The sequence below is a fragment of the Sorghum bicolor genome, chromosome 1 (genome assembly GCF_000003195.3).
Source record: "Sorghum bicolor cultivar BTx623 chromosome 1, Sorghum_bicolor_NCBIv3, whole genome shotgun sequence".
Taxonomy (NCBI): domain Eukaryota; kingdom Viridiplantae; phylum Streptophyta; class Magnoliopsida; order Poales; family Poaceae; genus Sorghum; species Sorghum bicolor.
In genome coordinates this window covers 60,703,868-60,771,253 of record NC_012870.2, presented here as the reverse complement: position 1 = coordinate 60,771,253, position 67,386 = coordinate 60,703,868, and the positions used below count along the sequence as shown (strand labels likewise).

General features: G+C 41.6%; 6 protein-coding genes and 1 long non-coding RNA gene across 11 annotated transcripts; 2 read left to right on the top strand and 5 right to left on the bottom strand.

Moving 5' to 3' along the window:
- Positions 8,788-13,163, bottom strand: LOC8062888 (cytochrome P450 704C1). The gene is made up of 5 exons (XM_021452464.1): positions 12,849-13,163; positions 10,385-10,900; positions 9,956-10,291; positions 9,632-9,835; positions 8,788-9,493 (listed from the first exon to the last, which is right to left on the bottom strand). The coding sequence occupies exons 1-5, from the start codon at positions 13,161-13,163 to the stop codon at positions 9,311-9,313; spliced, it is 1,554 nt and encodes a 517-aa protein (XP_021308139.1). The 3' UTR covers positions 8,788-9,310.
- On the bottom strand, positions 17,506-18,428 carry LOC8062887 (glutathione S-transferase U17). Its single transcript, XM_002464993.2, has 2 exons — positions 18,038-18,428; positions 17,506-17,936 (listed from the first exon to the last, which is right to left on the bottom strand). The coding sequence occupies exons 1-2, from the start codon at positions 18,374-18,376 to the stop codon at positions 17,568-17,570; spliced, it is 708 nt and encodes a 235-aa protein (XP_002465038.1). The 5' UTR covers positions 18,377-18,428; the 3' UTR covers positions 17,506-17,567.
- On the bottom strand, positions 23,964-25,140 carry LOC8062886 (probable glutathione S-transferase GSTU6). Its single transcript, XM_002464992.2, has 2 exons — positions 24,695-25,140; positions 23,964-24,588 (listed from the first exon to the last, which is right to left on the bottom strand). The coding sequence occupies exons 1-2, from the start codon at positions 25,043-25,045 to the stop codon at positions 24,214-24,216; spliced, it is 726 nt and encodes a 241-aa protein (XP_002465037.1). The 5' UTR covers positions 25,046-25,140; the 3' UTR covers positions 23,964-24,213.
- LOC8063176 (glutathione S-transferase U17) lies at positions 27,957-29,069 on the bottom strand. Its single transcript, XM_002464991.2, has 2 exons — positions 28,629-29,069; positions 27,957-28,489 (listed from the first exon to the last, which is right to left on the bottom strand). The coding sequence occupies exons 1-2, from the start codon at positions 28,950-28,952 to the stop codon at positions 28,115-28,117; spliced, it is 699 nt and encodes a 232-aa protein (XP_002465036.1). The 5' UTR covers positions 28,953-29,069; the 3' UTR covers positions 27,957-28,114.
- Positions 30,694-35,847, bottom strand: LOC110431910. 5 transcript variants are annotated; one of them, XR_002449383.1, is made up of 3 exons: positions 33,474-35,847; positions 31,497-31,934; positions 30,694-31,083 (listed from the first exon to the last, which is right to left on the bottom strand). It is a non-coding gene; the product is annotated as an uncharacterized LOC110431910 (long non-coding RNA). The 5 variants fall into 5 exon arrangements; XR_002449385.1 differs by lacking the exon at positions 30,694-31,083 and having other exon boundaries at positions 31,696-31,934; positions 33,474-34,904; positions 35,186-35,847; XR_002449384.1 differs by lacking the exon at positions 30,694-31,083 and having other exon boundaries at positions 31,696-31,934; positions 33,474-34,735; positions 34,854-35,846.
- LOC8063175 lies at positions 44,843-51,308 on the top strand. Its single transcript, XM_002467577.2, has 4 exons — positions 44,843-45,255; positions 45,347-45,742; positions 50,324-50,740; positions 50,814-51,308. Exons 1-4 carry the CDS (start codon positions 44,923-44,925, stop codon positions 51,201-51,203), a joined length of 1,536 nt encoding a protein of 511 aa, XP_002467622.2. The 5' UTR covers positions 44,843-44,922; the 3' UTR covers positions 51,204-51,308.
- Positions 52,617-55,205, top strand: LOC8063172. Its single transcript, XM_021452457.1, has 4 exons — positions 52,617-53,135; positions 53,266-53,602; positions 54,190-54,527; positions 54,629-55,205. The coding sequence occupies exons 1-4, from the start codon at positions 52,821-52,823 to the stop codon at positions 55,019-55,021; spliced, it is 1,383 nt and encodes a 460-aa protein (XP_021308132.1). The 5' UTR covers positions 52,617-52,820; the 3' UTR covers positions 55,022-55,205.

The following is a 67,386-nucleotide window of genomic DNA, read 5'->3' as shown; positions in this document are numbered from 1 at the left end:
ATATATATATATATATATATATATATATATATATATATATATATATAATTCAACAACTTAAAGGTTATTTATAATTTATGGTTTCTAATATTTAACTCAAACTTTGTTAAAAATAATTTTGTTTATGTACGGATATGGAGGGAGTATTCCCTACCGCTTTCGGCGTCCAACTTCATCGTTCCAGCAGCTCCCGGTCCTCTCTTGGAAGCTTCCTAAATACCAACCCATATGCTGGGTCCAAGAAGCACACAAACCCAACAATGGCGCCACATCAAATTGGTTTAAAAGGTCGTCAAAGGCGGGTTGTCGGCCGGCCGTCGGATATAATTTCCATTTTCTTTGACATCATTTAACACGTTTGCTCCTAGCTAGATCTCAGTTCTGTCAGATCGTGAGAAGATCTGGTGGAACTTTAGTCTTATTTCTCCTCGGTTGATTTTCTTTGCTAATCAAAGAAAATATGCCAGACAGTCTTCGGTGTGTGCTTATGTGAGCTTGCGTCTCACAAAAAGTTTATAGCTGAAATTACTTACTGTTTGTTTGTTTGTTTAAAAAGTTATAGCTGAAATTACTGTTTGTTAATTTATTTTAGAAAAAAACTATTAGCTGACAGAAAAGTACGGCTTATAAGACAAGCGAACGAAGTCAGGAATTGTTCGTAGATTAACTATTTGAGTTTTGTATGGTGAAACCTGTCCACCTTGGTTTAAAGTCCTTGACTTAGCACGGGTGCTCGCATTTTCCTGATTTTATTGTAGGATTTAACAACGCTATGTTTTCTGTGATAGGCGATGTCTCCATCAATAACGAGATGCTTGTGTTCGTAGTCCTTGAGAGATACTCATACTCCCTCCGTATCCTAATTAGATGACGTTTAGGATATGAGTACAATTACCAAGGGATGATTAAATAGGGGTTAGTTTTCCTGTTTTTCCCTTATTAAATACAGTGTGTGGTGCTACCTTACAACAATCAATTGTAGCTCAGTTGGCCAAGACTCTATAGTTGAGATCAAAGGTCGTCGGTTCTATTCCTGATGGCTACTGTATTTTTTAAAAATTTTGCATGGTGCTGGACTTGCGTTGGACGTTCAGCGCACAATCTCTTCACTCGAGGACGTCGCAATTAATGACGAGAGTATGTGAACGGGCTCACGCAGAGGGACATCAGCATCCAAAGTGCCGTTGAAACAAGCATGGTGCTGGACTTGCGTTGGACGTTCAGCGCACAATCTCTTCACTCGAGGACGTCGCAATTAATGACGAGAGTATGTGAACGGGCTCATGCAGAGGGACATCAGCATCCAAAGTGCCGTTGAAACAAGCTAACGTTCTCCTTTCACGCAACTACCGTCGAACGCAGGACGTCCTCCTTTTATGATTCGGAGGGAGTATAAGGGTTTGTATACTTATGTTTATAATGGTGTGTTACGTGTATCTAAGTTGTACTGTATAATTAAAAAAAAGAAAAAGAATTTAGTATTACTCCACTTTTACGTCTATATTAAAGATAGAAAATACTTTTCCATTATATATTTTTTTATTTTCCATAATGTCCAAAGGCGGGGGTGGGCTGTCTAGACGAGGCTTTCCAAAGGCAGGCAAGGCACCCGCCTTTGAAAATGTCAAGGGCATTTATAGAGACGATGGTGCTTTATGGTCACCCCTAAAAAAAGGCTAGGCTTTACTAGTTAAATAAATGTGAACTCCATTTATACATGGCAAGTGAACTTCTACGCATAAACTGCTATGCAAAAAGGAACTCTAATGTTGGTACTAACTAAAGTGAACTTCAATGTTTCGGGCACTAGTACATTTGAGCTCAGCACTGACGGTTCTAGAGCCATTTGTACTCGCGTTTTTTTTAAAAAATTTTAAACTTTCATTGCAACCAAACAAGTTACACACAGGTTACAGAGATTGGGATCATGTTACCCCAATTGAAGTTTTTTATCACGTCCATGATCTTACATGTGGGAGAATGAGCAAGAGCCTGACAAGAGAACAGGCCTGAATTTGAGATGCTTGCGCGCCTAGCTCTGTTTGCCAAAGCATCAGCTATCTTATTTTTTTGTCTATCAATCTTGCTCACAGAGAAGGCTTTTGTTTTCTTGATGTCATGTATTTCTGCAATGATAGGACGTAGCGACCAATGTCCAGGATGCTCGCGTGGCGATCCAGCTTGCACAGCAGAAGCCACCACCTGATTATCAGTTAGCAAAGTTGTATTTCCAAGATCCAAAACAGCAGCTAGCTTGGCACCAAGAAGGAGGGCTTGAGCTTCAGCCTCCAAGGGTTCCAAAGCTTGTGTAATCATAACCTGAAAAAAAGACATGTAGGAAAGACTTCTAACAGGTTTAGTGAGGATGAAAATTCCAATTCCCGTTTGAGTGCCTGTTCGATTTTGAGAATCGACTGAAGCGTCACAAAAAATTTTTGGGCCATCATGAACCTGCAAGGGAGTATACTGAGAAACATATGTAGTAGACAAAGTTGTAGTAGGATCCATCATAGGCTGAGACGTAATAGATTCTTGAAATGCAATATTGTAAGCTCCATCAATGGCCTTTGCCTCATGCAGTACTCTTTGAACCGACCAATTTAAGTTATTAAACCTATGATCATTCCGAGCTTTCCATAGACACCACATAATTGAAAAAACTATACCTGTAGTGGCTTGAGATGGCCTTTGCTGTAATATAGTAGCAATCTGAGAGTGAAGTCCATGACTTGCTTGGGGCAAGGCATCAGCTCTAAGACCAAGTGGTGAAGCGAACCAAACCGCCCGAGCAAAGCTGCAGTCAAAGAAAAGATGTTTGTCGTCCTCAGATCTCCCACAACGGGAGCAATTCTCATCAATATTCGAAATAATCCCATGGGTCCTGCAAGCTGTCCCAAGGGCGAGCCTAAGAAAGTATTTAGATTTGATGATTTTAGCCACAGTTGAATTAGGGTGATAGGCTAGCCTCCATGCAGTATTAATGAGCATACCTTTGTTAACTAATTCTAAATTTCTGATCCCTAAACCACCTTCATTTTTGGCTTACAAATAGCTTCCCATGATCTGTAGTGGATTGGCTTTCTTTGTTGTTCTTTATGTACCCCTTGCCACCAAAAGGTCCTTATGATTGTTGTGAGCTTGGCCAAAAAATTCTTAGAAAACAATATATTAGCCATATAATAAATTGGAATCGAAGCAAAGACAGATTGAATCAAAGTTAAACGCCCAGCATGGCTCAAAGTGTTAGCCTTGGTGAGAGTGAGCCTTGTTTTGAATTTCTGATAATTAAAATCATAAACTTTGTTCTTGTTTCTATGGCTAACAAGCAAAGGATGTCCTAGGTGCATAGTTTCATGGTTGAAATCAGCAACAGGAAAAACACTCTTGATCTGAGTTCTAATAGAGTGACATACCTTTTTGCTAAAAAGAATAGATGATTTGGACCAGTTTGGAGTTTGACCTGACATCGCACAAAAGTTGTGAAGGATACCATTTATTTCCTGTATTTCCTGCATATCAGCTTTGCCACAAAGGATGAGGTCGTCAGCAAAAAGAATAGAGTGGATAGGGGGGCATCCTGGTCCCAACGTGACACCTGTAAGATTTGCATTATCCAACGCTTCCTGTAATCTTAAAGATAGTTCATTTATAGCAATGAAAAATAAGTATGGTGATAAAGGGCATCCTTGTCTAATTCCTCTTATGGCCTGGAAATTCCCATACGTTTCTCCATTGACATTGACTGAAAAGCTAGCGGAAGAGATGCAAGCGTGCACAAGTTTGATGATGTGTCCATGGTATCCTTTACGACGCAAAGCATTAAGAATAAAGGACCACTCAATTCTATCAAAAGCTTTTGCTAAATCAATCTTTAACATGAAAGCTTGCTGATTAAAGGATTTTAGATTAAAAGAATGCACAATTTCTTGAGCAATAATAATGTTCTCTGTAATTCTCCTACCCTGAATGAAGGCATGCTGGGTTTGGTGGATGTAATTTGGTAGCTCTTCTTTCAGCCTATTTGCTAAAGATTTAGCAATGAGCCTGTAAATTACATTTGCGAGGCTGATGGGTCTATAGTCAGTTACTAGATTTGCATGGATCTTTTTAGGAATGAGTACAATTTCAGTGGCATTAAGGGAAGCAGGTAATCTACCATTAATGTAGAAGTTAGTGATCAATTTATGAATGTCGTTCTTGATCCAAGGCCAGGCAGCCCTATAAAAAGCAACATTGAATCCGTCTGGGCCAGGAGCAGCATTCAGCCTCATGGTCTTTAAAATCTGCAAACACTCATCAATACTTGGCACTGAGTTAGTAAAATCATTAGTCATGGTGCCATCAAATTTAAAATCAAAATTCACACTTGGAATGGAAGAAGTAAAAAGAGTAGTGAAATAATTTATAAATTCATTTGCAATATCCAAAGGGCTAGACAAAAAAAATGTTTTGTTCTTTCTTGATGAAAATAATTCTATTTTTATGTCGCCTTCTAGTACAAGCTTGTTGAAAAAATTTAGTGTTCCTGTCACCCTCGATTGCCCAATGTTTCTTTGATAATTGCCTGTAATGATCAGTAATTTTGTCTAAGATCATGTTATGTTGCTGAATTAAATTCTCTTCCTTAGCATGGTCCATAAGCTGAGGAGGGGCTTGCTGCAGAATAGAAAGATTATTTTCGATTTCACAGAGTTGTTGATTGAGAGTTTTTTTTCTTTCTTACCCATTTTTTGATGGTGTTAGCTAAATCTCTTGTGCGCAAGTGAAAAGGCTTGGGGTCCATGCTTGCAAAGCCGTCTCATGGAAATCATCTTCAGTTAGCCACCAATTCTGAAATTTAAATCTTCTTTTCGGCTTGGGACCGTTTGGGGTCATGATAGCCAAGATAGGAGCATGATCGCTGTATAACATAGGCAAATGGTAAACAGTGGTAGAAGGATAAGCTTGACACCATTCAGCATCACCGAGGCATCTGTCCAAACGCTCAAAAGTAGGATTAGTCGTAAAACGCTTATTTGTCCAAGTATAAGCAGGACCGTTGTATCCAAGATCCATTAGACCACATTGCTTAATAAGGAAACAGAAGTTATCAATCCGAGAAATAGAAGGAGGTGAATGCCCCAATTTTTCATTTGGATGCATGATATTGTTTAAGTCACCCATACATAAAGTTGGCTTATCTTGATTCAGCATAATAAAAGTTAAGACATCATTCCAGATGGATTTCGTTTTCTGATGATGGGGATCACCATATACACATGCTAGATTAAAACTCAAAGCATTTGATTTTTGCATAACAGTAGCTAGAACATAATAATGGCTAGAAGACTGAATATCCACGTCTACATCATCACTCCACATGACCCAGAGACCCCCGGAGAGGCCTATAGCAGGAACAACAAAACTATTGCACATATGGAAATGATTTGTTAAGTCATTAGCAGTAACACGTGAATTTCTAGTCTCCGATATGAATGTTACCTGAGCACGGGTTGAAGATATGAGTCGGCCAAGATGTTGCATCTTCTGACTTCGGAGACTCCTGCCCGAACCTCTACAATTCCAACTGAGCAAGCTCATATTCTTTGACTCTATTTTTCATAACGAGCAGTTACGCGATGTGCCGTGGCCTTCCAACACGCACGCGCCGCCGTCCAGCCTCAGCGACCTGGAGAGCTAGCGAACACGTCTGCAGCGTCCAGCCGAAGTGGCACAAGCAAACACGGTTACAGCAGAGGGTAGCAACACCAAGAGCCTCGCCAGTAGCAACACTGCGCTCGAACTTGCTGGTGGGAGAGGAAAGAGATGATGGATTCAGGGGATCTGATGAAGAGAGAAGAAAGGGATGCTCCTATACACGGTAAGCAAAACCAATCGAAACTAGGCTATGAGACGGAACCAGACAAAACCAACTGGATAGAACAATAGATCAGATAAGTAAACACACATTTGGAAACAAAAAAGATTAGAAATAGACAAGAACAACGAGATCAGAATGGGAAGGAAGAGCTACAGAAGTAGCTCAAAAGCCGAGTAAATAAAGCCAAAGGGGAGCACGACGGTTGAGAGATTAGCAGCAGTAAACGCAGAACAGAAACGAAGAAACAAAAAAATCTGGAGAGGAAATATAGATATGCAAGAGATTTGGATGGATTTAGATGGAGATCGGAAGGGTTGGGAAGAGGAACAGTAAAACGGCTACAGGAGCCAGAGAGCCGGCATCCGCCCCGGTTTTCTTTCTGTGATGAAGCCCGAACGGGCCATTTGTACTCGCGTTTGAACCCACCGCCAACGTGAAAGGTCATTGAAAAACAATAATACTATGCGCTAGTGTCACTACTAAAAAAACTTAACCATGGCGGGTATTACATTTACTATGATGATTTTTACAACCGCCACGACCATAAGGTCACGATTAATCATGACTTAACTAAGGTCATTCTAAAAACCACCTGTAGTGGGCGACGTAAGGCAACCGCCACAGTTAATGTTCACGAAAAAAACTCAAAAAACTAAAAACTTGCAACTCTAGAGTTAAACCTAAGATCTCTCATTCAACACTATCACCTTCTACCACTACACCACACAATCATTTATACATATATATAATACGTTATCTTTTTATATCAATATTTTGTAATCTTACAATGAGTATTTTGGCTACTAAATGAATTTAAACGAAAAAAATATTAACTATAAAGTTTTAAATCTTGTCGAGTACTACAACTTTGGTACATAATGTATCGCCATTAGTGATAGTTTGAAAAAATTCAAAAAAATGAGCCTTAAAATATGTGAATTTCAAACACATATTTGAGACTCTAGGTGACTTTAAATCAAAAACTCGTCAATATAAAATATGTAGATCAGGTGGACCACTAGAACTTTAGTATTAACTATGTTAACATTGGACATCATTTAGACATTCAAAATTCAAAATTTCAAAATCTATAACCTTCAAACACATGTTTGAGACTTTAAACATATTCAAATTAAAAACTTTCAACTACAAAGTTGTAGATTCTATCGAGAACTATAACTTTTGTATAGACCATGTCAACATCTAAGATTGTTTGATAATTTTAAATTTTAAATTTCAAAATCTGCACACTTAAAAATAATATTTTTTGGACCCTAAACCATTTCAATTCATAAATTTTTCAACTGCAAAGTTGTAGATCTCATCGAGAGCTATAATTTTGATATAAAGTTTGTCTTCATCCGAATTCATATGAAAAAGTTATAAATTATTTTTTTTGTTGTAACTAACCGTGGCGGTTGCTTATAATGTCCGCCACGGTTAATAACTCATTAACCGTGGTGGTTACGTTACAATGTCCGTCACGATTAATTATTAACCGTGGCGGTTGTTCGGTGGGCTGGCCGACTTCAGCCGACCGTGAATAACCGTACAGGCAAAAATAACGCCCGCCTCAAAGCCCTTATGTGAAACGCTGCGCAAAATAAAACGTATAATAGTGTGTTAACCGGTTGTTTTATGTTAAGCGTCAGTGTTAATTATATTTACACTGATAGTTCTCTTAGGACAACCGTCTATGTTAACTCTTTTCACAGTCTGTTGCTTTAAGTAATTTGTTAGTATAACAACATTGACACAAGCGGTTCACATAAACCCGCGACCTCATGAATATGTTTTCTAGAGGCAGTTTGTTTGGAAAAGTGCCAGTGTAATGTTTTTAAAAATTCAAAAATTGGCGCCATATACTCCTGCTAGTGAATTTTATTTCCCGCCTATGAATTACTGTATACAAATTGAAACGAATCTAAATAGAAATCACATAAAACTATATTTGCATGCATGAAAAATGTAATATTTATTGCAGTCTACCATAGTCATCACACGCTAGTGTACATATACAACAATTTTTTTTTTCACTCATAGCTAGCTCAGTCCCATGATGTACTTCTCTAATAATCATCGTGGTTTAGCTCTAGTCTGGCAAATTCTACAAGATCTTGGTACTGTGGTTAACTTCGGATCAAAATACTACTCATCAAAGCAAATTATTACTTTCATGATGAACCGGCAAAAGTCCTTGCAATTGTTCATGAGTTAGCATTCTGGAGGCGATTATTTGTGGGATTACACTTGTATATCTGCAAAAGAATAATATGTGCACTGATGTATCTCCGTCTTCGTCTCAGGATTGTTGATGTATCTCTCGTTTTCTCTGAGAAACTCGTCGTAGCACTATAAAGAATTGGCAAGTGGTTACATAGTTGCTATGTATATATATAAGAGAAATATTTATACGCTATTTAAAGTTTACTTTAAATTTAGTCTGCACGGTTAGTGGTTTTCCACCTTTTTTAAATCGTACCATCCACCTTATACCACTTGTATGCCCCGCAGAGCTCGAATGAGTTCAACGAGTCATTTCCAAACTCTCATAAATAATATAGAAATGTGAAAAAACACGCATGCAAATCTTGACTTATTGCTGTAAAATATCAATGAATTTTTGATAACTACCCTGTGGAAAATCTATAGAGTCAAGGACCAAAAGTCATCCGTCGTAGAGCCAAATGCAGTAATGTGTTAAGATAGTCGTAACTTTGTAAATAAAAATTATTAAGGCCTTGTTTAGATGTGAATTTTTTTTGAATTTCACTACTGTAGCATTTTCGTTTGTTTATGGTAAATATTGTCCAATCATAGACTAGTCAAAAGATTCGTCTCGTGATTTACAGTCAAACTGTGTGATTAGTTTTTGTTTTCGTCTATATTTAATGTTTTATGCATGTGCCGTAAGATTCGATGTGACAGGAAATCTTGAAAACTTTTTGGATTTCGGGATGAACTAAACAAGACCTAAGAGAGTTTACAACCAACATACTTGAACATGTATGGTGCACATACAATACTCCAATAACTTGGCATTGAAGAAACATATTTCCTATGTAGGTGGACAGGACACTGCAAGTTCTTGCTTGTCTTGCTCCTCTACTCTAATATTAGCTATTTCAGTCTCAGTCTTGCTCACAAATTTGTCATGATCATGACCCATAACCACTGTCTGCTCGTTCTCGCTTATTGTGACTGGACCAGGCGCATGCCGTGGAACACCAACCTCTGCTCACCGCCGCGACACTGACTGCAATTCCACTAGCGGCGCAACTTATTCCATGGCATGCTATCAACAAGATGCAGTATCCAAAGTGGTTGCCAACTATCACTGCTCGTTTTCGTTTCTTGCATAGTATGTACAAGGAGTCAAGGACCTGTCGCTAGCTTAGCTGCAGGCACCGGCGGCTACGTGCCCACTCTTGCCCAGGCGCGCGATGGACCTCATCTCGCCGTCGCTGTCAGATGCAGACCCTCGTCGATGTGGAGCGTGATCATGGTCCGGTAGTTGACGGTCGCCTTCTCGCCGTCGCGCAGCCGGAACACGAAGAAGCGGAAAAGCACGGCCGCGAAGATCTTCATCTGCCGGTACGCGAACTCCTTTCCCAGGCATATCCTCGGACCAGCCTGTGGAATTGGAAAGACGCTTGCAAAAGGACGTCGTGAGACTAGTTCGGTCAGAACATAGTAGTGCACATATACGGTATGCAATCTGCATGATTGCAATGGCGTTTTATTGAGAAATTAACTAAAATCACCGTGTACCTGGAAAGCTGTGAATTTGAAGGGGCTTTCCTGCTGGAATTCGCCATTCTGATCCAGCCACCGTTCCGGCCTGAAGACCTCAGCGTCTTTGCCCCAGAGGTACTCCATCCGGCCCATGGCGTAGGGGACGTAGAACACGATGTCGCCCTTGCTGACGCTACAACCGTCAGGCAAGACATCGTCTCCGAAGCACTGCTTGTTATCCTGAACGTACCATCAACAACATGCTCCACATTTAGTTTCCACAAAGGAGTGGCCTTGCAATTTCAGTGACTGCCGACTAGAGCATGAGCATGGAGTAGCACGAAGACACGAACTACTCACCATAGGAACAGACGGGTACAGCCTGAGCGTCTCGGTCAGGGCGGCGTGCAGGTAGTGCATCTTGTTCAGGGCCACATCGGTCAGGCTCTGCGCGAACTCCTCCACGGTTTTCGTCTCGCCGGCGTTGCTCACGTTTCTTGCATCTTGACAGATCTTCTCCTGGATCTCCGGGTGCTTGCACGCCATGTAGAGGAACCAGGTCAGCGCACCCGCCGTCGTGTCCTTGCCGGCGATGACTATGTTCAGTATGATGTCCCTCAGGTACTTGTAGTCCACTGTCCCGGATTCGTTCGTCGCCTTTCGGATGAACCTGGACAGCATGTCCTGCCTCGAATCCTACATCACGGAATCGAGGGATGGATGTGTCAGTTCATTCATTCAGAGTGCAGCGCGTTCGACAGAAACAGGTGCACGGACACTCACAGGGACAGCGTCCCCGGTCGCCTCGCGATCAGAGAGCTCCTGGGCCCTGTCGCGGATGCACTTGTACACGAACTCGTCGATGAACTTGACCCGCTGCCTGAGCTTGGCCTCGGATCCGACGCCGAGGAACCTCTGCGCCTTCCAGAACGCGTTGACGTAGCGCAGCAGCGTGAGCTCGCTGGCGTCGTCGAGCGCCGCGGCGAAGCGGCTCCTCCCCTCGCCCGATGAAACGCCCGCCAGCGTGTCGAGGTCCAGGCCGAAGGCGATGGTGAAGATGGAGTCCATGGTCGCGCGGAGCGCGAGGCCCTGGAACTCCATGGGCTTCCCGGACGCGGCGTTTCCGGAGACAATGCCGGCCAACCTGGCGGCGTTCCGCTTGAAGACGGCGCCGCTGAAGTCACGGAGCGCCCTCGTGGAGAAGTCGTAGCTGGCGATCTTCCGCTGCTGCCTCCACTTGTCGCCGTCCACGGCGAAGAGGCCGTCGCCGAGCAAGTCAGACGTGTTCTCGTAGTTGAAGGTGCCCTGCATGCACGGTTGAGACGAAGCAGAACAGAAGCACGCGGCATCGTCGTCATCAGCCGGAAACGCGCAAGGGAACTCGGAAAGTAAGCTTCCTCTAGAATCGGCAGGCCTATTAAAGGTCCACACAAAAAAACATGCTTTATGGAGGCCCATTTGTTGTCCAACTAAAAGGACCTCTCGCATCCTTTTGACCTTTTGCATGGGTCGGGATTCAGAGGCCTCGTTACTGGCCCCTTACGCCAGGACAAGCAGGAGGAATCTGTCGCTACCCCAGAGGGTTACTGTATTTAGATGTAGGCTTATTAGATTCTCAAAAAAAAAAAAGATGTAGGCTTATTCATAGTAACGCACAGGTTGGTCCCTTAGTCAACGTCAAGATGACAACGGGGACATCTCCGCTGGGGAATGGCACCCCATCCCCATCCCCGATACCTGTAATTTCCCTTGCTCCCCGACCCCGCTCCCCGTATCGGGGTTGTCGTTCTCCCATCCCCGTCCCCGATTGGAGTTGCGGGGCCCCAACAGGTGCCACGCACCCAACTGCAAGTCAACGGTGGCTTCGTTCACGTCGACTTCGCCATAGAGAAAGTCAAAGGGAGAGGGGAAGCGGAGACGGGGAACGGAGCCATCGAGGGAGCAGAGCCACAGGAGAGATGACGCTGATGGAGGGAGCCACAACACCACAAGAAGAAGCATCGATTCGAACAAGCCATAGCCATTGCTTTGACCTATAGTCTCTAGATTTCCATGTCGGCTATCGCAGTTCAGGGCGGTGCGGCGGCCTACTGCAGTCTGCGAGAGAGGAAGAGCAAGGGAACAAATCCATGTTGCCCGTCTCCGACTCCGCATCGCGAGCGCGAGTCGGGAGGGCAGCAACCGCGAGTCATGGAAAATATGGGCGGTGGCGTGAAGCAGTGGAGGGTACCAGGTGTTTTATTTGGGTTCGGCCGAATATCTAGCATTGGGCTTTTTGGACCTGCTAATCGGGTGACCTGACGGGTGATAGGGATGGAGAGTGCTGGAACGTTACTACCCCCACTACCCCCGACGGGGATCAGTTTTAGTGCACAAACGTCATCACGGGGATCAAGATTAGTCCACGAACATCTTCTAATGCATGAAATACCCATCGGGGATCGGACCCGTTGCCATCTTGAGCCAACGAGTATCAAACATCGACCACCCTCTGTTTGGCTACCTATAAAGTCTTGGCATAGAATTAAGGTGCGACCTATTGAGCCGTGGTCTTCATCTCCGACACGACACACCTCACCCCTGGCCCTGCCGCGGTGTATGGGGTCTTGGAGTTCTGCTGCCACAACTGTATCCGTGAAGCTCTGGTGAGATCTTACCATGCCCACATTCCTCCTCCTTCCCCCCTCTTTCTTACCACTGCCATGGTCATAGGCACCCACGTGCCCGATTTGGTCTGGCCATATCCCGCTCTCCTGTCATCCCCACCGCCTCATCGGCTCGCCTCCCCCTAAACCCTCTTCTAAGCCCTCTGAAGATGGAGAAGAAGAGAAGGAGACATGGGAGCGGGACATGGCGTAACCGTACCTAACGCCAGCGAGGTCTCTGTCTTCGTCTCTGACGCTGGCTATGAGGGTGCGGCAGCCCGTGGGAGAGGACATGCGTTGCGTGATCGCGCTCCGGCGTGACAGGTTGCGTGTTTTCTTTTTTTCCAAAGTTTTGGCGTACATACGTAATGTATGGCGTGGAGGACTGGAGGGCACCCCAACCCAAATCATGTGATGTCGCTCAGCCTCCACAGAAGTTGCTGACTTCAAGAGAGCGACGTCCGAGGAAAGGCCAACGGCGGAGAGGGAGTGCGTGTCTGCCTAGTAGTCAGGCTCAAGACTTGCAGTTGCAGCGCACAAAAAATAACATGCAAACAGAGAAGCGTATATACTAGCTTAATAATAAGCTTGCTGTGCTCAGTGCTCACCTTGCCGTAGTTGGCGAAGTTGGTCCTAAGGATGTGCTTGACCACGGCGGGGTCGCACGTGTAAATCTGCCGGCGGCCGGCCGGCACCAGCAGCTGGAAGGTCTTGCGCTGGCGGAACAGGTCCGTGTGGTAGTCGTGCAGCCGGCGGACGTGGTACAGCTGGTGGAACACCGTGCCCACCACGGGCGCGTACCCCTTCGGCTGCTTGCTGCGCTGCCCGCGACGGCCGACGACGAGCAGGTAGTACGTGCAGATCGCGAGCAGCACGACGCCGGCGGCGGCCAGAGCCGTGGAGCAGTAGACTTGTGCTCCCATGGCTACTAGCTGCCAGGCTAGGGGAGTTTGTGTTGGCTAAAAGACTTGAATCCGGCTCGCTCTTGCGGGGCAGCTGTACTTGCAGGATGGGCATCGTTATCAATTCGTCACTCGTCGTCGTCAATTCGTCATCCAAGAATACTATATATGTTATATATCGTTATACCCCCCAACCCCCCAAGCAATGAAAGCATAACTGAATGAAGTCATCCCATGGCAGCATGCAATGCAACATATATCCAAAACATTTTGAACTCGTCTCCGGTACATTGTTAGATAGTTTGTCACATAGCCATGCCCCATGCACATATATCGCCGGCCGAGTAAAGTTACATTCAAGGAGAAATCTTGATTCGGTCATCAGGGACAGAACAAGGTATGATCGCGACTCACTTAGGTCTTGTTTAGATCCAATTTTTTTTTTAGTAAACTCTATTAGTTAGCCCCTGCATAACACTTGAGGAGTGACGTGTGCATCTAAAGGATTGATGTCCTCATCACTTGAGCCCCCAAGTCAACACCACTTGCCTAATTTGCACCTATGTCACCTGCTTTCGCTCGCCCCTAAGTAACCCAACGCTGACTACTGTGTTCTTTCACCCTCCCAACACCTCAGTGCCACCATTCCAACACTACTCGACCTCAATGCCTACACAAGACCATCTTTAGGGATGGAAACATATTAGATTCGCATAGAATTGGATTTGGATATCACCTTTTACCATGTTTATATATATGGACAAGTGTTGTTTAGTTGAGAGTTTGCTTGTGCGTCCGTTGAAGTTGTGAAAATGACCAGGAAGCATCGTTCTCTCAGACCATAATGAAAACATAATTTCAGTTTTTCTTGAAGACGAATACAATATTGTTCTTTTCTTCTCAGAATGAAATTTCTTTTTCTGATTACTTTCGGATTTAGACCAGTTAAGGTAAAGCTCCCAAATGGCATATTATTTTAAACGAGGCTCTTGATAATGGGACATGATGACTCCTGTTCCACAAGAGGTGTTTAGTGAGTGGTAATGATATTAGAGTTTCAACCAAATATATCCGGGAAGATCAAGGTATTTTTTAAATGAGACCCTCGATAGTGGGACATGAAAACTCCTTTGTCACAGGAGGCGTTCTAATGAGTTGTAACGTGAAGTACCGAAAACGACGATCAGAGGAGGGATGAATGGAAAACTTAAATTTCTTTCAAAATATTTAGCCACTGTTCAAAATATTTAGTCACAAGCCTTTCAAAATTAAAATACTCAAGCCAACTAGTGACGAGAGTATCTAAAAAAAATTCTTCGAAATGGTAAGAAGCTAACAGAGACAGAACACGAGTACAGACGACCAAACTACGCGTGAATCACAAAATCAAAGCTAGTAAAAATAGTTAGAAAAATCATCAGAAAATTTGATCAACCTGGAAACGTGAAACCAAACACAGCAGGAACGAAGAAGGACGAAGACAACTGCACGGGTCTGCACGCATTGTAAATCTACTGCCTGCTCGACTTCGCTGGGAGCACCTAGGTCTGCTGAGCCACGTTCAACAAGCAACCAAGCAACTGGCACAGAAACAAGTACGAGCAACCAAGCAACTTACGGTGCTTAAGCACTTGATGATTGTAATAATGCTACTGGCCACAATTGCAAAATCCCCACGATATCCAAAAAGAAAAGGATGAGCAAAGCTTCTGCTAAGCACAAACAGGAGAAAATACAAACTAAAACTAAACAAAGCAAGCAGACTAGAAGAAGAAAAATCACGCAAGGCAAGGGAGAGCTGTCCTGCTCTGACGGTGAGCGGCCAAACACCAGGAGCCATGGTCAAAGTCGGCTCGGACCTGGGCGCGTGGGTTTGAGTTCCCCTTTCCCTCAAGACGAACATCACGAACAAGACACAGCGCCAACAACAAACTGGATCTCCTCCGAATCAAAAGGATTCGCTCTCAAATTTGGCACAGATGAAATTCAAGCTAGCATGAATCTATTCCCCAAAAATCATCACTTAGAATTGACCTAAACTTCAGAAAAATCAAATCGTAGCCAAAAACGAAAAGAACAAAAACATAAGGACACAGTAATTTAAGAACCCCGGAGGATATATGAAGAATTTGAGCCTCCATTCCCACTCTAAATCTCAGTACAAATACTACTAAAAATTCAGAAGATTTTTGACCTCTCTCATGAACTAGAAAACCTAACCTTAGATGAAGAAGGGGAAATGATAGTGGAAGAGAGGTGAGGGAGATGGGGACTTCCCCTCCTTATTTATGAGACATATTACATATTCCCCAATTGCCACTGGATATTTTTGAGCCAACTTGCTAGCCACAGAGGCATTCTAGTCTAACTCGACATAACCTAGATCCGACGGCCATCGCGCCCTTCATGAGGAGCTTAGCCTCCACGCCAACTCCTCGATGCCGCCATGTGCCGTCTGTTCCTCGGAACCTAGCTCCACCAAGGTTTTGAAGCCCAAACCCATGAAACCCGCCGCGAGTAGCGTACTCCATACGCTTTCCCTATCACTCGACACGTGTCACCGTCGCCCTCGACCAGCCGGCCCGCCAAGTCCTCCTAAGCCTCGCTCGACTCGCACGTCCGCCGTTCACTTGGTCAACACGGTCACTCCCATGTACACTTGTCGATATCCCAGATGTCAGCCACTGTGGCTTGTCACTCGACACTACTACACAACTGTTTAACCGTGACGGACACTTTACGTTTACCGCAGCGGGCATTGGCGTCCGCCACGAATGAAAGGTCACGGTTAATCGTGACCTCACCGTGGCGGGCGCCTGTGCCCGCTGCGGAAAATGGATTTACCGCAGCGGACACTTTATGTTGCCCGTCGCGGTTAATGATTTAGAAAACAAAAAAAAACTGGATAGGCCCGCCGAGCCCATCCAGGTGCCCGACGAGCCCATCTAGGCTGTTGCCGCCGCCAGGGAAACCCTAGCGCCGCCGGTTCAGGGTTGTCGTGGTCGTCGTTCATGGATCTACTCTAATCCACCTTCTCAAATCTGGCTCGTGGCGGCTCCTTCACCAGATCTGGAAAGAGAGAAGGAAAGACAGTGAGATGAGTGAAAAAAAGAGAGGGAGACAGGAGAAAGAGGAGGAGCAGCAGCGTACCTCATGTCGACACAAAGGGGGATCCACGTCTTGGCGCCTCCCCCGCCGTGGATTCGGGCTCCATCCGCGCCGCCCGAGGAGGTGGGCAGAGCGAGGAGTGGTAGTAGAGCAAGGCGAGGATGAGCAGGAGCATGAAGGCGACGCCGACGGGAGAGCCTCCCACGCGGTGGACGGTGTCGGGGGACCTGCTGAAGACGGGGAGGAGGAGCAGACCCACGGGTCTCAGCAGCTCCGCCATGGCCTCCGTCAGCGCCTCACCGCCGTCGCCCAGGAACAGCAGGGCCGCCACCACCACCGCCAGCAGCAGGCCGTGAGGCACTAAATTGAATAATCACCGCTAGCAGCAGCAGCAGGTAGAGACCTTATATATTTGGGCTTCAAAATTTACTGTGACGGGCATGATAGGTTGCCCGCGGCGGTAAATTGATTTACCGCAGCGGGTATCTTAATACGTCCGTCACGGAAAATATATATTTTCCGTGGCGGACGTATTAAGATGTCCGCTGCGGTAAATCGATTTACCGCAGCGGGCATATTTTCCGTGACAGACGTATTAAGATGCCCGCTGCGGTAAATCGATTTACCGCAGCGGGCAAAAGTGTCCGTCGCGGTTAATTAAAAGTGCCCGCTGCGGTAAATCGCACGATTTACAGCAGCGGGCAAAAAAAACGCCCGCCACGGAGTGAACAGTAGCAACGTCACGGAAGTTTGTTTCTGTAGTAGTGCGACCTCCTGGTTCGTTAGTCCAAACCTTATGCCCGTCCTTCACCGCTCCAAATCCATCGTCACGACACGTCTCTACTTGACCTTCTCCTTGCCGTCGACCACCGCCTCTGAGCTCCATACATGCACACCACAAGCCAAGAGACATGTTGCACGACCCAACCCACGCCAATGTTAGTCACCAACTCAACCTAGGTCATGGATCACGTTAACAATCACTCATCATAAATCGAACCACAATGGCACATTTTAACCTTGTGTTCGCATAATGATATCAGAGTTTCAACCAACTATATCCCAAGAAGATCTTAAATAAGATGCAGCACCAGGATTTGAACCATGTTAGATAGGATGTCACTCAACAACCCTACGACCAGGTCAAAGACCCTTTCACAGCAATGAATTTTACATTCTTCCTTAAGACAAGACAATTTTTGAAAAAGTGAAAACACATGGGAAAAAACCCACACCAGAAAAGAAAAAAAGAATAAAGACACATCGTGATTATTATTCCGCAATACACTACAGTGGTAAACCATAAACACACTTAACTTAATTGCTACTAGGTTTAGCCTTCAAGGCAGAATTGGTGCTGAACTCTACGAGCCTGTCGGTTTCAGGCATGACGTCTTTCACAGCGTGGTGAGCGCAGAAGCGGTCTGCCCATGCTGTGATTTCAGGGTACTTGGCTTCTTTGAGGAGCTTGGTACCAGAGATCTTCTCCACTGCCTTGAACCAGCCAAGGTGTGAGCCGAGAACGAGGTCGAGGAAGCCGATGCGGTCGCCGCCGAAGTAGTGCTTCCCTTGACTGCACTTGACGAAAGCCTCCTCCAGATGCTCTAGGGCAGTGGACACTTGCGCTGCTGCTTCGTCCTTGTCTCCGTTGGTGAGCCCTCTCAGGACAAGGAATGCTGGGGCAATCTGCATGCCAAGGAAATTTGTATAAGGATTTCTAGTTTCCTGTTTGGATTTGTGTATTGTTTTTAGATATTGCATATATATATATAAGAGAAGTCAAATACCTTGTCATCAACGTACTGAGCCCAGAACCGTTCGTTGGCACGCGCGTACGGGTCAGTCGGAAGGATGGCCGGCTGGTAAGAGGCCCACACCTCATCGATATACTGGATGATGATCATGGACTCACAGATGGGGTTGCCATGGTGGAGCAGGACCGGAATCTTCTTGTAGACCGGGTTGGACTTGAGCAGCAGCTCGCTCTTCCTGCCTGCCGGCTCCTGCAGGAACTCGTACTCGACACCCTTGAGCTTGAGCGCCGCGAACACGCGGATGGCGTAGGGGCACGCCCACCCGCCGATCACACGCACCGCCGCCGCTTTCTCTTCGCTGCCTGATGCCATTTGTGTCCTACACTATGTTCTAACTTACTTGCCACAGGATCAGATTTGCTGTTGGATTAATCTGTAATGGCCATGTATATATAGAGATGATGCGTTGATCATTAACACGGCAACACCAGTACTTACGTCCTCGCGTGTGTCATTGCCGGCGGCTTTTGCCGCCAGGAGACCGAGTTCTTCTTTCAGGTGAAAGTTCTCCATTTTTAATTTGTTACTGAACTGTTTTTGATGACTGGTTGGTCCGAACAAGAAGTCAGTTCTGACTCGTCAAGTAGCGGTCCGCTCTCGCAAATCGCCATGAAGTGGTTAGGGTACTGCTATTTTTTTGGAGTTAGGTGTATAGACGTAGACACTTACGATCACTCGTGGCTAATATAAACTTTCTTCCAGCCGGACATTTTACCAATCAGATTTCATTTATGGGGGGTGTTTTTTTTTTTCCGATCACGCCTGTCCCTTTGGGCGTATATCTTATTAAACAGAAAAGAGTCCAACCCAAAACAGATAACAGAAAACAGGAAGCTATGGTAACCGTGGTTATCATCGCAAAACGCCTTATCAATTAGATTTCATTTATGGGGGTGTTTGGTTTTGGATGTTAAAGTTTAACAAGTACTGTAGTAATTTTATTTTATTTGACAATTAGTGTTCAATTATAGATTAATTAGATTTAAAAGATTCGTCTCGTAAATTACTCTCTATCTGTGTGTTTTTAGTTTTATAAATAATATATTTAGTATTTCATGCATGTGTTTAAATATTCAATATGACGAGAGTTAAAGTTTACCACGACGAATCAAACGGGGTCTATGTAGAGTGAGCATTAGTGTCAGTGTCAAACGAAGTAGAACCCTATCTTCGACGTCGCGCAGGAGGACAGTCATACAGGTTGCACTTTATAGTTCCTTACATCCTCACTTGCGTCACTGCAAGTTTGCATGTGACTTTCTGCGGGAAGTAACTTGGTGGCCCTCTTATATCTCCGGTTCTCCACAATGGCAAGAATAAACCACTCACTTCCATATCTATAGGCTCCATGTATCACTGTCTTCCTTAATTTTCCTTTCACTTTCCACCGTCACTTACACGGGCTATACGCTTAGAACCTATTTACACCGCTAAGAACTACCAGCTAAAAATTTGATCCTGACGATCCATAGGACTAACAACTATCTATAAATTCAAAAATACAAGATGTTTTAGCTTCTCTAGATATATATATTTTTCCTATCCACTTAGATATACAATATATTTAGATTCATATTAAAATTAATATATTTAGAAAATTCAAAACATTTGTAGTTGACTAAATTTTAGTCCCTAAGGATTAAATAGACATATTAACTATTAGTTCATTAGTCCACAGATATAAACCAATAAGACAAGTTATTACTTCTAGTGCATTCAAACAAAGCAAGCTCTTAGTCAAGCTCTTGACTAGATGATAACTAATTAGCCAAGTACAACTAGTTAATAAGGGCTAATAGTTCATTCCTAATTCATTATTTATTTCAACACTTAAATTAAACGCAATAGTTAAGTGCAGAGGGAGAAAATGAACTTATTCCGGAACTGAAATAAAATTCAAACTTAAAGCTTATTAAAACAGTGCATAATTATTAATAAAGTAAATGTACTGAAATATTAAGGCTTATAAAACCGAGAGCACAAAAACTTAAACATTTTCTAGCAATTTTCCCCAAAAAAACATACTTAAATAACTTCAAATTTTCACCAAATAAATCTAGGAATCAATCTTTTTTTATGTGAAACAGAACACCTCTACATGGGAAACAAACTAATTTGCATATACTTAGAACCAAAATAATTCTTGAAAGAAAATAATGAATGAAAACTATAATCTAAAATTAGGTAAAACTTCAAATATACCCTAAAACAAAAATCAGCCTAGTGCGGCCCAAAACCACGTTCAGCTTAACTCAAGCAAGCACATAATGCTCTGGCCCAAGTCACCTGCCCTAGTGGGCACCCATTGCTTGCTATCAGATTTGAGATTGGTAGTTCATGTTCATTGATATCGAGAGTAAGCAACCGCTAGGTAACGCTTCTTCCACGGCGTCTGTCCGCCGGACGAACCCAACTCGATAGAAGCGATGTGCCCTTGTTCGTCATCTCGTCCCTGCAACCGTGAATCTCCGCACCCACTCTCTTCTTCTCTGCTCGCCGCCTCGTCTGCTCCCTATCTCTGCTCCTCCGCATTGCTGCGCTCGTCGCTGCTGCTCTTCGAAACGGCTACCACGCTTGCATCCAGCTCACTGTTACGTCGCCTGTTTGCGCTCTCTTCCCTCCCTCCCTCTTTGACCTCCATGGCTCTATACCACCGGAGAGGGGGGCACGGCATCGGATTCCGGCGAGCCACCCCTCCCTATCTTCCTCCCTTGCTCCGTGACCTCCATGTAACCGGAGAGGAGGACGACGGTGGTGGCTCCCGGTAAGGTAGGTCTAGATCTGAGTCATCCTTCTCCCCCCTCCTCCACCTTCTCCTCTAGATCTGAGTTCTCCTCCTCCACCTCCTCTTCCTTCTGTTGCAGTAAGCTTATTTTGTTTTTTTTGTTGTTTCAACAAACAATATTTCTTTGTTGCATTAGTCTTTTTTCTGACATTGCATCTCATACTGTACTTTTGTTTTTGTTGCCGCAATAGTATTATTTTGCTATTGCAACAAGTAATTTTTCTTTGTTTTATTACTCTTTTTTTCTGATGTTGTATGTTTGTATTAGGCCTTTAGTTTCTGTTGTTGCAGTATCGTTTTTGTTGTTGCAATAAGTAATTTTTCTTTGTTGCATTGGTCTTTTTTTTCTGATGTTGTTCTCTTTTGTATTTGCTTTTTTGTTCTGTTTTTGTTGCAGTAGTCGGTGTTGTAACAAGCAATATTTCTTTGTTACATTAGTTTTTTTTCTTGTTCTTGCATTTCGTGTTGCAGTAGAATTTGTTCCATGGTGAGGATGCAATGCACTTAGCGGTGCGCGTCAAGGGATGGGGCGGCGCGATGGGCGGCAGGGGGGTGGCGGGATGGATGCGCGCTCGCCTCATTCGCCGATGCGGCTCGACTTTCTCCTATCCTGCTATGCTCTGCTTCGTGTCTCCCTCCCAACCCGCTCTCTTGTACTCTGCTCCGCGTCTACCTCCCATCCCGCTCTGCTTTGCTTCGCTCCGTGGGGGGGGGGGGGGTTCGTGCAGGGGGCGGTGGGGGGTGTTCCATGCAAGGGCGGATGGATGCTAGGTGTGTCCGAACGGCCCCCTAGATCTGGACGTCCGGGCGCTAGCAGCGCTGATCGCTTAGGCCTTGTTCACTCAAAAACAAAAAACTTTTCAAGATTTTCTGTCACATTGAATCTTGCGGCACATGCATGTAGCATTAAATATAGATGAAACAAAAACTAATTGCACAGTTTGCCTGTAAATCGCGAGATGAATCTTTTAAGTCTAATTATTCCATGATTGGACAATATTTGTCAAATAAGAACAAAAATACTACAATATCAAAATCCTAAAACTTTTTGGATCTAAACAAGGCCTTAGTCTCTCACTCACCCTCTTGGACTACCCTTTCTTTTGTCGAGGAAGTGCCAACGCTGCCATGCGTGCATCCTGCTGGAGACTCGAAGCCATCATGGGTCCTCTCACCAGTGCACTCATGAGGCATGTCCACACCCAGCTCCTTTCAAAGGTTCTACGTAGTTTCTAAAGGCAGAGCCTTGATGCTTCCTTGCGAGAAAAACATTGACAATGGCATTGATATCGTCTTCCAGTGACACTAATGGTGGCGACAGTCAAAGCCTATGGATCTAGGTGCGGCGGATCTAAGCTTGCTGTCACGACAGGGCTAGCCGAGTGCGTGTGCCTCGGCTAACGTTGGTCAATGAGGATGGTTCCACTTGATCTCACATGCGCGACACTCATGCCACACACAACTGATGACTACCAAGGTATGTAAACAATCCAATCATTGCATACATTCAAACCATGTTCATCATCAGAATTGCCTCCATGGAAAACCTAATTGCAAAAATTCTTAGTCAAATGCTATTAAATCCGATAGTGCTATGAGTGACGAACAGGCAAACAATTACGCTAGATAGTCCGACCAGTGCCAATATTCTGTCAGAGTTGTGTTCTAGTAGAGAGTCCGCCAGAACATGCAATAGCCAAAATTTAGTTGCCAAGTTCCACTTCCTTTCGTTTCCGACATACAACCCAAGGTGGTCACTTCATGAGCACACACAAGCACCAGACACCTTCCACTCACTCTCCCCTCCTCTCTCCCCCCCTCTCTCTCTTTTTTGCGATCGGGTTTGTGCCCGTTTTTCATTAAGAGGAAAGCAAACAAAGGTACACAACCGAAGCACGAGAACAGGTGAAGGTGAGCAGCCTTAGCACCCACAAGAGAGACCTAAAACTACTGGGTTTCCAAACAAAAGATTACAAAAGAACAGTAAGAACACCACCAACAACAGTAAGAACTCTTGAGCAAGAAAAAGAGAAAGGAAGAAGGAAGGAGAAGGTGAAGCCTAGCAGGAGGAAGGATTGGAAGACACCCAAGATGTAGCACCACCCTTTGGCTATCACCATTGCTTGGGGTGATCAAGTTGTCCTCTCACCCCCTTTGCAATGGGTGGTGAAGCAAGTTGGAGAAAGGAGCAAGAGGGAGGAGTCAAGCCATCCATCAAGATTCATCTCAATAGCCACAACTTGGCTTAAGGTAGACAAATCTCACCCTCAATCATCCATGCAGCCTAGCTAGATATAGGTCTCACTTAGTAAAACGCCATTGATGACATAGAGCTTCAAGTAGGCATGGACTTCACAATGCAACTTGCTAGATTAGTGTCCTCTTAACACTGAGGAAACTATAGATCATCTATTCTTTGATTGTGGCACCGCCAGAGATTGTTGGGGCTTAACTGGTTTGACAATAATTAGCTCCCCAGATCCTTTACTGAGGTTTGAAAACTTCAGAACTCAGCTTGGCAACAACTTTTTCATGGAAATCATCATCATTAATTATGTGTTGGAGCATTTGGACTTTTCAGAGGAATTCCTGTCTACAGTCTCCAAAGGCCTGGAGATCTTCAAGAGCAACTTTAGGCAACTCCTATGGAGGGATAAGAAGAAATACTTCCTTGCAATTGATTCATGGCTAGAGCAAGTTGTTTAATTGGCCTGGTTTTCTTTATTTCCTTTTTTGTGTCCTGAGCTTAGTGTTTTCCTTTCTGCTTCCTCCTTTTGTAACTCTTCCTCTTGGTTGCTTTTAATAAATTTTTCAGTAGAGGCCTCACTGGAAATTAGCTCTGAAGGATCTTAGGAACATCCTAGACAAACCACAGTACCTAAGATCCTCCTTTTTTTAGTGTTTTCCTTTCTGCTTCCTCCCTTTGTTTTTGGCAAAGGAACAATACCTAAATTCATGGATAGTTTGTCATTGCTCACGCTTAGTCTGTCACACTTTCTCTCTCCATTCTAGGTAGGGTCATTTTGTGACACGCATGCCATAGACAATTTTCCTATCTGGAGAGAGTTCCTCACATACAACACTTAGCCAAAGAAATCCCTAGGATCACTGTGGCACAGATGGAAGACTTCATTTAGTCACAATCACAAAAGCCCTAAGATTACAACGTGTCCTGACAGAGAGTCCGTTTCCACCAAAGGTACGATGGTTGATAGTAATTAACTTCGTTTTCAAGCAAGCCGGTCATAGATAACATGGGGTCTGTATAATTCATTTATTAATTTTTTTAAAAGCGTAATAAAAAAAATACTTCTGCAAAGCACTAGAAAATTATTGGATATACAATAATGGTAATCCATTTCCCTCACTTCTGGGAAGCTTTAGCCTTCAAGACACCAATGAGGTACGTGTTGAACTGCACGAGCCTGTCCGTTTCGGGCATGACGTCTCTCACAGCGTGGTGAGCATAGAATCGTTGCGCCCATGCTGTCAGTTCGGGGAACTTGGATTCGACGAGGACCTTGACGCCCGCGATCTGCTCCACTGCCTTGAGCCAACCCAGGTGTGACCCGAGAACGATGTCAAGGAAGCCCAGGCTGTCGCCGCCGAAATAGCTCTTCCCTCGGCTGCACTTGACGAAAGCCTCCTCCAAATGCTGCAGGGCTTCAGACACCTGCGCTGCTGCTTCGTCTTTGTCTCCGGCAGTCACTCCTCTGAAGACCACGGATGCAGGAGCAATCTACAAAGGAAATGACATTATTGGTCACCCCTCTCAAGACTGACATTATTTCAGATTCATCAGCAAAGTCAGCAGTCGTATGAATGTATGATTTCAGGTAAGTTACCTTGTCGTCTACGTACTGTGCCCAAAACCGCTGAACAGCCCGTTCATAGGGGTCGGGGGAAAGGATGGCTGGACGACCGTTATTGGACGCCCAAACTTCGTCGATGTACTGGAGTATGATCATGGACTCGGCGACGGGCTTGCCGTGGTGGAGAAGCACGGGGATCTTCTTGTGCACCGGGTTGGACTGGAGCAACAGCTCGCTCTTGTTGCCGACCACCTCCTGCAGGAACTCGTACTCCACGCCCTTGAGCTTCAGCGCCACGTACACGCGGATAGCGTAGTGGCTCGCCCACCCGCCGATCACGCGCACCGCCGCCGCCGCTTCTTCTTCACCGCCGATGGAGGCCATTGTTATATTTTTGCTTTGCCGACGATCAGATTGGTGTCGTGGGGTTTGTGGATCTGCGAGTACGTCGCAGCGTTGGGTGGCTCTGTATTTGTAGTCCTTGTACGTAGAGAGAATCAGTTTATACTATTTCGTTTTCCCGTCTTTATTCAAGTTTTCTTTGACCGGACGGTGGTAACAGGGTGACCATCATTTCTTTGTTGAAGTCGTCAATCACGTAGTACTACTAGGTTGTTTAGCTTCTACGTTTGCTCCACTTAACATTCTGCCTCGTCCTGATGTCACTGCTGACGTCCTTGAAGAGGTGCGTCGTCTGCATTTCAGCTGGATGAGCTACACCGGCAACGAGACTTTAGGCGTCACTGATGAGTGGTGACTTCAACAATCGGCCACCGAAAAAATTTACACATCGAAAAGTTCAGAGATTACACATATGTATTACGAGTACATTACTTCCTTCCTCGCTCATTTGATCAGAGGAAAAAAATCAAAATTTACAAAATGTGACTAATAATTAGTTAAATTATACGCAAATTTAACGAAAGATTTGCATCAATATTTTTATATTCTAAGGGACCATAAAGTAATATTGTTTGTAATAATTAACTATAAATTATAAAAGAAAATAATGATAGAAATACATTTTGTATCGTTTTTAATCTTGTGAAATACTCACTTTGTTTCAAATTATAGGACATTTTGACTTTTCTAGATTCATAATTTTTATTACATGTCTAGATAATTTGGGATGGAAGGAACACGCTTTATCGTCTCTGCGGGAGGAGTAACTTTTTTGTGCTATCTTTTGCATCACCCATATTAGAGCACACCGAACCCACCATGATGTCTTGTGGTCTCGTCACACCATGTAGGCTCGGACGCCACGTGGACAAAAAAAAGCAGCAAGACAGTGGCCTTGCAGGCTTGTGGAGTAATGGCATGTTATGTCTATTAGGATGAACAATTTGATGTATGAACTAATGTCGTGTGTAATGCAATGGTCTATTTCACACATGTTCTTCACGTGCTTGATGTCCACTCAAGTGATGAGAAAGAATTCAAAAAATTGTACATTGACCCAAAACTTGCAAACAATATAATTGAAGCCAACCATATTTGTCGTAGGCATTGCAATCTAGCAAATATCATGATTGTCCATGATGCTTATGCAATATATACCGATGAATATCGTTGTAGTCATTAACAAAATACCATAAGTGATTGTGAGTTTTCACTTTCATTCGTAACACAAAAAGGTAGACCATAAGAAAGTATACTTTTGCCAATTTTCATTCAAAATATCATAAATGTCAGTTTCACTGCACACCAATTCTTCTTTAGATTTCATTCATCCTCGGCAATAGATCCATTTTTATTCATGTTGTCATCACACCATAATGTATGCTTCTCATTCCACCAAGACTTATTCTCATCGATTCGTTGATGAGTTTCGCTCTCGAAGTTGTCGTCTTCTTGAACATGTTGTCAGTGGGTGATTTTTGGGAAGGAGTCCCATTGAGTCAGTTTCATTGGTGATCCTTGCATTGCATGGATTTTTGCCGTTATTAGGACCGATCGGACCGGCGGTCCGATCGGTAAAAGACCGAACCAGGGACTATAATAATTTCGGTTCACTTCAAAGATCGTTTATGTAACTAGACCATAAAACCGGATGAACCGGCCAGTTTTTTAGAGAACTGGTGAACCGGCCGGTTCATTAGAACCGGAGCGGCTCGAAAAAGCAAACTTGTTGTAGCCTTGTAGGGCTTGCATCGGTGCACGCACCTGCTTGCCTGCTGCGGTTGAGTGTGGACCATGCAAGCCCCACCTAGCTACTGTTGTCGCATGGTGCTTCGCGATTGGATTGGAGTGCTAGAGTCCTGGACATTGCATGCATACGTACTGCTGGCGCGCTGCAGCTGACATGAACTCTTTCTTTTATTTTTGCAACGAAGCTCTTTCTTTTAATTTCACAATTTAATAACTTTTTCATATAAGCTTTAAACTAGACAAATAATATATTCATCTTGATTATTTCAACGAGTTCCTCACAATAATGCAATCTATTTCAGCATATAAGATTGTTTCATAACAATTACTATTCAAATCCTTGTTGCACCATTTTGTAAGTGCTACAAATATTTTTTCATGCATATTTATTAATCTTGTAAAAACAACTTTAGAGCTAGTATATAATTGTGTTTTTATTAATAAATATATGTTGCTAATTATAGTTATATATTATTAAGTCGCACCAGTTTAAAGTATTTGTGAGCGGTTCAATTCATTCGGTCCAAAATAATTGAACCGGTGGTTCAACCGGTTCGACTAGTAAACCAATGGACCAAAGACCTCACCGGTTTAATGTCCGGTCCGGTCCGGTCCTAATAAGTATGGGGTTAAGTTCTCTTCCACCCCTCTGGGATTTTCGTGGTCTTAGCCAAAGGACTCTAGCCCAAGTGCTTAGTGAGCTTAGATTACCTAAGATTATCCCCACTGGACCCTTAGCTTCGGGTCTCTCTTTGGGCCAGCGAATTTATCTTTTCTGGGCCTGCAGATGATTCCGCGGTGTGCCTTGGCGCTGCTCCAACTTGTCCTTTCAGAATTTTTACGAGGGTATATTCACTGGGGGCTGTCGTCAACTAAATGTTTCCTGCACTGCAAGAGCCATCATCTCGAGCCGTAAGTGGTTAGATCACTAGTTAGCCAAGATGCGAGGTAAAGGGCAGCCTTGCGGAGGGTACCAGCCCCCTACAGATGGCATATGAGAACATTGTTATGAGAACACAAGGGGCTAACGTCTTGTTTGTTGCTTTGTTAAATTAGACGTTATCCTTGAAACCGAATTGAATGGTCGTGTTCTTAACAGTAAGTTTTGCACTTAAGAATATAGAGCCACCACCACCAGTGTATGTGTCGATTCCCTTTGAAGGGCACAAACTTCTTATATAAAGTTAAAGAAAGCTTTATTTCCAGAGGAACGACACGTACAAACTACACCTTATTGACAGTGACACGCACTGGCATGGCACACACGCAGTGAAATCACCAAACACAAGCAGACCCTTTTCCTCACTTGGGACCATTGATAGGCTTTGAGAACGACCCATAGGTGACGCTGAACTCAACGAATTTGTCCGCGTCAGGGATCGATTCCACCACGGCCGGGTGGTTGCAGAGCCGATCAGCCCATGCCACCAGGTTCGGAACCTTCGCCTTGTCCAGGAGAGTGACCCCGGCCATCTTCTCCACCGCCTTCACCCAGCCGACATACGACACCAGAGCGATGTCCAGGTACCCGACGCTGTCACCGCCGAAGTAGTGCTTCCCCTGGCTGAGCTTCGTGAAAGCCTCCTCCAAGAGCTGCAGGGCGGCGGACAGCTGCTCCGCCGCTTCGTCCTTGCCACCGCCGTCCGTTCCCCTCAGTATGCGGATCGCCGGAGGCAGCTGCGTGCATGTCAACCAGCAGGGAAGCAAAGGATTAGTCTCACTCTGACACACCATCATTATCATTATAAATTGCTGCTGAAAACTGATCAGAATTGTTCAGAGAAAGAGCTCGATCGACTAGCTAGTTTTGCCTTACCTTGTCATCGACGTACTGTGCCCAGAACCGATGGACGGCACGGGTGTAGGGGTCGGCGGGGAGGAGGAAGGCCGGCGTGTCGGAGGACCAGACCTCGTCGATGTACTGGACGATGATGAGAGACTCGGAGATGGGCTTGCCGTGGTGGAGCAGGACGGGGATCTTCTTGTGCACCGGGTTCGACCTCAGCAGCAGCTCGCTCTTCTTGCCCACCACCTCCTCCACGAGCTCGTACTCGACGCCCTTCAGCTTCAGCGCGATCAGGACGCGGATCACGAACGGGCTCGGCCATAGCCCGATCACACGCACGTCGGCCTCTGACATTTTCGTTCAGAGTTCTTGGCCAGGGGAGAGCTCTACAGCCTCTACTGACAGTACTACTGTTTCTGACGTTAGTGGTGACTATGTGTACTGACAAGTTTGCTGCATGTATATATGTGGATGTACATATATATAATAACACAAAACAAAACGAGCTCGAGCTTTTTTCTGCCCGGGCTATCTATACGTCCTTGCGTGCGTCATGTTCCAGACAGCTGCCTCTTTTTTCAGCGTCTCGTCGAGTCGTCTCGTACCTTGCGTTTCCAGCTGAGGTGATCGCTTTCGTCATCGATGCTGCCGTGTCTTGGATTTTATACGGCCGATCGGCACTTTGCCAATTAGCCAATCGTTTCCAAATCATAAAGACAGAAAGATAGAACGAATTGATTCAGAGGTAAGAGAAAGAACAGTAAAAAAATTTGCAGTGACACCAGAGAAAGACACATTTTCCTTTTTTTTATAAACTATCTTTCCATTCTATAAAAACTGTCTTTATGGATTTATGTTAGGCCTTGTTTAGTTTCCAAAAAGTTTTGCCAAAATTTTAGATTCCATATCCCATCGAATCTTACGGCACATGCATGGAGTTATACCTGGGCATGCAGCCTGAGCCCGTGAGCACGGCCCGAAGCCCGTCATTTTGGCCCGGCCCGAAGGTCATTGGGCCCGGGCTGGCACGGCACGGGGCTGCAGGCCGTGCTTGGGCCGCACTTCAGGCCCGCGGGCCGGCACGGCCCGGCCCGCCAAATAACAACATTGTATAAAATAACTCATTTTGATATCTAAATATATTCTCTACATCTGTCATATGTATTTGAATGTGTTCTTTATACTGATGAAGTGATGAATTGATGAATGTGTTTGAAATATGCTTTTAAATAAGTGTTTATTGATATGTTATTGTTCAACGGGCTATGGGCTGGCCCAGCCTGACGGGCCCGTCCGGTACGCAAAAAGGCCCACGGGCCCGTGCCTGGGCCGGAGGTCAGGCCCGCAGGGCACGACGTGCCCCATCGGCCCGTTAGGCAACGTGCCGGGCCGGCCCGGCCCGGCCCGTTGCCCAGGTATACATGGAGTATTAAATATAGACGAAAATAAAAACTAATTACACAGTTTATCTTTAGTTTATGAGACAAATCTTTTGAGTCTAGTTAGTCTATGATTGGACAATGTTTGTCAAATACAAACGAAAGTGCTACAGTACCCAAAATCTCAAAATTTTACCAACTGAACAAGGCCTTAGTCAAACTTTTCTAAGTACAACTAAATTTGTAAAAAATATTAACAACATTTGTATCTCTAGTTAAGTCTATAATAAAAATATACCAACGGTCTATCATCTAATGATACTAAATTACTAATTATGTACTATAAATATTTTTTTCTTAGATATATTTCTTCAAGTTGAAAATATTTGACTTTTTATGAAGTGAGAGTGACATTTTGAAGGGAGTAGACTAGAAGGATGGCAGTCACAATTACACAGTAACTAGTACCAAGGATCGGAATGGTCATGAACGGTTGTATTATCATATTGCTTTCTGTTATTATCTTTTTCTTTTTTCGTCATTACTGAGCTTGTTTCTTGGTATATATAAATATAACTAGGTAATGTGCCCGTGCGTTGCTACGGGATAGTTAACATTTTATATTAAAAACACACAAATTGCACGATAAGATAATAATATTATAAAAATAAATAATGATATTAAAGTGACATTTAATCTATAAAAGAAAGTTCATGAAATTAACAATAACGGAGAGTATAGCATTGCAGGCCTACAAACTCTCCTGTATAGACCTTTATATGATGCGGCTAAAATAATGTTTTATAACAAAGCATGTTATACTTAACATTTGTCACCACGTTTAAAGGTCTCTATAGATATGTCTTTATAATTACTAAATACTCTAAGCATCTTTAATGGTTTCTCATCTTTAATGGTTTCTGTCCATGTGCAAATGCTATGATACAATGTGCAAATGCTATGATACAATCTCTTCTACTCTCTGAGTCCCTGTTGAAGAATTGGTCATAGTTCAGCGTCCTCGTGCACTTGGGTCTTCCATCGCCTGGAGTAGCTAGCGACCGTGGATCATAATTCACCCCTGGTCTCCCTCCATCTCTCTGATCCTATAGATGTAGATGGATAACAATGAGAGTAATTATCATATATTAAAATTATATAACTTGGTCAGATGCATAACAGCATAAAGGGTGGAATTGGAGAAAATAATGGCACCACAATGCCACACAATGAGGATTCTGATTTTCTCCCGTTGATGTATGCAAGACATATATCAAAATCAAGAGATAAAGAAATGAAGTATAGGAGCACGGTAGCCACCAGCAATTGACAAAAAAAATTTGAACATCAGTATGATATATTTTTCTTTCTTTAATATTTCCTTTTTACTAAGTAGTCTTTTGCACACCTGCATTTGATATATCACATCAAAACTATGAGAAGTAAACTGGCTATGGTAAATCAGTTAGTGCTACTTTGGCATCATATGCTAATTATCCCTGGTGATAGAACCTGCTACCTGCAGCAGAATTTTTTTTGGGACACTTGGATCCCCCTCCACGCCCAGGTTAGAAATCAACAGTAGGGGGAGTTTCCACGCTGCTGTTTGAGAGCTTTTTTAGGGGATCGAATCCACCGATCATTTGGTTATGCTGTTTTGATAACTCTACCAAATGTAGTTCAAAAAAATCTCTCAAAAATTAGGAAAATCAAGAAAATACAAAAGTGAATAAATAATATAAGAAAATCAATATATATCAATGTTAGCGTCACATAAAAATGAAATTTGTAACGAATAAGTCTCTCCATAAAAGATACACATAAATTTCATATCTAAGATCAAATCTTTGCATGGCTACATAGAAGCCTGAAATGTCCAACACTCACTAACAAAAGTAACCACACCCTTCTTTGTCTCAAATCATGCATTGCCTCCATCAAACTCTCTGCAATTCTCCTACAAAAAGAAAAGAAAATCTTGTATGAGGCCCTAGAGTATATGGTCAAAATACAGGGCAAATGTAAAAGCATGTTATCACCATGTTTACAGCTAGTTGGCAGTTCAGGCTAAGAAAAAAATTATACCAAGTGCAGAAAGATAACCACACCAAAAAAAACATTTCCTGATACCAATATCACCAACCACACCAAAGCAATGGGCAACCGAAATAATCATATCCATGGCTCATCCGACCAAATCCACTAATAAATCTTGCAAATTTTCTCAGAGACATGCCAAGGCCTATCTAAAATAACACAACTATAGTCTGAGAATAGTGAACCCCCTTTACCTTAAAGTATAGGTCACAATCAACATATAATGCAAGTAAATTTTAAAGTGATTTATGAAGCATTTCCCATGCAAACAGTTATCGACTCAAGGGCTAGAGCCCTGCCTCTAATATTTTGTCCCAAATGACAAAGAAACCACTACGAACTTCATAAAGATGAATGTAGCTCAGCGTCTCCATGCAAAAGTTCAGTTTTAAACCAATTCACTCCAATCAAAACAAATGATAAAAAACCTACACGCATTACAGGTGGTCTCAATTGCCATGAGAAGCATATAGTGTGAAGCAGTAAAGAGAAGAATATAAATCAATGGAGCATACAAGTTCAATGGTAGTTCGTTAGTATCAGTACGTATGTAAAGTAGAAAATCAGGGCCCATGTTAAAAGATTTGCATTAATATGTATTTGAACTTCAAGTTTATGTGAAGACCAAATGGGGATGATAGATCATTAAAGAGTCCAACAAAGGTAGCAGATTATGAGTTGCCACTACAACTCTGATGGGCTACCATGCATATTCAAAAAGGTATTTTTTCAGAGGATAATGATAATCTTCAAGGATCAGTCACGGAAAACTATTCAGAAATCTGCTATTGCAAATTACTAAGGAAATAGTCAACACGTAAGTTGCTTTTCCCTTATATATATATATATATATATATATATATATATATATATATATATATATATATATATATATATATATATATATATATATATAATTTTATGGAAGGAACAGTGAAAAAGATTGCAATATACTGTAAATAAGGAGAGCAGGGACACCAATAGAGACAAAGCAAATATTCACTGCAATCAAGGAGCCCTGTATCTTGATCTCCTAAGAGTCCTACAGTTCTATATTCTGTGTCATCCAAACTGAGGACAGCTCTTAAAAATAATATTATACTGCTGCTACTAATGAAAGCTTACAATTCAATTATTTATGCACCAAACTATACTAAAGCTTAGTATTACATCCGGGCTGTGATATAATGATCCTTGACTCCATAGCACAGGATGAAATTGACAAAAAACATAAAAAGAAAACAGCACCATGAGATAAGTGGGGGGACTCATTTGTAAGAACAGATGGATACAAAAAAAATGTATTGCAATATTTTTCACAAGACGAAATCCTTTTCTCTGTGGAACCTCCACAAATTAAACTGAAAAATAGTTATAAGATATCAAGGAAAAGACATACCAAGAGATTGGATCTTCAAGCTATCATCCTTCCATGTCAGTTTTATATGTATTTATGCTATTATGAGCGGTGAATGATCATTTGCACCTAGAACCTTGCATGACAACAAAATGGAAGAAGAATTAGTTGTTGATTATATTATACCTTGCATTGTCAAGCGATGTTTGTTGTTAATCAACTACTTAACACCACTCTCTCTTATGTTTTCAACTTTCTAGAATAAAAGCAAACCAAACATCTGTCTATCCCAAAAATTACTTATAACTCCATGAAGAATATATATTTGATTCCATTTTAGTTGTTTGTGAACCACAATAAGTGTGCTATTTATATAACAGAGTATTAGTCAATGGACCGTATTAGCAATTAAAAAGGAATATCAAATGTGAGGCATAGAACTCTAGAGCTCTTGTTTTCAAACCTGGTTTGACATTCTAAAATCCGCATATGGACTATTTGATTCTATTTCAGCCATGAAGATAGGGAATTATTGAACACTGAAACGTGATGGGTTGTAATTTAATTCATGAATGTCAGCCTGAATTTAGACAGAGAGGGTGAGGGTTGAATAAACTTTGTGGCCTTCATATTGTGGAGCTTTTTAGCTATAGACATTCTCAGATTCACAGGCGGAAAGAATTGGTGAATGCTAAAAATTGATGTCTAAATTTCTGTTCAAATGTATTTGACACTTTCTTTCTGCTGCTTCTGTACCACATAAAGATTCCAGCTAAGATTTGTACCAATTATTATTCTGGCAACTGCCTTTTGCAAACCTGTAAAAATGGCATTTGGAAAATTATTAGCATACAATAGAATCCTTGTTTCAAGAATAGGAGAGGGGCAGACAATACTTGGCGTTACACACTCACATTGATGTAATAAGTTTAGAAATTCAATCTTTTAACTAAGCTAGATAATCAAAATTAGTCTATAGCAGAAGTTCACTTGTCATCATATAAGCACCAAGTATGGACCAACAACACAATAACTATAGGGAAAAGCACAAGCAATAGCTGCACCGATAACAACAGCTATTGCCTCTCGTCAGCACGCTGTCACAACAACTCAATCAAGAACTACCACCTCTAGCAGCATAATCTGTAGACTGGTACCGATAAAACCTCAATAATTAAATTCCCTTATCAGCAAACTGGAAAGCTGGTTGTGGGGGGGAACCAGATGGACACCTTCACTTGTTCGTGTCGTACTGTCTCCATAGCTAGGTAGTAGGGTACATGCTTCTTCTTGCTGTCAAGTAGCTGGAAGTTTCAAAAAAATAATGGCATGGTTATTAATAGATTAAAATAACCTTAATAATAGAAAATAATGGTATCTAATTTCTGGAAATTCATGTTAGGCTAAGGCATTGGGACTTACTCCATATGATGCGCAATTGCAAGAATTTAACAACAGAGTAGTCGTACTTCACTGGGAACAAGTCAAATTATCAAGTAGTAGCAAGACATTGAAAATCCCCAGATAAACTTATCTAGCATTACACCAAACGTTTATCAATCTCTAATAGAAACTTAGCCGCCAACCATATTGAACACATGGTCACATACGAGATCACCAGATCTACAGGCAGATAATGTAGACCAAGGGTGATGGAAGAAGGAAGGGGGCTGACTCACATATCTGTTGGTCAGGTACTGATAATCTTTGAACGGGATCAAAGTTAGTCACAGTGAAGAGAAGATATGCCATACCTGTTGGGCCCTCGTTGCTGGCTAGAGGCTGGCATCCGGTGGCATGGAGCAGCGACGGCGTGAAGCACTGACGGCAAGGCAGGGTGTGGAGGTGGCGGTGTTTCTGGCGTCGTGAAGGTGGTGGTTTGAATCAACGTCAAAGGGGTAGATCATGGAAGCTTTGGCGCGTCTGGTGGCGTGAAGGCGGTGGCCTGTCCGGTGGCATCAACGGGCCAGGTCGTGGAATGGCGTCGAGGTGGCAGCGCGTAGCGTGAGCGTGAGGGCGAGGAGACGCGTCGCGGGCGAGCTGTTGACCGGTGGCGTTGCCGTGGGAGACGGTGGTGGGGCCTCATCGCTGTCGGGGGCGGTGTCGTTGGCACGGGAGATGGCGGCATGGGTCGTCGCCTTTGGGGGAGAAGCAGGCGTCCTCCTCACCAGCGGCGCGACTGGGTTGCTTCGTCCTTGCGCCGATCTGAGCACCGGCCACCGGGGGAAGGAGGGAGGGGTGGCTTCCGCGGCGGCGATTGCAGGAAGACGCGGGCGCAGGCGCCGAGCAGGATCTGGGAGGGGGGCGGATCTGCGAGTTTGTTTCCTTTTTTCATCGCAAGAGAGAGAGAGTCGGGCGGGGTGCTGGAGGGAGGTTTGCATCGCATGAGGCAGGACGAAAAACGATAGGGTAAAATGTCGCACCAAAACGGTGTCCATCTTTTAGTCTTTTTATTAGTTGTAGAAGATTTAAGTCATGACACAACATTCAGATCGACTACAACTGGATATGCGGTGTTCCATACTCGTCGCTAAAAGTTACCGAATACTTAAACATTTTAGTGTTATCCTCGATTAAATTTCTCTAATTTTGACTAATTTATAGAAAAGTACACTAGATCATTAGTAATTTCATTAACTGTATCCTCAAATAAATCTTGATAATATATTTATTTAAAACAACTTCAGGAATAGTTCTAAAAACAAAGCCACTACTTTTCATTTAGAGTTTTCTTACTTTTGAAGACCCTATTATTTATGGGTTGCATTCCCGCAGGAGCCCTGAACAATGCCATAAAATTTATTCTAACAGAAAATGACATATGACATATATGATCTCTTTGTTATTTTCTTTCCTATATCTTTTCTCCGTCGATGAACACGGCTCATTGGGGGTGCAGCCGAGAAGGGCTCCGATATGAAGGGGAACAAACGTGGCTCCATATACGAGGGGCACGGCCAAGGAGGGGCTCTGACTAGGAGAGGCGACAAAGGGAAAGTCATCAAGGGGGGAAGAAGGTAGGGACGACCTCTCCAATGACTGCCTGCTAAATACTTTTGACTGACATCTACCCACTTTACTGCATACTCACTTGTGAGTGAGTATATGATGTTACTATGAATTATTTTTGTATTAGCATTTTATAATCTTGATTAAATATTTTGACTGCTAAATAATATTAAATAGAAAATAATTTGACTACAAAGTTTTAGGTCTTGTTAGACACTATATTGTCCATCCGAGATTGTTGAATATTTCAAAATTTTGAATCTGAAAATATGATAAATTAAAACATATATTTGATACTCTAAACAACTTGAATAAAGAAACTTATCAAGTACAAAGTTAAAGATAGCATCGACTACTATAAATTTGGTATTGACTATATATGTAAGGTCCTTTGAAAATTTTAAAATTAAATTAAAAAAATATAAATGACTAAATGAAAAAACTTGATAACTATAAAATTCTAACAAAAAATGTGGGGAGACCATGTCAACATCCGAGATCATTCAAAAGTTCTTAAATTAAATTTCAAATTGAAGGGATCATGATGGCTAAGATGGATTCGGGTTTGAATTAGGCAACTTAGTACTAAACATGGTCTGTAATGAGTTACTACCTGTACCACAAATGAGTTACACAAGCTATATTCTAGACCCTATCACTAGTGTAGCAAGTTAGACTAGAATGTAAAGCACACAGTCTAAATACACAAAAGATTAAGGGTAGAGAATACAAACTTCCGTTGACGCCACCTGATATTTACCGAGGTATCGAGAACCTCATGATTTCCTCTAATCCTCATCAGAACCCCTCGCGAGGATGCACTCGCAAGGGCCAATCTCCTGACTGGGTAACTTCATGGTTGTCACACCCGGTTTTAAAGAATAAAACCAGGCTAGCTATATGTGTGCCCAGGAAGTCCACACATACAACAACAGAAAGGAACAGTATCAGAAACAATGTTATATAGCGAAAACATACTTATAATTAACACTTACATCAGAGTATCGTGGAACGGTAACTAATCTTTAGGCTCAATCTTCACAGGGACGGTTGACTGGGGGTAACATATGCCTAGCACTTCTTGTATCTTGAGAATACCTTCATGATTCCATCGCTCTTCTGATCAACTCTTACTAGTAAACTGGAGTGGTGGTAAATAGCAAGAGTGAGCACATATCGCACTCAACAAGTATAACCAGGGGTTCATGAGGCTCAAATGGATGACACGGGTTTGACTGCATTTAGCTTTTAGTGGTGGATAGCATGTTCATAATTAAATAGCAATTGTCAAGGAAGCATAAATAATCCATTAATCCCATGATCAAGTGTAAGCATAATTAATCTCATAGCATAAACGATAATCAAATGAATATAACAACTTAATAAGCTCATCGTCGGCGCAGCAAGAACCCCCAAGGCCGCTCATAACCGTGAGCACGGCTAGTATACCAGTTTTACACTCTGCAGAGGTTGTACATCTTTACCCATGAGTCATGATTTACCCTTTCGCCCGAGGCCCGTCGACCTCTTAACCCACTACCAAGGAAGGTCGGCAGGGATCACTATGAAGCCTTTCAAAAGTTCGTCTAACATGTTAGGGCCGCAAGGTTTCCTTTGCGAGCAGATATAGATACCCCCCTTCCGAATGGCACAATGACGCGCAGCCTATACACATAGGGACAGGGGCTCGCACTATACCCGTGTCGGTTCAGCCCCTCTAGCGCCCTTTCGGGTAACCTCTAACAAGCTAAAAAAGGTCTTCATACTGAGCTAAAGCCAGAGCCATTATAGCCCTCATGGTTGCACTGTTGTCCCGGTGATCACTTACAGACAAGATCTCATATAGTTATTTGTCATCTTTTAACGTTCATTGCATAGCTATTAATCATCTTACAAGATCATGGATTATATCAAGCACTAGCACATCTACACCAAATGCATATCAAGTAGGTAGCAAGGAATCCAGGTAACAATCATCTATGATTTTGCTAAGGTCGACAAGGTAAAAGCATGCGTATGATATATATGTGTATTTATAAGTGAATAGGTAACAAGGATGATCCCAAGTTATACTTGCCTTAAACACTTGCTCAATTCTCACACCATCAGCTTTTGGTTATCATCTTCTGATCTTCAGCGCCCATAAACAGTTCTCGTCTACTCGTAGCAAGCACCACACGAAGGTAAACATACAAACAACAAATAAAAGAAACTAAGAACAACACACCAATCAAAAGAAAAGCTTTAAAACAGAGCGCACTAAACGTTACAGCTCGATGCTAAGGTTACGAGAAACGCCGCAACCAAAACTATCATCATAAAGAAATGACTACATGAAGTTTTGGATAATTTAAAAGAGACAACTATATCTTAATTTGTTTTATTTAAGAAAAATCATGCGTAACCTACTAATTCAAATTAGTAAAATTATATTTTAATTTTAAAGACAAAGTAGAACTTATTATATTTTATTTATGAATATATCCATTATATAATCGATAATCATATTTTAAATATAGGCATGCAAGCATCATTTTAATCAAAGTAAATTTTAACTTTTTAAAGAATATGTGAGAGCATCTATTAAAATTATACATGATACGTGTTGGAGATGATCATATGTTATTCATACATAATTTTATATCGTTTATGCCAGTTAAACTTTAACTTATAAAATTATGTAACATGTGAGCACTAAAACAAGTTTATGGTATATATCGTGATTGTCTAAGCAAAATATAATTAAAACATGTTCAAGTACTATTAGCTAAATTCATGGTCATATAATTACAAAGGACCGACATGTGAAACCTATATTATTTTTAATTATAAAACTATCTACAAGCATATTAACCAATTAAATATTTAGCAACATATAGAAAATATGTGACATGAAAAACACGTAGATTACATTGCCATGAGTCTAACACAACTTTAATGGATCAAAACGGAGTTAAAACGGAGATTATATGACCTAAACAATCTAGTGTATTTTCTTTGTATTTCTAGATTTATTTTTCTATAGAAAAACGGCAACTAAACTGACCTATGTCATCATCATGTCAGTATGATGTCATCAGGCTAGCAAAAGCAAAATTGGACACGCACGGCTGCTCTGCTAGTTGATTGGCGAGCGAGGTCATTGTGAGCAATGGCGGTGGGGATGCTTGGACTTACGTACGGTGGAAAGCGTCTGAAATTTCGCAACCTCCGCCCGGGGCTTGGCTGACGATGCTGGCTTCTTCACCGTCTCGGGCGAGGGTTGGAGCATGGCCATGGTGACCAGAGAAGGCCGACACAACTACTGCATGTTGGCAGGCGGCGCCACACATGGTCGGCAACTGCGGCAGATGGATTGGATACAAAGCACGTTAGGGAAACAACTAGCATATAAACATGACACAAAAGGATGAGGGACGACATGAACCTACATGTAGAGTCCACGATATAGTCTTCTCATCGGAAGATTCGCATGCAAACCAAAGATGGTGGTTTGGAGCAGATGACATGGGCGACGATCTGACAGAATTTGTAGTGGTGATGGCTGCCTCCTATAAACTCGATGTAGATGCAGGGGATGTTATGAACAGATCACCACTCTGGCGGCCGAGGTGCAATTAGCACTAACGTGCCCGTCGATTGGATGGAGAGGTGTTTCACGTACGTCGACAATCTCCTCCACGCTCGCCTCATATATGTTTAGGCGATAACCCGGCCATCGAACTCCACCAGCAGAGATGACGCAAAGTTGCATACGGCGGTGGAGGGTTAGGGTTTGGGAAACAATACGGCGGCGTCAAGACGTCATGGTGGATGGTTGTCCTGATACACGTATATATACATATATATACATATAGCTTGACACCTGAAATTAAATAATGTTTGGCTAAGTCGACTTGGAGCCCTCGGTGTTTTGTACAGCATGTGGGAGATGGAGAACAAACCGGGTTTTCTTCTAGCTGAGGTGGATTAGGATCGCAAGATTAAATTATTTTCGAAATATTTAATCTCAGGTATAAAATTAATTCTAGAAAACCTATAATTATTATTTAAGCCAAGGAAAATACTTCAAAAGATCCAAAAATTCGGAGAAATTTACTAGAGATATTATGGAGCATGAGGAACCAAAATAAAGTATTTGGAACTCATGATGAGATAATCTGCAGCATCTAAAAATTAGGTTATGCTTACGGAAAAGTAGAAACAAGTTATAGAAAAATGCTGAAATAATTCCCGATAACTCTTTAGAGATTGATTGACGGGTGAGGAACTGAAAGGAGTGATTTTGGGTTACACAGAAAAGATTTTGGGAAACTCGAAACGAAAGCATAGGCTGGAAAACAAAGAATAAAGATGTGCGAGCAAATTTATTTTTTTTTATATCTTCATGAGCACTCAAATACAAAACTAAATCTATTTTCATCTATTTTAAAAGGAGCATATTTTAGGGTGTTACAATGGTGCTTGTGGGTCTTCTCTATGTGCAAGTGGGTCTCCATTAGGCCTTCTCCAGGACAACTCGAACACACATTGGATATTAAGATGTGCGCACTGATTGTAGGAGCACTACAATGAGCACTCCAGTAACACACTAGAGCACTCCGGTGAGTGCAACACAACACTACCAAGTGCTTTTCTCTGCCAACTTCACAAGCATGATAACTCAAAATGTTCTGCCAAACATTTGAGCACTGTGTTAGCATTTTTCAAAGTGTTCTAAAAAAATTTTTCACCTCATTAGGTCTAATGCATATGCATGTAAATCAACACCTAGTGACACTAGATAACTACGTTAGCTTTAGAGTTTCCCTCTTAATAATGTGATTATCTATCTTAAACTCAACTATACACTCTATTGCATCTTGACCAGTAAAAAACAAAACCCTTGAAATATACCTTTGACTTTAGGCTTGTTTTCACCTCTTCATCTTCACTCCAAAGTGTGAGCTTGCTCCATTTGGATTGATCACCTTTCATCCAAGTCCTATCCTTGCTCACCACCTTGGTATGGACTTCACCTAGATTAATCAACACTTAGGCAAAGTGTTAGTCCAGTTGTAACTCAATTATAAAAACCAAACATGAGGCTTTCATATAGACTAAGCAAACCAATATCTTAAGAAAGAGCATCTTGCATTTGGACTCTTACAATCGTGCCTTGTGCATCTGAGATATTGAAGAAAAACAAAACACCTGTTCCTCCATTGTCATTTTGCAAAATAGTGTTGGAGATTCATCAATCTAGACATTTCACCAAATGGGAGCTTCCCTGAAATCACAAGCTATGACATGTGGTCTCATAAGAAAATTGCTAGCATGTGCAAAAGCATATAGCTTTATGAGGCGCATGTGGTCAATGTTCTGTGCACTATGTCACCGATGAGGTCATTCACGGCACGCAAATGTTTAGCTACGCTATCATTGCATCCATTGCATACTCAGGTCACACAAAATTATTGTGTCTAATATGGTGACCTTGACGGGAGTTCTGAAGTGAAAGTAAATGAAATATCACCAGCGACAAAGCCAGAATTTGGGGAAGGGGGGCGGATTCCTCTTCTTCTTCCTCCAGCTCCTTCTTTCCTTCTTCCTCCTCCTCCATGGCGTAGGGGGGCTTAGGTGGGGCTTAGTGTATTCATGGCCGGTAGCCCAGGCTGAAGCACGTCTAGCACGGGCGCTGGCTTCGTCGCTGAATATCACGTAATGCATAGCTTATCAGCCACTATTTTCAGCAACATAATAGTGTTTTTCTCTTAGAACAAATCAGCATCAGCCACAGAAATGATCGGACAAATAGAGAATGTTTGCGCAAATCTACACAAATGAAAGTTATTAAGTATATTACTACTACTAATTAGAAAACATTAATCCTAATTAAACGTGCTAGGAAAAGTGATAAATCTTAAGAACCCTAAAAATCAGAAACATCGACAGTCAATTTGTTAGATTCTAATTATTATTAACAATAATAGTCACTGAAAGTATATATTATTTTTCTAAGAATATTACCTGTTTGATTGCAAATAACAACTTAAAGGAACACCTAAAATCTGCATCTAAATTATCTAGTAATCTAAAGTAGCCCCTATCCACCTAATTTGCATCTAATTTGTCCGTCTTTGCCTAACCTCTGGAATCTGCATCTAAATTACTCATATATATCATATTAAACTAGTGTCCAGTCCAAAGGGACCATAACCTCACGTTGCATTAAGAAAATTAATCTGTTACTTTCTTATAAAAGGAAGGACCCTACCATAATTATATATCAAAGCAACAAAAATTGACCGCTGAATCTATCTGTAAATTACTAACACCTGCCACTATGAAAGATAATATAAACATTAACTTTCTAATTAAGTCAGCGCCTAAAACTACACACACCTGCCATTGTAAAAGATAGTCAGTAACCTTATGTTTGCATCTGTACCGTACATCTATTCTATCATTGTTTAAAATAAACCAAAATATCCCCATATATATTGCCAACATTGTCTTATACAAAATGATAAGTTAATTAATCATAAAGTGTGTTTATATTTGAGTGTTTTCAAAATATCCACATGTATAATTACTAATACATACTAGTATTTTACGTGCATATATCAAAGATAAATATATTTTCTATAGTTTAGGAATTGTATAAAATATGTTTCCTTAAGAGGAATCATGTACGAACAATATCAATAATTCATTTTAAATTATATTAGTACATGTTACACATTTTGACTAAACAATATAACATATCTGCACCTACAATTTTCTTTTAAAAAAACTATGACAACAGAAATTTGACATTTTAAGCTGCTCGACGTAATGAAATATTGATTTATGTTTTTCTTTTGAGATTACACGTTACAACACAGAGGCTCACAATGCACATACTCACTCTATGAATGCACACACAAAATCTACCTCTATGAGCACCTTCGAAGACTAGATCAACAAATCCAAACATGCTTTGTTCATTTATTTAACATGTCTTCATCGTCGTTATGTTTCGTGGTTCATTGTCCCCTTTTCGTTTCGCTGAAATTTGAGTGCTACTGATGCTGATGTTGATTTGTTGTGAGAGAAAAACACTGTACTAATAGGGATGATGTTTTTTCAGTTCGGTACGTGGTGTGGAAAAAACATCATCCCTGTTGGTATAATATTTTTCCCACACAACAAATCAGCATCAACAACACCCAAATTTATACCCCACGCTCTACTGGTCTGCTAGCTTTCTGCCAAGAATAGGAAAACACACATACTAACCATGGACAGGAGAATGTACTATTGAGATTATCTACTGAATTTGCCAGCCATTCAGTAGTGTTTTTCCAAGCGAATAGACCAAAACTTTTGTTTGACTTGACCTAGTGACAGCCCATAAGTTGAGGAACAAGTCAAGTCAAACATCTTACTAGTAGCCCCTACTACTCCAAAACTTTGGGACTTGCTAAAATTCAGGGGCCTAAATTTTAATTCTTTTTTAGACGATGCTTATTGTATATATTTTATACTAAAATTACAGATTTTGTTTATTGCAATTTGTGTTTGTGCAATCCCAATTTTTAGTACCGAGAATAAAAAACATGTTAGACAAAATCGCAAACCCAACAAAGTTTAATTTGTGTTGGCATAACAATGATAACAATTTACAATTATTTATGGAGGTAGAGAAGGACAAAAATTTGATATATTAATGACACAAAGATAATAATAAATCAAAAAACAATAATTTACTTGTACTAGTTGGTGGTCTAAAAGTGTTGTTTGAAACTATCTTAAAACTTAGACACCTAAAATATGGGAGAAGTGTAAAACTTTTGTTTGACTGTAAAAATTTTGTTTGGCTTGACCTAGTAGTAGCAAACAAACAAGTCAAGGCAAACATATTGACTTGCAAACTTTAGTGTTTGTACCATCTCGTTGTCCAATTAATTAAGCAATGTGATTGCAAGGAACATTTTACTAACACAACGAGATCTCAGCCGAAGCTTGGAAGCTTTTGATTTGGTTTTCATTAGTCGGCAATGTAAGATTAGCTCATGAATGTGCTCATCTAGTTTCCCGTGATAATCTGGTGGAGTGGCTTATAACTACATCCGGTCTTAGCTAGGGATATATCAGACAGTGATTATAATCTTTTTCATGGCTAATATATAAAGCTCGGGTAAGCAGATAGTACGACACAAACTACTAGCTCTTGATGATTTCATTTGAATCTATATTTTGCACTAACATGTCTACATCACCGTTCTTCAAACTGTTTTATTTTTTTATTTCTGTAATTTCTAGCTTATTGCCTGATTCCACATGTAGCGTCATGGATATGATCGATGATTTTTCCACGCATATGTCAAACTCTCTATATATATACCACCTCTCGTCGCTTGCATTGCCATCCTACAAGAACAAGGAAACACAAGAACAAAACCTAACAAGGTCCAATCATATATCCTTCACACAAAGCGTAGAACAAGTTCTACTTGAAATGGCCGGACAAAGCAATGAGCTGAAGCTTCTAGGCACGTTCTCGAGCCCGTTTGCGCTGCGAGTGAAGCTTGCGCTAAGCTTCAAAGGCTTGAGCTACGAGTACATCGAGGAGAAGGATCTCCACAACAGCAAGAGCGAGCTCCTCCTCAAGTCCAACCCTGTGCACAAGAAGGTGCCCGTACTCTTCCACAACGGCAAGCCTGTATGTGAGTCCATGATCATCATTCAGTACCTCGAGGAGGCGTTTGCTGACGCCGGGCCCTCCCTCCTCCCTTCTGATCCCCACGAACGCGCTGTTGCTCGGTTCTGGGCCGCCTACATTGATGAGAAGGTACATACCAAATCACGTCAAATCATAATTTCATATACGTTATCCTTGACTAATTTGGTATTCTGGCGTGTGTTGATTGTGTTTTGTGCAGCTCTTCAGCTCGTGGATGATGGTGTTCAGGGGCAAGACGGATGAGGAGAAGGCGGAGGGCACGAAGCAGTCGTTCGCCGTGGCGGCAACGCTGGAGGGAGCCCTGAGCGAGTGTTCCAAGGGGAAGCCCTTCTTCGGAGGCGAAACCATCGGGTACCTCGACGTCGCGCTTGGAGGGTTTGTCGCCTGGATTCACGCCATCGAGAAGCTATATGGACTGAAGCTGTTCTTCGACGCTGGGAAGACCCCGCTCTTGGCGGCGTGGCTGGAGCGCTTCTGCGAGCTGGATGCTGCCAAGGCGGTCTTGCCGGACGTTGAGAAGCTTGTCGAGCTCGCTAAGATGAGGCAAGCCCAAGCTGCTGCTGCTGCCGCCGCCGCCGCCGTTGCCCAAGACAATTGAAGAGGTTGAAGTCAACTTTGGGTTCAGTCTGGTGTCCAAAATAAACATATGTAGTTTGATACTCTTTGCTGCGAATGGTTTGTTACTTTTGTCCTCCCGAGTTGACTCTTCGTCGTGTTATGTCTGGTGAATCGTGCAAGTATAGTTCTTTGTGAAGTTGCATGTGATGCATCTATAATTCTATATTTCTATATATATGTGCGCTATTTCGCCGCTATCTTCGTCGTGTTATGTCTGGTGAATCGTGTATGTATGTATAGTTCTTTGTGAAGTTGCATGCATGTGATGCATATATATATATATATATATATATATATATATATATATATATATATATATATATATATATATCTGCGCTATTTCGCCGCTATCTAAATACATCAATTCATTCAACCCTTTTTAGTCAACACGGGCTATCACTACGCCAAAAACTATTTAGAGGTGCCTTTATTTCTTTTGGCAAATGGAGCTCTACCCAAAACCATCTTTAAAATTGGTTATAAAGACGACTCACTGTACGTCTGTACCAGAAAACCGAGTATGTTTGAGGACCAAAAACCAAAAAAAAAATCATGAAAACCACCAAGAAAAAATTAGTCTTGGCAGCCAACTGTCAAGAAAGGACCATCAAAGATAGAGATATAGAGAGTAAGAGAAATTCGATTATATTCGGGTGATTGGGTCGGCCGCCACAAATAATTTTTATATGGGCTTAGTCTCCAAGAAAACAAAGACAGGTTCAAATTTTTCACATCAACCGCCAGGCATATATATTTTGTTGAGTGCTGATGAGGACCTCCAACAATAATATATTATACTAATGACCCAAGGATATAGGGAGCCAAAAAAACCCCTCATTGGCAATGGCAACCCTTTTCATTCGCTCCCAGCAATCGAGTGGAACTCATGACTTAAAGCTTCACTTGTGACTAAATAAATGATTATATTCTTAGTATTTGAGATCCTAAATGATTTAAAAAAATTTAATTTCAACTAAAAAGTTATAGATCTTGTCGAGTACTATAACTTAAGGACCAAAGACGGCGACCAGAGAGGAGTGAATGAGAGCCTCAAATTTCTTTCGAAACTTTTAGTCCTTGGCTCGCAAACAACCCAAAACAAACACACACCAAAGACGTGAGATACACATACTAACTAGTAGCAAGATACCACACCGAAAGAAACAAACCTCTAAAGAAACGGATCGAACTGCACAAAACTGGAGGTGGCCGACTATCCGCTACAGTACCTCACATAGTCCACTACACTACCACAGACATCGATTCAAGTGGTTGTTGTGAAACTGCGAGAACCGACCGATGATCAATGCCTGCTCGTCATCCCCAAGGGCCTCTAACTACTATACCCAAGCCAAAGAAGACTGTAGAGAGATTCTTGAGCTTGGCTTGGGTCTGGTAGTGGATCTCAGTGGACTTGAGCTTGTTGAAAAGCGCGTCCATGGTGATGGTGTCATAGTTTGAGGACTCGATGATGGCTGACACCTTCATATCCCACACCTTCTGATCTAGGACATATAGAAGCTTGAGAGCCCTCTCATGATCATCATAAGGTAGTTCGGCCTTGTTTGCTAGTATGTTGTTGATCATCATCTGAAAAGTGAGAAAATATGGCATCCATGGACTCGCCATCAAACTGAGTGAAGTTCTCGTTATCTCTCTTATACGTCTCATAGAGTCTAGTTTTGACATGGGTTGTACCCTCATGATAGCTCTGAAGCCTCACCCAGATCTCTTGAGCAATAGCACAATCAGAGACACACTCAAACTCAAAAAGCAAAAGACTCAAAAAGAGAACAGTTCTTGCTCTGCTATTTGCGTTGTGCCGATCTTTTTGATCTTGCAAGATGTGGGCACAGGGTTTAAGCACAACGAAGGTAGCATCCTCGCAAATCTCTCAGACAAGCCAATCAATCCCCTAGAGATGCGTGGACATACGAATGTTCCAATAGGGATAATTGGTCCCATCAAAAAACAGCGGTTTGCTAAAACCACGCTCCATATCGTCTTTGTGTATCACAAACTGATTAAGGTGGAATGACCTTTAATTGGCTCTGATACTAGAAGGACACCGAAACGGTGACCAGAGGGGAAGGTGAATGGGAGCCTCAAATTTCTTTTGAAACTTTTGGTCCTTGGCTCGCAAGCAACCCAAAACAAACACACACTAAAGACGTGAGGTACACGTGCTAACTAGTAGCAAGATACCACACGTGAAGTCTTAGAGTACATCCAAAAGTACTTGAGCACCGAGAGAAACAAACCTCCAAAGAAATAAATCAAACTGCACAAAACTGGAGGTAGTGAATTGTCCGCTACAGTATCTGGGATAGTCCGCTACACTACTACTACAGTACCGTGGATGGTCTACTACATCACGTCCACCCTTCACCACTCCAGGTCCATCGACACAACATGTCTCTACTTCATCTTCTCCTCGTCGTCGACCACCGCCTCCGGCTCCACACCTGTACACCACAAGCCAAGAGACATGTTGCACGACCCAACTCACACCAGGGTTAGTCACAAACTCAACCTAGGTCGTAGATCACATTGACAATCACTCATCATAAATCGAACCACAAGGGAATATTTCAACCTTGTGTTCGCGATATCTTCAGTTTAAGTCATATCTCCATCTGAGGTCACTTAGAAAAATTCAAAAAAAATGAATTTCAAAGCTCTAAGAACTTAAAACATATTTTTTGGACTCTAAATAATTTAAATTGAAATGTTATCAACTAAAAAGTTGTAGATCTCTTTAAACTCTACCACCTTGATATAAACTTTACCGACATTAGTATGTTGCATGTTAGTCTAAAACTAATAATTATACATCTCAAGCTAAGTACCAACATGCATTCTCTAGTAATAACACAAAGTTGTATCTTTTGTTGGATTAATATAGCAATAAAAGTCGTATTTTATACCACAAACATGTCAAGGGAGCATTTTTTTCCTATACAATGCAATGTCTAACTAACAAGGATGCAATGAGTCTATTAAATTGGTGATTAATAGGAATGACTAGAAAATGAGCCATTTTTTCGTAGTGGCTACAACAATTTACTTGAGTGTTTGGAACTAAAGAAACTATCACTTTGAATGGATCGTGATGCCTAACATCGGTGAATTAGACAACTTAAAATAAAATTTGATCTTAAAATCTACTTATCAAAAGTCATGCAAGGTATCTGTCTAGTCATGCAATATGATTTTGCTAAGTGTTGCTATCTAAAGCAAAACAGTTATGCAACCTAGATTCCAAGTCTATCAATTAGCCAAAGCAAGCTATACTAGGAAAGATAAGCATGCAACCTAAGAAATCAATATAAGTGTAGCTTATTAATTGAGTTAGAAAATGCAAACTCTCATTGACATTCAATATTTCTCAAGGTATCAAGAAGCTCCTGTTTTCTTTTAGTTGTCATTGAAGACCCTAGCAACTGGAATGCCAGTTGGCTCCATGGAGTTACCTTCTCCTGGACCGCTCCCCACCATCTTCGCTATCGAGCTTTTGGCTTAAATGGCGCGATCCTCATTCCCTTTGGTATAAGCTATGCGGCCACATCACAGACATGCTTGGTGTGACCTAGTATACGCAATGGTGTTCACAACAACTGAGTGTATGCAAACCTCACTAAACACTAAGTCTAAACCTAAGAGCAAAGCGCCAATATGTTGATCTAACTAGTCTAAGGACTTTGCAAAGCACTAACTAATTACCTATTATTTTCTTAAGAACTTTTGGTGGCTAGATCACTAAGAATGAGCCTGAACTCACTAGAGATGTTCCCTAGCTCCAACAACATACAAATGGCACTTTGGGGGTATATATAGCCTTTGCACCAAAACAAAGTCATTTGTCACAAACTACACTTTTGTAGTGAGCACTAGAACTTTGGGAGACCCCACCGTGCTTTTTGTCGGTGCCACATCTACTTAGCCGTTGCTAGTTGTTGGAATATTCTCTAGTGCTACTTATCTAGTTACCACGAGAGGAGTCCAATGAACCTAGGAACCCTTTGGTCACTGTATAGAGAGCATAGGTATTATCCGTAGCTCCATCACCAGACCGTTCTAGTGCTTCAGGCTTTCCTCGCACTGAGCCTCAACTTTTTGGACCAAATCTTCCTCTGACCGCCAGAAGGTAAGGTGCTTCCTTTTTCTTTTCAGCCTGTGGACAAGGAGATCAGTTTTCCGGTGAGTACTGTGACGTCTAGTTGTTTTTGTGTATTGCATTATGCCAATATTTTTTAACTCATGCTGTAACGTGTTGACATATTTGCTGGTAAAATAAAATGTTACTGTTGGCCAGCAACCGTGTTTGACCATCAGTATATCACGAATGCGAGCATCCACTTTATTAATTTGTACAAATATATAAAAAAATATGGTCAAAGCCGAATAACCCGGTCAACAGGGACATTCATTTAAATGGTTATCCAAGTAAAAGGTTATGGATCGAAGTATCCCGTGATCTTATCCTTCCATCGTCAGCACGTGCCAATGCGTAATTACCTATGCAGCGAGATTCGACAACCAGCAGGAACCATAAACTACAGTTACCTCCTCTCTCTCTCCAAATGCGATCAAGAGCGCAGTGAGAAACAGAGAACACACGCGCAAAAGAGCTCAAAACAAGCAGAAAATGGCTGGCGAAGATGAGCTGAAGCTGCTGGGCATGTGGGCGAGCCCGTTCGTCCTCCGTGCGAGACTTGCGCTCAGCTTCAAGGGCCTCAAGTACGAGTACGTCGAGGAGGAGATCTTTGGAAACAAGGGCGAGCTTCTTGTCAAGTCCAATCCGGTGCACAAGAAGGTACCCGTCCTCATCCACAACGGCAAGCCCATCTGCGAGTCACAGGTCATCGTGCAGTACATCGATGAGATCTACGGCGGCGCCGCTCCTTCTCTCCTCCCCGTCGACCCCTACGACCGTGCTGTGGCTCGCTTTTGGGCAGCCTACATTGACGACAAGGTACATGCCACACCATGTATAATCTCGTTGTTCCGTATATATTTCCAATACTGATGTGTGTTTTTATTTGCAGTTGTTCAGCTCGTTCATGGTGATGATAATGGGCAAGACGGAGGAAGAGAAGGCAGAGGGGAGGAAGCAGTTGTTTGCCGCGGCAGAGACCTTGGAGGGAGCACTCAAGGAGTGCTCTAATGGGAGACCCTTCTTCGGCGGCGACAGCGTCGGGTACGTGGACATCGCGCTCGGAGGCTTCGTCGCGTGGTTGCAGACGAGGGACATCTTGTCTGGCTTGAAGCATTTCGACGCCGACAAGACCCCGCTCCTGGCGGCGTGGCTGGAGCGATTCTGCGCGTTGAACGAAACCCAGGCAGTCATGCCGGACGTGATGAAGCTGGTCGAGCTCTCCAAGAAGAGGCAGGCCCAGGCTGCTGCTGCAGCTGCCGCCGCGGTCCAAGGTAATTGAATTGAAGTGGCTGCCGCGCCCATTTGTGGAATTAATTAGCTTGGACTCACCTATAATGTTGTTGCATCGACTCTCAGAATGAAAGAACAGCTATATGTTTTGTAATTTTGTTGCCCCTTTTCAGCACGTAAAACAAAAGGTGGATTAGTCTTACAGTTAGTAATTTTAATTAGAGCTTCTATGTAAAATTCTTAAGAGACGCACTAAATAAAAAGGTAAATTCTAAAAGTTCATACAAAAAACAAAAATATGTTTAATAGAGTGTAAACGACACTAGTTTGTTCTATACATTGAATGAACCAACTCACTTATATTTTTATCTTCACCTCCCATAAAATGATTAACCGAGTTGCGGACACATTGACTCTACAAAGCTACAGTAGTCACGCTCAACAACTAACCAAGGGTGGAACTATCCCCACAATCTCACATCATCATACAAATGAAGTATTATGGGTCAAATCTAATCTCCAATATGATGTCACGGTAAATAAAACTTCAAATTTGCATCTAAATTGCTCACTTGCGCTAACTATTTAAAAGAAAATAAAAATATCATATCAAATGTAAAACAAATAAGGTGGATTAGTCTTATAGTTGTTTTATTATTTATTCTATTTCGCACCCTTTCACCTCTAGGTGGTGCACGAGATCGCAGGGGAGGGGTGGACCGATGGAGAGATGATTATTGCATAAAACGATGGTCTTATTCTTTCTTTTTAGTAGTATGAAATTAGGCAAAACAGTATTTGACAAAAGGTTCTAAACACAAGCTCTCCCTCTACATGGTGCCTTTTCATGGACGACGTCGTCAGACGCCGGTTCCTGGAACTACCATTCTCAAGATATTTCGTGGAAATATGATAGATTTGATTTAGTCAAATAACTTGCACCACACTGCATCACTACCCCAGGTAGCGATGAAAATGGTACGGATATTTTCCGACCGTATTCGAGACCGAATTCGTTTAGAAGGGTTAAAATCTGTCCGTATCCAAGTCCGAATGTTTAATATCCGATACCGTATCTGTATCCGAATACTTAAATCGTATATTTATAATATCGACATCCAATCGTATCTTAACCGACATGCATTGTTGATATTATCCGTATTCGAATCTGAATTCGACCAAAAATATGAAAACAAATATGATATCAGTGATATCTGTTCGTATCCGATCCGTTTTCATTCCTAACCCCAGACAACTTTTTCCCTGACGGTCGACTCACACACTGACAAATAAATGTGTCGACTCGCACGTATCTTTCAACCGATTGGAAACTTCTCAATCGCGGGATGGGATTGTTGACGTACGGCATCGAAGAATAACCATCGCATTTTTCTTTGATTCATATCCACGCAAAAAGATCCGCGGATTGTTCAAATGTCAGATTATGCAACTGAGGAAAAAGAAAAACTGAACCAGAAAAAATAAACGACTATGCAAAACCAGTCAAACACTCAAACGAAATAATGGAGCCGTCGTCTCAGCCGAGGATGCTCTAATTTTGTAGTCATTTGGGTTGGGACTACCTCCACTATCTTCTGTCTCTCCATATACAAAACCACAATAAGCAACAATAATCTTAGTCGGGACCTTGAGGCAACATCAGCAAATGGCTGGAGGAGATGAGCTGAAGCTGCTAGGCTTTTGGGGGAGCCCGTTCGTTCTGCGAGCGAGGCTTGCCCTGAGCTTTAAGGGTCTGAGCTACGAGTATGTCGAGGAGGATCTCAAGAACAAGAGCCAGCTTCTTCTCCAGTCCAACCCGGTGCACAAGAAGGTTCCCGTGCTCATCCACAACGGCAAGCCCGTCTGCGAGACCAAGATCATCATGCAGTACCTAGACGAGGTTTATGGTCCCTCTCTCCTACCTGCTGACCCATACGACCGGGCCATGGCTCGTTTCTGGGCTGCTTACATTGATGACAAGGTACACTTTTATATAAATTTAAAATTAAAATCTCCCATGTTTCTTATTTTCACTCGTCATGCGTTTGTTTCAGAGAATGAGAAAGCAACAAATTTAGTGAATCAATATGTAATAACTTGTGCTGGTGCAGCTGTTGGGCTCGTTGATGATGATGAGCATGGGCAAGACAGACGAGGAGAAGGCTGAGGGCAGAAAGCAATCGTCTGACGCTGTGGAGACTCTCGAGCGGGCACTCAAGGAGTGCTCCAAGGGGAAACCATTCTTTGGAGGCGACAGCGTCGGATACGTTGACGTTGTGCTTGGAGGCTTCGTCGCATGGGTTCATCTCATCGATCGCTTGACAGGCTTGAACGTGTTCGATTCCAGCAAGACCCCGCTCCTAGCGGCATGGCTGGAGAGCTTCGGCTCGCTGGACGCGGCCATGGCGGTCATGCCCGACGTGCAGAGGCTGGTGGAGCTCAGCGCGAGATGACGATGCGGTTGCTGGCTTGCTGCTCGAGTCAAAAGCGAGAAAGATATTTTGTTTTCAGATTTCGTTGAGTCTTCCGTCCAATTGCTGCGTTCGACAGTTTAGGCCAGCATGCAGGCCCAAGTGGTGCAGTCGTGAACACTCTAAAACTAGCATTTCCCTGCAAGGCTGGGAACAAATTCAAAATATAGTAGGACCTAGTGCGTACACACTGTCAAGAAATACGTCGACGATGATGTTTTAATGTCTCTTTGAAGTTGGAAATGGCAAATTATTGCTCTGTCGTCAGTACTGAACTCATCATCTTGATTGCTGGCATCGGTTCTCGGTTGTTGCTCACCATTTCTTGGATTCTACTCGTAGTCCAAACTGTCCAATTAAGTAGCAAGGGCCGGGCCTCTAACAATCAGTAAAATTAACGTGGGAGATGCTACAATTCAAGACAAACAAAAGAGTTGAGGATGCTAGCTGTGCCTGTGCGTTTGTATATATAGACTCCGCGGCTATTCCCTTCCCAATCACCAAGAATTTAGCCAACGGAAAAAACACAAGAGCTACTCGTAGAACATCAGTGAGACCCTGAAGCACCTGCAATGGCCGGCGGAGGAGACGACCTGAAGCTGATCGGCTTGTGGTCTAGCCCGTTCGTGCTCCGGGTGCAACTCGCTCTCAGCCTCAAGGGCCTGCGCTACGAGTACATCGAGGAGGAGGCTCTCGTGAACAAGAGCGAGCTCCTCCTCAAGTCCAACCCCGTGCACAAAAAGGTACCCGTGCTCATCCACAACGGGAAGCCCGTCTGCGAGTCGCGGGTCATCCTGCAATACATCGACGAGGCCTTTGCCGGCACCGGCCCGTCCCTCCTCCCTGCCGACCCCTACCAACGCGCCGTTGCTCGCTTCTGGGCCGCCTACATCGATGACACGGTACGTACTACGCATCTATCTATCGCCTCAAATTAATCTTCCAATCGCCATGTGTTGGGCTGGGATATCGATAGCTTCGTTGCCATCGTGTATGTGTGCAGATGCTTCCGATTTGGAACAAGTCGTCGATGGGGAAGACGGAGGAGGAAATGGCTGAGGGAAAGAAGCAGTCGCTCGCCGCGACGGAGGTCCTAGAGGGGGCGCTTAGGGAAAGCTTCAAAGGGAAGCCCTTCTTCGGTGGCGACAGCACCGGGTACGTGGACGTCGTGCTCGGCGGCGTGCTCGCGTGGGCGCGCGCGTCGGAGGAGCTCTACGGCAACAACCCCTTCGACCCCGAGCAGACTCCGCTCCTGGCGGCGTGGTCGGAGCGCTTCGGCGCACTGGAAGCCGTCGAGCCGGTGGTGCCGGAGGTGAGCAGGGTGGTTGAGTTCGGCAAGATGTTGCAGGCGCGTCTAGCGGTTGCGGCCGCCCTCGGCGCCGGTGCAAGCTACTGAATTTTATTAAAAAATGAAAGGTTTTGGATAGCTGAGAGCTTTTCGGACATATACATAGAAATTACATGTGCTTGGATAACATGGTACGATACAACAGAGTGTGCACCTCATAGTTCACAAATATGGCTAGAAACAAAACGTTGAGAATTGGTCAAGCCTGTGTAATAAATTGCGCATGTTGGGATGATGAAAGCGACATAAAACAAATTCAGTTTAGCATTAGGCTCGTTTCCAAGTTTATCTTATATTTTTTCATAAACACTTTATGATAAAAAGTAGAGATAAAAATGGTAAACCTCACAATCATTTTTACATTTGAATACAAAAACGAAAGCAAAAATGGTAAAGGCCCGAGTGCCCCGAAGCACTCGGAAAGCACAAAAAAATTGGCAATAACAAAAAAATAATAATCAGGGAAGGCCCCCACCGGCCACAGCCCATCGTCTTCGTTGCAAGTCGCAGTCACGACATTTTTAGTGAGCAAGTTACTCCTACGTGGCCGGTGAGATTTAAACCGATGACCTCTCTTTTACGCATAACTTCCTCTACCACTGCACCACACTATCACATGTGTTTAGAGTCCGTTTTGGTTCCCCACGTACTATACTCAACAGAGTGTAAATTGCTTATTTGAGGCTCTAAACGAATTTAAATTAAAAGATTGTCAACTACAACATTTTATAACCTTTTAGGATCTATAACTTTTATTTTGATAGTTTCTCCATCAGAGGTTGTTTATAAATATTAAATATTAAATTTAAAAAATTCAAACAAAATTTTAATTGATAAGATGATTTCAAATCAAAAAGTTATCAACTATAAAGTTTCATAACTTTTTGAGATCTACAACTTTAATTTAGGTTGTTTTTCCATCCAAGGTCATTTGAAAAATTCAAATTTTAAATTTTTAAAATTCAAATGTAGTTTTTCATAAGATGAATTCAAATGAAAAAGTTGTCAAGTACAAAGTTTTATAACCTTTCGAGATCTACAATGTTTGTTTAGGTTATTTTACCATCCCAAGTCATTTGAAAAATTTGAATTTGAAATTCAAACGCAGTTTTACATAACAAGATAAACTCAAATGAAAAAGTTGCCAACTACACAATTATATAACTTCTCAAGATCTATAAAATTTATCTCAGTTGTTTGGACATTTTATTCATCTGATATGGTGATTCTAACATTGTTCATAAATCTTGTAGGTCTAGTTTCATGAAACTTATGAGACAAATGTAGATTTTGTAAACAACGTTACTATCACTTTGTCGAATGAAGAAATGAATAAAATAAAAGTTATAGATCTTGAGAAGTTATATATCTTTGTAATAGAAAACTTTTTCATTGAAATTAATTTACTACTTCAAAATATGCTTTGAATAAATTGTTTGTTGAGTATAAAAAAAACACTAGGCAAAGAAGCTCTTTGCCGAATGTAAAAAAACATTCGCGAAGAAGCTCACCGATTGTCAAATGAAAACACTCGCCAAAGAAGCTTCTTTTGCCTAGTGCCAAAAGAAAACACTAGGAAAAGAAGCATTGTGCCCAGTGTTTTTTTGACACTCGGTAAAAAGGCCTCTTTGCCAAGTGTTTTTTTGACACTCAACAAAGAGCTTATTTGCCAAGTGTTTTTTTGGCACTCGACAAAGAGCGTGTTTGCCGAGTGCCGAAAAAACACTCAACAAACCAAAAAGCACTAGACAAAATCTTGATTTTTGGTAGTGAGTCCTACAACTTTTATAAAAAAGCCTCCATATGACACCATATTGAAAAAGATATGATTTTCTAAGCCAATAGCGTCTGAAACTTTATTCAATTTTTTAATCGTCTTAGAAACCTCAATGAAAAAACTAAAATCCTGTCGTGAGCAACAATTTCTATATAAAAAATATCTTTATCAGAGATCATATGAAAAAGATATAATTTTTCTAAGGCTAGGCTTTTATTCGGCCAAATCCGGTTTAAACCGAATTCTGAATTCAGGATATTCCAGATTAAAGTAGAAAAGTAGACAATGGTCAAAAAGCGACTAAACCATTTTCGTTTTTATTTCGAATTTGATGTTCCAAATTTCAAACCGAATTCAAATTTATTTAAAAATACCAGTTCGATCGGATCAAATATAGAAAATGATGGGATTCGACATGGGATATTTTCGTACCGTTTTCATCATTAGATGAAAGCAAAATAAACATGTTCTACTACAGAAGTTTCTATAACTTCTGCTAAGGTTTCAAAACACATATTTAATGCTCACAAAATTATGATATGAAGAGGAAAAAAACTACACTAGTACAACGCCGAGCCATCACTGCTAGTTTCTTACAAACTGGTAGTGATAGAACCAACCAGTAGTGATATTAGAGTCATCACTGTTGGTTCATATCACTGCCGGTTTTAGCCATGAAACGATAGTTATATTGGGTCACCACTGTCGTTTCATGGCTTGTACTGGCAGTGAAAGAGCTATATAAAATTTTTCATAACCTTCTTATATGATATGATGTTCGATGAAGACGAACTTTACACTAAAATTGTAGTACTCGACAAGATACATAACTTTGTTGTTCAAATTGTTTTGCTTTGAGATCGTTTCGATCAACAAATATGTACCACAATATTTTATAAAGTTTATACTGAATGAGTCTATATGCTCTATAGTCACAAGTGAGTGTGTAGTGATAGGAAAGGATCTTGGATGGATAAACAATCAAAATAAAAGTTGTAGATATCAAAAAGTTATGTAACTTTGTAGTTTATAATTTTATTTATTTGATGTTATTTTCAGATCAAAATATTTGATTCACAAGATTTTATAGAAGTTAATACCAAAGAAATATGTCAAGGTTACGATACCCTATGTATCTCAAGACACCTATTAGCTAGCCTCGTAGCGGCCCAACAAGCGGAAGGCTTGCAAAAGAGGCCTATCTAAGCTGCAAGAGACCTAAATCATATGCTAAGTCATGCGGTCGACCACGACCTCTCTCTTCTCCTTCCACTTCACGCGACATAGCACCACGCGACCACTCCTTCGCCTCGACGCTAGGAAGAGACGAGGAGAGGTCGAGCTACCCAAAAGTACACCTACCCTTACCACTACAAGAGAAACCTCTCTTTTATAATGGATAGGTGCCAACGCTTAATTTATTAGTTGCAAGGAGTAAGATGACAACGTTTATTAAACCGTTGGAAGCACATCGGTATTCTTATGAGCGGCCTGTGAGCTATGCTGGACTTTTTTTTGTTTTTGACAACAGCTATGCGGGACTTATAGTGCTGCCAGGTTGCTGCTCTTTAATTTAATCAATAAGCGGCAAAAACAGCAAAAGTCAGGCTTTCGACCTGGAACCTCTCGGAAGAGGGCAAACCGCTACACCACGTAACCAGTAAAGTCATTAGCCATTTCCATTTCATTTGCTTACTAAATTTTACTTATAGTAAGAACAAGGCCGGATCCAATCCAACCCCTCGCTCCTATTATCCTGTACGAACCCTAATCAAGGCCGCCGCCGCTCTGCGTGGTGGTACAACATCTGCGCCCCAAATCCCCTCCATGTTCATGGCGCATCGCTCCATCCTAATCACGACCAGCACCTGTTGTCTGCTCACCGGCGTCGCTACCAACCTCCCCCACTAATTCCTCCTCCTTCCTTTCGCAAAAATCCTCCTCCATCAGAGCAACTCAGGGCCGTCCGGGCGGGGCAGTGAGCTGCTCGGCGTGGGTTGGGGCAGCTGAAGCAGTGCATCGATAGGCAACACGTGCAGCTGGGTGACACCACACCAGCAGCAGCAGTGGACGCGGTCGTCGGCGAGATAGCGACTGCAGAGTGCCGAGCAGCAGGCCATTAGGTATGTCTTTGAAGTCTCTAACTGATTAGGCCAATCAACATGCACCCTCTTTGTCATTGAGATAGCAATTTGACTCTGAATCATGAGTTGCGAGTGACCCCACTCAATTAGTTAAATCAAATTCAAATGTCATGCTTGCCCGCACTGACTTGATATTGTGTCCTGCTAGCTCTTTACGGTAGTAGCGATGTTAAAATTCAGTCATAGCATACCACATTGTTTGTAATGCTCAAGTTGCTATATGGGATTTTTAGCATTGAAAGCAATAGAATACCTGGCTTGGATGTATGTGAACCACAATATGTAGTGATATATTTTTTTATTTAGTACATCTGTGATTTGCTAAACTGGTGCTTAAACTTAAAAGAACTAGAGCAGTCTGCTAACTAAAAGTGAAATTTGCTACACCAACTAGACTCATTTTCTGTGAAACATGTATGATTTGCTAGACTCATTTTCTACTCAAGCAATCGTCCTCTCTAGAAGCTAGAAATCTTCTTTTCTTTTGGTTAACCTTTTACAATTTGCTGGTTTATAATTTTCTGATCTTTATTGTCTTAGGAAAAATAGTTGTGATAATTTAACTTAAAGGGGTCCAAATTATATGATGATTAATAAATATGAATTTACATATGTTATTTATTTATACAGCAAGTTTCACAATGGATTTAAAAATCATCAAGCTTCTTTTGGGCTATCCTAAAGATTCTACTCGGTACATAGCTGGTGTAGAAGGATTTGTTGAATTTGCATTTAAAAATAAGCCCGAAGATACCAAGATTTATTGTCCATGTCATACATGCGTGCATACTAGTCTACTATCCAGGGATGAAATATATGAACATTTGGTCTGCAATGGGATACTTGAGAATTATGAAGAATAGGATTTTCATAATGACCCTTCAGTGCAGCACACTGTTGATCAACAGCCACAATCTCACAATGAAGAAATGCATGGTAACATGAGTCAGCTGCTTCATGATGCATTTTATCACATGTATGATGACATACCTATGACAGATGCCGCAAATCTTCCGAATCCACCTGTCAGTGGGTCAAATTTAGAAGCAGAAGAGTTCTATAAATTGGTTGAAGATTCAAAAAAGCCTTTATGGACAGGATGTGAATTAACGCTGCTAACTTTGCTTGTGCTTTTGTTCAATGTAAAATCCATGAACAAATGGTCAGATAAATCATTAGGTGACCTACTTGGTGTTTTGCAGAAGGCTATTCCAAATGGAAAGGAACTTCCCAAAAACTTTTATGAGGCTAAGAAAATTATTTCCAAATTTGGCTTGGGCTATGAAAGTATTCATGTGTGTCCAAATGATTGTGAACTATTTTGGAAAGACAAGGAAAATGATGATTTTTGCTCAAAGTGCAAGGCTTCTAGGTGGAAAGGTATGGAACCTGAAACCAAGCTAACAAAGAAGCAAAGAAGGAAAGCAACACCTTGTAAAGTATTAAGATACTTTCCAATTAAAGATAGGCTAAAACGATTATTTATGTGCAAAGAAACAGCACCTCTCCTGAGATGGCATGATGAAGAACGCATAAAGGATGGTGTGCTACGACATCCGGCAGACTCCCGAGCATGGACAGACTTTGATGAAAAGTTTCCACAAATTAAATCAGATGCACGGAATATTAGATTTGGCTTAGCTACCGATGGGTTTAATCCATATGGGATGTTGAGTTCTAGACATAGTTGTTGGCCAGTTGTCTTGGTGATATTTAACTTACCTCCATGGTTTTGCATGAAAGAGCATTATCTAATGTTGTCTTTAATAATTCCTGGTTCTAAAAGTCCTGGGGACAAAATTCATGTGTATCTTCAACCACTTTTGGAGGACCTAAAAGATTTATTTCAAAATGGTATGTCAACATATGATGCATCAAGAAATGAAACTTTTGATTTGAGAGCAGCAGTGCTAATGACCATTAGTGACCTACCAGGCTTGGGAATGCTTGCTTCTCATATGGTTCATGGAAATTTTGCATGTCTACCTTGTGGTGAAAATGTATGGACCAAACGTCTGAAGCATGGTCGTAAATCTTGTTTTATGGGTCATCGTCGATTTCTTCCTCTTGACCATCCTTTTCGTTTGGATGCCAATTCATTTGATGGAACTGTGGAGCTTGGAACAGAGCCACAAACCGTCCAATTTTGGATGAAATCACTGCATTAGGTAATTTCAAGGACTCAAAAACTTATAAGGCATTAAGTAGTCTTTTCACATTGCCTTACTGGGATGATAATATTCTTCGATACAATCTTGATGTGATGCATATAGAGAAGAATGTGTTTGAAAATTGTTATGGTACACTATCTGGTTTAGATGGAAAGTCAAAAGATAATTTACAAGCTCGCAAAGACCTGAAAGAGATGAACATTAGGGAGGACCTCCACCCACAAGAAAAACCTTCAGGCCAGTTCTACTTGCCACATGCAAGGTTTGCTATGTCTAAAAGTGAGAGACAAACATTTTGTAAAGTGCTCCAAGACATAAAAGTTCCTGATGGCTACTCCGGAAACATATCAAAATCTGTAAATTGTGCTGAAGGAAAACTTATTGGTCTCAAAACACATGACTGTCATGTTCTACTTCAACAGCTCATGCCTATTGCTCTAAGGGGTATTATTCCAGATGATATCACAGCTGTAATGTTTGAGTTGTCTGCTTACTTTCGAGGAATATGTTCAAAAGTGCTTCGTTTAGATGACCTTGACCGTTTGGAACAATCAATTAAAGTTACACTATGCAAAATGGAGATGATATTTCCTCCTGGATTTTTTACAGTTATGGTTCACTTAGTAGTACATTTAGCAACTGAATGTAAGATGGGTGGACCAGTTTGTTATCGATGGATGTACTTCATTGAAAGGTATTGATTCTAACTAATACAACTTCGTTGCTTGGATCATTTATTATAAATAACCTACTAAATTGATGTTTTTCCATATGTTGCAGGTACCTATGTAAACTGAAGTCATATGTTCGCAATAAAGCTCATCCAGAGGCTTCAATGGCAAATTCATTTTTGGCAGATGAGTGTATGGTGTTTTGTTCTAGGTACCTGGAAGGTTTCTCCACAAAGCATAACAAACCATCAAGGAATGATGAGAACCAGGATCATCTTGAATCTAACTTATATGGACATGATTCCTCTTTGTTTCCTCCTATAGGGAAACCATTGGGAAGACTGTCTAGTTTTATTCTAACTGATCTAGAGAAACTGCAAGCACATAGATATGTACTGTACAATTGTGAAGCCGTCATCCCGTACAATTTGGCTTGGGACTTGTTCCAAATCCTAATCAAGTGTTCGATGTATCTACTTCAAAGCGCCTTAAGAATGTAAATTTGACTTCACTAGATGAAACATCAAGTGAAGATGTAGTATCTCTGAGACTTGAACTGGAGAAGCTTGGACAGCGTGTCCGGAATCAAGATGCGACTATACTACATCTACAACATAAGGCAAGAACCATGGAACAAAAAAATTTCCAAAGGGTATTTTTTTTAAAAAATCAATTCTGATCATTTCCTGTACTAAACTTCTGATTCCTTGACATAGGGATGTTTACATGATCCTTTCTATGCACCAAATGATGGCTATTGTGCTGATGTGCCAAATACGAAACGAAAAGTACGTACGTTGTTGAAATATTGATAAAAACAATAATTTATTTTTTTAATAGCTGGTTCTAATTTACAATCTTTTGTCTATCGACAGCGAGTATATAGTGACCCTCGAAGTCAAGATTTCAGCATGGATGGACAACTAAATGATACAATGGTGCAATTGAATTGGATTTTTCATACCATATTTATATCAAATATTTATTTGTTTTAGTTCACTGCAGAATGAGCATGGTGACAGTGTGGAGGATGATGATCTGCAGCCACATTACAAGTTCCTTAGTCCTACAAAGAAGGTATGCACACTAATATGGATGAGAGCTTTTTACTAAAGTTGGCACTGGAAAGTTACAACTAGAATTTTATCTTATCATTTAACTAGGACTTGTGCCTTGCACTTGCAGAGGCAAAATGTTATGAAGCAAAGAAAAATAGATGTTGCTAGCTTAAAGAAACAGGTAATGACAACTATTTTTCCAGTGATTAATCATTCCAAGGTCTTTTGGTTAAAGATTATTTTGGTTCCCTTTGTCAAGAGGGTGGCTGAGCACTCATATGAAGCCACAAATCTAGACTCATCTACCCCAGCCACAATAAATATTAGCTCACAGGTAACTAATCATGAAGCACTAGCTGTAGATTTTCTTTTAGACAAGTTTCTGCAATCCTTGTTTCAACTTTAGTTTATGTTTACTTCATGCTTTGCCCGTAATAGCTATCTGGTGTGCTTGTCTTATTGACATGATTGATTACTTAGAAAATACTCATGGATTTGTGTTAGGCTGAACTGAGAACACCTTAATATTTACTTGCATGTTATGGCACATGGCCTTAATAACCTATCTTATTCTATTTTGTCAGTGAAAGAAAATATTAATTTATTCTTATTCACTGTAGATGGAGCAAGATGATTATGTGGGACATGAGGATCCACCGACACATTATAAATATAATTGTACTAAATATAAGGATTTGTGTTAGGTTTGCAAATATTATGTTAATTTTAGCGGATATCGTTATTGCCACTTCTTTTCGACTTTCCTGACATGTGCTTCTTTCTAGAACAAAGACAATATAGTACTTATGATAGAGTGTTAAATTTTATCATATCTTTAGTAAGTAGATCATTTCTACTAGATCATACTTTTCCCTCAATTGACTAATAATTTCTATTTAATTATAGGAAAAACATATCCACAATGATGTTATGTTGGATAAAAGCAAGTGCACTAATAAAATCAAGGTGCTGACTAAATAACTCTCGGTCATATGAAGTCTATCAAATTATTGATCAAATTGTTGTATTTAAACTAGCACATATTACAGGTTGTGGCAAAGGAAACATCTGCTATTCCCTCAAATTTTGAAGCATCTGACTACCAAGTAAATATTATTTTGGCAATGATATTTTTGTTACATTGCTTATTTTCCACTACTGAGTTATCTGTTTTGACTTATATCTAGCAAAACAAGATCTCAAAAAGACCTAGTGCAACATTACCTGCTAGTGTATAAGACACATCACTTCAAACTTCATATTATCCCTTTCTTAATTGTTCTTACAACTGGAGTCTAAGAATCCCCATATTTACTTTTGTAGAAACATCATTGTGGCACAACAAATTGGTCAACTGGCAATTCAATGACGGTATGATTATTTGATTTCTTGCTAGTAATATGATTTGTTATGTACTTATATTGTTTTTTTGCATGCTTATATATGTGAAACCAGATTGGGACCAAAGTCTACTTACAGAGCTGGAAAAATCAAAATAAGTCTGTTGCATTGGGTACAATAGTAAGTTGTGATCCAACACAGAAATTTGATGGCGTTCAGCTAGGCAAAGAATTTTGGATGGTTCGTGTTAGTTTTTCAATTGTAGATGATGAATCATTGATACGACCATACAAAGGCTACAAGGTTCTTGGAGATGTAGAAGGAGGAGTTATTGTTGCATGGCCTTCAACTTTTGTACGGTCTTTTCTATAATCCAATATAATTTTAGTTCTCATAAGTGTTATATTAAATGAATCTAACTTTTGTTTGTAGATCAAGAAGATAAATATATGATCACATCAGTGGAACGCTAGCTAAAGTGAAGGAAGGAGAAAGGACAGCTGCTGCCATACTAAGAGGGATCCCTTTATGTGTCTTAAATTTGCTTCACATAGGAACTTGTACTCCGAACAAAACTTGTCATGAACTATGTGGATGATACTCATTGTAATGCAACAAATTCTTTATACTATATTTATATATGGTTGAGCGTGTTTATTTTCTATGTGTTGGATGGTCTTGCATTTTTTATTAAATTGTCTCAAAAATCTATAAGATATTATCTTTATTTAAAATGTCTCAAAAAATAAATAATTATATAATATTAATGACTGAATAATTATTTCTTACAACACATTTAAGTGTTGCAACAAACCAAATCTATATGTTACAACAAACCATAGAGGTCGATCTCCTATGGTTTTTACAAACACATATAAGTGTTGTCATAACCCATCATTATCCGTTGCAACTTTGCAACGATTATTAGTACAGTTTACCAACGCATAAATAAGTGTTGCAATAGATCCTTGCAACGCCACTTTAAGCAACACATATTACATGCGTTGGTATATATCTTGCCAACGTATATAAAGACTTTTAGCAACACATATTTGTGTTGCAAAAGGAGGTGTCATTTTGTAGTGTACAAGGACAAACATGCCCTATTCACTCCTCTAGGACAAAGAGGACAACTGTCTCGAAGCAGACACCATCACTGTATCACGTTGCGCAGACATGACAGTATCTCTAGGCGGTGATGACAGGTATGGAGATCCACCGTCCAAATATGGCCCAAAGGGACGGACATACGACCCCACTCACCGCGGGATGGGGCGTATGGCTCCAGCCTTGAAAGTCATGCATGCAGGTGCATAGATTGATAGACTGGAGTTGTGGATCAATTTGAGGGATTCAAATTGAAGTTTGAGATCTCGTATCAAATTGCACTACTATCATTCCGAAGAGAAATGATCCGTTTCTTGGGCTCAAGTTTTTGACTGTGCTCATAGACTTCCAAGAATCATAAAGCAACCAGGAGCGCTGGATAATATGTGAAGACAGCTATAAGGCCCTGTTTAGATTGGGAATGAAAATTTTTTGGGTGTCACATCAGAGGTGTCGGGAGGGGGTTTTTAGAAACTAATAAAAAAACAAATTACATAGCTCGTCTGGAAACTGCAAGACAAATCTATTAAGTATAATTAATCTGTCATCAGCACATGTGGGTTACTGTAGCACTTAAGGCTAATCATGGACTAACTAGGCTTAAAAGATTCGTCTCGTGATTTTTAACCAAACTGTGTAATTAGTTTATGTTTTTATCTACATTTAATATTACATGCATGTGTCTAAAGATTCGATGGGATGGATGAAAAAATTTTGGATGGAAACTAAATAGGACCTAAATTGTATTTTTCTATCAGCCAACGGTGATTTCTCTCACAATAAATTAGCGAACAGTACTTTTAGACACAACTTTTCGGACAAACAAACAACCTCAAGTACAGACCAAACACATATATACTTATGCTGCATGTGACTCGGGCATGTGGCACTGCAGAACTCCGCCCCTGCTTCCATTCGCACGTGGATGCTCGGGCGGCGTACACCACCATCCATCCAAACACAAGTCAAATTTTAGTCTTCCTTGTTTTTATCTTAAGTCAATTAATCAAGTTAGACAAATCTAATACGAAAAGTACTAATATTTATGATACGAATATCTTTTTTATGACAAATCTATTTGGAAACATTAAAGGGTGACTCTGTTTTTCTATAAATTTTATTAACTATGAAAAACCTAAAATTACACTATTTGTTTGAGGGGAGGTGGCCTGTTACCAGGGGCGGATCTACCAATCTGGCGAGCTCTGGCGGACGCCAGGACCCCCTCCCCGTGGCCCGCTGCAGAGGCAGACAGGAGGTCCATCCCGTCTGTGTGTTTCCAGCCTCGGCAAGAGGGCAAACGAAGTGTTATTTCCTAGAGGGCTGCAACTTGGGCCAACTAACTGTGCATACCCGTGAAGATATGAAGCCCATTTAAACTAGAAACTGAAGCGTCGTCTCTCCGACTCCTCCGCTGCCCGCAATCAAGTCTTCGGCAATCGGCTGCTCGCGGCGGCGGATGCCGGACGGTGCGACGGCGGCACTGCTGGCTTGCTGACAGTGATTGAGCCATCAGCCATGGAAGATTCAGCAACATAGAGGGGAAAAAAAGAAAAGGTGAGTAGGTTTCAGCCTTTAGTTAAATTTGATTGATAATTGACGTACGATCAATTAAGGTACTGAATTTTTTTAATTGATAGTTGTAGGTTTGAAGAAATATTATAGTACCGTTTTTGGTCCAAGTGCCCCTGAACAAGCAATTCAAGTTGCAATTGCAACTGCTGCAGCAGAAGAGGAAGATGGGGCAACTCCAATTGCAGAAACAGAGGCACAGGCTGATCCTACTGCTCAAGAACAACCACACGAAAATGAACAAGGAGGTGGTGAGTTTATTACAGAGTTTAGCCCAGAACATATAATTGCAGATCTAGGAATTCGTATCCCAATTGAAAGTTTCATCCAAACATTAGAGATCAAGTGAAGAGAGCTTATTTGTTGAAGGGCCCAACCCAACCTATTGGTCATCCTTTTCCTCGCAAGCCTGAAGGCAGTAAAGATGCTAGGGGTTTAATTCAACTGGCATGTTCATTCCTCGTCACTAGAATATGCAATTTGATTTTATTTTTAGAGTTCAAAAACATCAATCATGAGATTGTGACATGGTTTATGGATACATTATCAATTTGAATGATATTGTCTCTTAT

Coding starts and splice junctions, on each gene's coding strand:
- LOC8062888 (XM_021452464.1), bottom strand. CDS start 13,163: ATGGGAGCACAAGTCTACTGCTCCACGGCTCTGGCCGCCGCCGGCGTC. Junction 9,836..9,955: donor TGTACCCGTCTGTTCCTATG/GTGAGTAGTTCG, acceptor TGGTACGTTCAG/GATAACAAGCAGTGCTTCGG. Junction 9,494..9,631: donor TCAAATTCACAGCTTTCCAG/GTACACGGTGAT, acceptor CCAATTCCACAG/GCTGGTCCGAGGATATGCCT.
- LOC8063175 (XM_002467577.2), top strand. CDS start 44,923: ATGGCCGGACAAAGCAATGAGCTGAAGCTTCTAGGCACGTTCTCGAGC. Junction 45,256..45,346: donor CCGCCTACATTGATGAGAAG/GTACATACCAAA, acceptor TGTTTTGTGCAG/CTCTTCAGCTCGTGGATGAT. Junction 45,743..50,323: donor CCGCCGTTGCCCAAGACAAT/TGAAGAGGTTGA, acceptor GAACCATAAACT/ACAGTTACCTCCTCTCTCTC.
- LOC8062887 (XM_002464993.2), bottom strand. CDS start 18,376: ATGGCATCAGGCAGCGAAGAGAAAGCGGCGGCGGTGCGTGTGATCGGC. Junction 17,937..18,037: donor CTCAGTACGTTGATGACAAG/GTATTTGACTTC, acceptor CTTGGCATGCAG/ATTGCCCCAGCATTCCTTGT.
- LOC8063176 (XM_002464991.2), bottom strand. CDS start 28,952: ATGTCAGAGGCCGACGTGCGTGTGATCGGGCTATGGCCGAGCCCGTTC. Junction 28,490..28,628: donor CACAGTACGTCGATGACAAG/GTAAGGCAAAAC, acceptor ACATGCACGCAG/CTGCCTCCGGCGATCCGCAT.
- LOC8062886 (XM_002464992.2), bottom strand. CDS start 25,045: ATGGCCTCCATCGGCGGTGAAGAAGAAGCGGCGGCGGCGGTGCGCGTG. Junction 24,589..24,694: donor CACAGTACGTAGACGACAAG/GTAACTTACCTG, acceptor TTTCCTTTGTAG/ATTGCTCCTGCATCCGTGGT.
- LOC8063172 (XM_021452457.1), top strand. CDS start 52,821: ATGGCTGGAGGAGATGAGCTGAAGCTGCTAGGCTTTTGGGGGAGCCCG. Junction 53,136..53,265: donor CTGCTTACATTGATGACAAG/GTACACTTTTAT, acceptor GTGCTGGTGCAG/CTGTTGGGCTCGTTGATGAT. Junction 54,528..54,628: donor CCGCCTACATCGATGACACG/GTACGTACTACG, acceptor GTATGTGTGCAG/ATGCTTCCGATTTGGAACAA.